The 60,948-nt window shown below is 46.9% G+C and overlaps 4 protein-coding genes and 1 pseudogene across 17 annotated transcripts; 3 read left to right on the plus strand and 2 right to left on the minus strand.

Annotated features, from left to right (window-relative positions):
* The first annotated feature begins 7,390 nt into the window (after window positions 1–7,390).
* On the plus strand, window positions 7,391–10,606 carry LAMTOR4 (late endosomal/lysosomal adaptor, MAPK and MTOR activator 4). Its single transcript, XM_049903374.1, has 4 exons — window positions 7,391–7,490; window positions 7,972–8,052; window positions 9,798–9,915; window positions 10,253–10,606. Exons 1-4 carry the CDS (start codon window positions 7,488–7,490, stop codon window positions 10,348–10,350), a joined length of 300 nt encoding a protein of 99 aa, XP_049759331.1. The 5' UTR covers window positions 7,391–7,487; the 3' UTR covers window positions 10,351–10,606.
* A 2-nt stretch (window positions 10,607–10,608) lies between these two features.
* On the minus strand, window positions 10,609–15,348 carry TRAPPC14 (trafficking protein particle complex subunit 14). Its single transcript, XM_049903371.1, has 11 exons — window positions 14,698–15,348; window positions 14,364–14,459; window positions 14,133–14,262; window positions 13,874–13,960; window positions 13,610–13,730; window positions 13,351–13,498; window positions 13,134–13,216; window positions 12,876–13,039; window positions 12,170–12,324; window positions 11,741–11,934; window positions 10,609–11,625 (listed from the first exon to the last, which is right to left on the minus strand). Exons 1-11 carry the CDS (start codon window positions 15,106–15,108, stop codon window positions 11,472–11,474), a joined length of 1,743 nt encoding a protein of 580 aa, XP_049759328.1. The 5' UTR covers window positions 15,109–15,348; the 3' UTR covers window positions 10,609–11,471.
* A 1-nt stretch (window position 15,349) lies between these two features.
* On the plus strand, window positions 15,350–16,888 carry LOC126086749 (glyceraldehyde-3-phosphate dehydrogenase-like; annotated as a pseudogene).
* GAL3ST4 (galactose-3-O-sulfotransferase 4) lies at window positions 16,866–22,427 on the minus strand. Its single transcript, XM_049903373.1, has 4 exons — window positions 22,330–22,427; window positions 20,891–21,191; window positions 20,394–20,703; window positions 16,866–18,353 (listed from the first exon to the last, which is right to left on the minus strand). The coding sequence occupies exons 2-4, from the start codon at window positions 21,010–21,012 to the stop codon at window positions 17,328–17,330; spliced, it is 1,458 nt and encodes a 485-aa protein (XP_049759330.1). The 5' UTR covers window positions 21,013–21,191; window positions 22,330–22,427; the 3' UTR covers window positions 16,866–17,327.
* STAG3 (stromal antigen 3) lies at window positions 21,265–60,666 on the plus strand. Of its 14 annotated transcripts, none has more exons than XM_049903360.1 (38): window positions 21,265–21,484; window positions 24,914–25,072; window positions 25,200–25,400; window positions 25,926–27,303; window positions 28,893–29,062; window positions 31,519–31,689; window positions 32,746–32,848; window positions 33,185–33,301; window positions 35,969–36,065; window positions 36,793–36,869; window positions 37,167–37,371; window positions 37,796–37,947; window positions 41,081–41,154; window positions 41,923–42,046; window positions 42,560–42,658; window positions 42,864–42,943; window positions 43,493–43,600; window positions 43,884–43,998; window positions 44,107–44,212; window positions 44,388–44,491; window positions 44,761–44,853; window positions 44,974–45,063; window positions 45,318–45,518; window positions 45,670–45,740; window positions 45,855–45,942; window positions 46,437–46,517; window positions 46,599–46,691; window positions 46,848–47,016; window positions 47,138–47,280; window positions 48,158–48,259; window positions 48,769–48,917; window positions 49,168–49,296; window positions 49,399–49,556; window positions 55,207–55,381; window positions 55,646–55,747; window positions 56,218–56,302; window positions 57,409–57,480; window positions 57,701–60,666. In XM_049903360.1, the coding sequence occupies exons 4-38, from the start codon at window positions 27,004–27,006 to the stop codon at window positions 57,707–57,709; spliced, it is 4,212 nt and encodes a 1,403-aa protein (XP_049759317.1). In that variant the 5' UTR covers window positions 21,265–21,484; window positions 24,914–25,072; window positions 25,200–25,400; window positions 25,926–27,003; the 3' UTR covers window positions 57,710–60,666. The 14 variants fall into 14 exon arrangements, 12 of the variants coding, with proteins under 12 accessions (XP_049759317.1, XP_049759322.1, XP_049759316.1 ...); XM_049903365.1 differs by lacking the exon at window positions 21,265–21,484 and having other exon boundaries at window positions 24,828–25,072; window positions 25,926–26,651; window positions 27,095–27,303; XM_049903359.1 differs by lacking the exon at window positions 21,265–21,484 and having other exon boundaries at window positions 24,828–25,072; window positions 25,197–25,400.
* Window positions 60,667–60,948: the final 282 nt, after the last annotated feature.

Here is a 60,948-nt window from a genome sequence, read left to right on the forward strand (position 1 = left end):
CAGATTTTCAACTTCAATTTGTGTTAGTTTGGGTAGGTACTGTGTTTCTAGAAATTTGTCCATTTGCTCTAGGTTTTCAAATTTGTTGGAGTATAGTTTTTCATAGTACACCATTATGATCCTTTTTATTTCAGTTGGGCCTGTTATAATGTCCCCCATTTCATTTCTTTTATGGGTTATTTGCATCCTCTCTTGTTTTTCTTTTGTCAATTTGGCCAATGGTTTGTCAATTTTGTTGATCTTTTCAAATAACCAACTTTTGGCTTTGTTAATTCTTCCTATTGTTTTTCTATTCTCTATTTCATTTATTTCTGCTCTGATCTTTATTATTTCCTTTCTTCTGGTGGCTGTGGGTTTCTTTTGCTGCTCTCATTTTGTTAGAGTTGTGTAGTCAATGTTTTTATTTTGTCCCTTTCTTCTTTTTTGATGTGTACATCTACTGCTATAAATTGACTTCTGAGCACTGCCTTTGCTATTTCCCAGAGGTTTTTGGTATGATGTGCTTTCATTGTCATTTGATTCTAGGAATTTTTTTACTCTATTTTTGATTTCTTCTATTACCCAGTGATTTTTAACCAGGGTGTCATTCCGTGTATTCGATTTTTCCTGTTCTTCCTGTTATTAATTTCTACTTTGATTGCATTGTAATCAGAGAAGATAATTTGTATTATCTCAGTGTTTTGGATTTTGTTGAGGGCTACTTTGTGCCTAAGATATGATCTATTCTGGAGAACTTTCCTTTTGCATTAGGAAAGAATGTGTACTTTGCCACTGTTAGGTGGAGTGTTCTATATATGTCCATGAGATTAAGTTGGTTGATTGTGGTCTTTAGATCTTCTGTATCTTTGTTGAGTCTCTGAGTTACTGAGAGTTCCATGTTGAAGTCTCCTACTATTATTATGCAACAATCAATTTCTTTTTTCAGTGCTGTTAGAGTTTGTTTTACATATTTTGGAGCCCTGTCATTGGGCAAGTACGTATTTATTATGGTTATGTCTTCATGGTGGATTGTCCCTTTAATCGTTATATAATGTCCTTCTTTGCCTTTTATGGTGGATTTTGCTTTAAAGTCTATTTTATCTGACATTAGTATTGCTCCTCCTGCTCTTTTTTGGTTGCCGTTTGCTGGATGTGTTTTTTTCTATCCTTTCATAAATTTATGTGTTTGGGTTTTTTTGTTTCTAAGGTGCATCTCTTGTAGACAACATATTGATTGGTCCTGTTTTTTATCCATTCTGTTACCCTCTGTCTCTTTAGGGGTGTATTTAAGTCATTTATGTCCAGTGTGATTATTGATAGGTGTGACTATATTGCTGTCATTTTGTGGAGTTTTGTGTGTGTGTGTGTGTGGTGCTGACATTTTCCTTGTTCCCCTTACTCTCCTGTGTTGAGTTCCTTTTCTTTGTGGAGTTTTTTGTTTTTTTCTTTGTCTTTCATTTTTGTAGATTTTATGTTTACTGAGATTTTATGGTTCTCTTCTTTATTTTGATGAGTAGGTTTGTTAACTTTCTTTGTGGCTACCTTGAAATTTACCCCTGTCTTGCTAAGTTTAAACCAGTCTTTTATTACTTGATAATGCCTGACTTCCTCTCCATTTGAATATTCTATACCTACACTGTTTATTCTCTCTTTTATTTTTCTGATGTTGTTTTCATTTACAGATTGACGTCTCTGGTTCCCTTTTGTAAATTTTTTAGTTTTGTTTTATCCCTGAGAGTTCATTATCTAGGTTGGTATCTGGCTGATGCCGTCTTATGTGCTAGGTTCAGATTGTTGTCTGATGCAGTCGGTTCTCTAACTGAAGGACTCCCTTTAATAATTTTGTAGATTTGGTTTGGTTTTTACATATCCCATTAATTTCTGGAAATGTCCTAATTTTGCCATCATATTTGAGTGAGGGTTTTGCAGGATATGTTATTCTTGGTTGGCAGTTTTTTTCTTTCAAGATTTTATATATGTCATCCCATTGACTTCTTGCCTGCATGGTTTCTGCCAAGAGATCAGAGCTTATTAGTCTTATTGTTTCCCCTTTGTATGTGACTTTTCTTTTTTTTCCAGTTGCTCTCAGGATTCTTTCTTTGTCTTTGGTTTAAAGCAAAAAAAATTTTAGAGAGTGTAATTATGTTATATCTTGGTGTTTTTCTTTTGGGGTCTATCCTATACAGGGTTCGTTCAGCTTCTTGGATAGTCGGCTTTTTGTCTTTCATGATAGTAGAGAAATTTTCTGTCAGCAAGTCTTCAATGATCCTCTCTGTGTTTTCAGTTTTCTCCCCCTGTTCTGGAACTCCATCACACACAAATTTTTGCTTTTGATTGTATGCCACATCATTCTCAGAGTTTCTTAATTTTTCTTCATTCTATTCTCTGATTTCTCATCAGACAAAGTGGCATCCAAGGGTTTGTCTTCAATTTTGCTGATCCTGTCTTCCATTGTTTCAAATTTGTTCCTAAAACCTTCTATTGCACTGTCCACTTCTCAAATCTTGTTGTTTATCTTTTGGATTCTAATTGCTGGTTTTTTTTTTTTTTTTTTATGATTTCTAGTTGTTTATTTATTTTGACATTTTGTTCCTGTATTATTTTCCTGACTTCTTCCATTGTTTTGTCTGTCTTTATGATTTTGTCTGTATTTTCCATGATTTTGTCTATTTTTTCCATTACGGTTGTCTGCATTTTCCTTCATCTGTTGGCGAACCCTGAATATTAGAGTTCTGAATTCCCTATTAGGTAGTTACAGTGCCTTTTCTTCTAGCAGAAGGTCATCTGGTGTTTTATTTTGGTCACTTTCTGGAGCCATCCTCTCCTGTTCTTTACTATGTTTTGATATTGTCTATTGTCTTCGGGACAGTCAGGAACTATTTTCTTTATTTAATGATTGTAGATTTGATTGTTTCATCCTGCTTCTTTGTTTTATTTGGTTATGTCTGGGCAGATGGGCTGCATGTGTTTTGTTGCTTGCTCACTTGTGGGGATGATACTTCTCATAACCTTGTTCAGGTGGGCAGGGCTGGTCACTCAGCTGTGGTGCAGCAGCGCAGATCCAGTTGGGGCAACAGAGCAGGGCTGTGGGGCAGTGCAGGGCGGGGTCTAAGGGACTGTGTTAGTACTGCTCAGAATGTGGCACTCAGTGCATGGTGAAGATAGGCAGAGGGAAAGGAGAAGATGTGATGTGCAGAGCTAAATGGGTGAGTGAAAAAAGAGGGAGAAACAAAGGCAAAAAAAAAAAAGGCAAAAATTTAAGTAAAAGTAAATAAAATGGTGGTGCAGTAGGATTCAGTGGCTGGGGGTGGGGCAGACCCAGCGAGGCTATGTGCTGGTGGCGCTCTACCTGAGTAGTATGGCTCAACCTGTTGAGAAGTGGTGTGGGTGGCACATGGGGCTAGGTGGATGGGAGAAAGGAATGGAAAGAGGGGAAGGAGACAGAAGACACCAACAATCAGAGAAACAAATATAATAAATAAATAAAAAGAACAACAACAAAAAATATGATGGTGGTGGTGGTGGCAGTTGGAGATGGAGCAGAATTGGGTGGCAGCAAACTGATGTCTCTTTCACCAGGTAGCACAGCACAGCCCATCAGGAAGGGGTGCAGGGCCAAGGTGAGAGGGAATGGATGCAGAATTTGGAACAAACTCTTTCATATTCATATTGCTATTAGTAATTTCAGCACTGCCGGTACTACTACAATGATTTGCACCCATTAAGCTTGAGTATTCAACAGAAGAAGTCTCTACTAATTCATTACATTTTTAAAAGGAAGTTAATTTTGGACTTGTTTTTAGGGATTCACAAATCCTTTTCTTTCTATCATCTGTGAGCTTTCATTTTTGCACTCCACTTAGTTGTTGCCATTTCATTTTACCTGGATATAAAATTATGTCACTTTTGAAATTTGGTTCTAACACAGCAAATAAATATGAATAACTGACAATAAATAAAACTTATAAAACAAGTGAAATTTATATTTATTTATAAAATAAATTTTACATACGAATTTGGACATTAACACAAAAATTTATATTTGAAAATAGGTAAAACAATTGATTTGGAACATGTAATTTTGTTCTTCAGGTCTGAGTCAAAAGAAATAGTACTTACAAGGCAATAGGAAGTAATTTCATTCGTTTGTCATACAATGTTTGTTGGCAGGCCCTCTCCAGATCTCCACAAGTGTTTTTCCCCTTGAAATAACACTTAAAAACGTGCATGCTTACTTTTTCTACTTTGATGCTGCGTCTTCATGTTCATTGGACTACTACTGATACCCAACCAGGGCGAGAGCAATCGCAAAGAGCATGATACAACTACAAGGGTATGCTCAATCTGAAGAAGTGTTTTGGTTAACTTTGTGGGACTGGATACGTCATGAGTCACGTGATTATTGTGCGACTGACACGTTCTTATGTGGTCCACGAGAATTGAATATGGGGTTATACCCAATTGATGCGAAATGAAAAGAAAATATGATTGTTATTGTACACAAAATTTATAAAATGGTATCAATTTCATTTAGTGCACTGCCAGTTCCCTTCCACTGCAGCACTTGCTTTTCCTTGTGCCCTGTCTGCTTAGCATTACAGATCTTTGCTTTGGACAACTGGTACCCCTGTTTTGTTGATGCCCTAAGCACGTGCTTACCTTGCTTATTAGGTAATCCAACCCTGGTGCCACCCAGTGATTTTTAAGGCCAGGAAGGTCTTGTAAATTAAGTGTCTCCACGGAATTTTCTCTCTCTACATCCCCTTCCAGTTTAAATTTTATAATTTAAATTTAGATCTTCTCTCATTTTTGTAAAGGCATCCACCTTCTCTAATTAGCTGTTTCTCCTCAAGCAACAGTACTTATTTTTTTTATTGAGATATAATTTGCCATTTCAAAGTGTACAATTCAGTGGATTTTAGTATGTTCACTAGGCTATGCAACCATTACCAGTCTATAATCCCAGAACATTTTTATCACCTCCCAAAAAAGCCCTGTACCCATTAACAGTCACTCCCCATTCTCTGTCCCATCAATCCCTACCCATTGTTATCTAGTCAATTTTGACTCATAGCCACACTACAGGACAGAATAGAACTACCCCATAAGATTTCCAAGGCTATAAATCTTTGTGGAAGCAGACAGCCACTTCTTTTTCCCAAAGAGCAGTCACCAGCCCCTGGAAACCACTAATCTGCTTTCTGTCTCTATGTATTTGCTTATTCTGGGTATTTCGTATAAATGGAATCACATGGCTTCCTTTGTCTGGTTTCTTTCATTTAGCATGTTTTCAAGGTTCGACCACATTGTAGCATATATCAGTACTTCACTTCTTTTGTTGTTGTTATTGTTAGGTGCTGTCCAGTCAATTCCAACTCATAGCCACCCCATGTGACGAGTAGAACTGCCCCATAGGGTGTTCTTGGCTGTCATCTTTACTGAAGCAGATTGCCAGGTCTTTCTCCTTCAGAGCTGCTGAGTGGGTTTGAACTTCCAACCTTTATGGTTAGCAGTCGAGTGCTTAACCATTTGTACCGCCAGGGCTCCTTCCATTCTTTTCTCTCTCTCTTTTTTTTTAATTATCGTATTTAAATGAAGGTTTACAGAACAAACTTGCTTCTCATTAAGCAACTAGTACATATATTGTTTTGTGATGTTGGTTACCAACCCCACGACATGTCAACACTCTCCCTTCTTGACCTTGGGTTCCTTATTACCAGCTTTCGTGTCTCCTGCCTTCTAGTCCTTGCCTCTGGGTTGATGTGACCCTTTAGTCTTGTTTTGTTTTATGGGCCTGTCTAATCTTTGGCTGAAGGGTGAACCTCAGGATCCTTTCATTCTTTTTTATGGCTAAACAATATTCAATTGTATGCATATACCACATTTTATTTATTCTTTCATAAGTAAATGGCTATTTGGATTGCTTCTACTTTTTGGCTAGTATGAATAATGCTGCTATGAACACTCATGTGTAAGTTTTTGCGTGAACATGTTTTCAAATTCTCCTGAGATATACCTAAGAACAGAATTGCTGGGTCCTATGAGGAGCCCTAAGGAGTCCTCGTGGTGTAGTGGTTAAAGTGCTTTGCTGCTAACCAAAAGGTCAGTGATTCAAACCCACCAGCAGCTCTGAGGGAGAAAGATGTGGCAGTCTGCTTTCCTAAAGATTTACAGCCTTGGGAACCCTATGGGGCAGCTCTACTCTGTCCTATAGGTTCGCGTTGAGTCATAAACAACTGGAAGGCAGTAAGTTTGGTGTGGTTTGATGAGGAGCCCTCGTGGCACAATGGTTAAACATTTGGCTGATAAAACCAAAGGGTAAGTGGCTTGAGCCCGCCAACAAGTTCACGGGAGAAAATAACTGTCGATCTGCTCCCATAAAGATTATAGGCTAGGAAATCCTATGGGGGCAGTTCGACTCTGTCATATAGGGTCACTGTGAGTAGAATTCGACTCAGTGGGATGTAACAATATTATAATTATATTTTTAACATTTTGAGGAGTTGACAGACTGTTTTCCACAGTGGCTGCACCATTTTACATTCCCACCAGCAGTGTATGAAGGTTCCGATTTCTTTACAAGTACTTATTATCTCTGGAATTATCTTTATTTTACCTCACCAACACTGCCTTAGTCCCTTTAGTATTGCAGCAGCTCTGGAAAGTGTCTATTCCTATGTTTACACATATCTTGTGATAAAACCAAAACACCCGTTGCTGTTTAGTCCATTCCAACACATAGCGACCCTATAGCATAGAGTAGAACTGCCTCATAGGGTCTCCAAGGCTGTAAATCTTTGGAAGCAGACTGCCACATCTTTCTGCTGCAGAATGGCAGGTGGGTTTGAACAGCAAACTTTTGATTAGCAGCCAAGTATTTAACCAGTGCACCACCAGGGCTCCTAGCATTTTGTGATATATGAAGATACCTCGCTCCAAGGTCCTGTTACTAATTTTTCTGGGCAGAGAATATGCAGTATTTTCTGTTGGCTGTATGGGGCGGGGGGGCACCACTTTGAGCATCCCAGTTGCCTAGAGTAGGCATAAGAATACCATTTTGAATAGGTTTCAGAAGCATGATTTTATTTTATTATCTCCTTTTAGGGTGAAGAAATCTGAAACCCAATAAATGTTTTCGCTTCGGGTCGCACTCTAGGAAGCCAAACCCAGATTTTACCCCGTGAGCCCTCCTTCGCGCAATCTCAGCCCTACCCGCTCCAGGGCCTTCCCCGCTCCTCTAACCCCTACACACACTTCCCCCTCCTCCTGGCGTTCAAGCTCTGAGGGGCGGGATACGGGTGTTAAAGAGGGTACGTGACCAATCCGCGCGCGTCTTCGCAAAACGGCGCTTCTCACTGGTAGATTCGGTCTGATGATGTAGCCCATGCTCCAGTCATGCTGGGGGCGGGGCCGAAGTGCGGCGGCGCCGCGCAGGAAGCACGTGATCTGGGACTCGGTTAGGAAGCTGCCCCTCTGGTAGGGAGTGCCCCCAGCACCTAAAGCTTGCGATGGTGAGTGAGGACGCATGCGCGGGAGTACGCGCTGGGGGTTCCGCGTTCCAGTCCCCCAACCTTCTTGGTTGCCCCTTCCTGGGCCTGCACCCCACCTTCACCGCAAGCCACCCCGGGACTGGAAGAGTGGAGACGGGAGGGACTAAGGACAGAGAGTGCTGGAGGGGCGGGGCACGAGGGGAGTTGGAGGGTCTGATGTGAGGGACCAGTGGGGCTGTGAAGACATACTGGGGTATCACATCAAAGGTAGGATGTGAGAGGCCGAGGGAGCCCACGGGCAGAGGGAGATAGAGAGGACAGACGGAGGCACAGAAGGCAAGGGAAAGCTCAGTGTTTGAGGCCAGGTAGAGGGAAGGGTCCTGGCTGGGGAAGAGAAGGCCTGGGGGACTGTCATCAAGAGAGGGCCTTGGGTTTGCAGGTCACGGGTGTCGAGGGCCACCTTCCTGGCGTGCTTCTCACTGATTGCTCCTTTAACCACTAGACTTCTGCACTGACCCAGGGGCTGGAGCGAATCCCAGACCAGCTTGGCTACTTGGTGCTGAGTGAAGGCGCAGTGTTGGCGGTGCGTTCTGGGGAAGGGAGGGGATCCCCTAAGAACACATCGTCCATCATCTCTTACAGTATTGCCCATTTTACCCGAATTTGTCTCTATTCTTTGTTATCACCTAGTAGCACGCCTAGTGTATAGTAAGTTTCAGTAATCCGTCTCCAACTTTCCTGAGATAAAAGAGGCTTACTAACTCTATTAAGGGTCACAAGTTTGTTGGTAACTGATATTACCTGAGTTATTCTCAAGTATGTATTTGGTATTTATTGACTAGGCTTTGTATTTTGTTCCATAGTACAATATAGTGTTAGCTTTCTAGAAGTTTTCAATTTAGCTAAAGAAACAATGCTTAAAAGGTTAAAAGTTGAAAGCAGGGTGAGTGGTAAAGACTACTGATGAAATCAACCCTTCATGTTATATTATGTAATAACTTGTGTTATGGTAAGGAAACTGTCTTGGAGGTAGAAATCCAGGATGGGTAGTTGTGAAGAGGAAGAGAGTTCTTTGGGGCTGGGAAGTGGACATATTTGCAGGTGTGTGACACCAACCTGTCTGATTTGGTGGGTGTCACATGGAGAAGATTTGGAAAGGTTTGGGGGAAGAAAAGGATATTGTAAAGAAAGGACCAGATTGTGGAGGACTTTCAAAGCCAGATTTGTACATTTGGACTTAATCTTGAAGGTAGTAAGGAGCTATTGAAGGCTTTTGAACGGGAACACTACCTGATGAAATGCTTTAGCGAGATTTTTCTGTTAGCAGTGTGAAGATGGAGTAGGGGGTGATGAATTTTCAAGACTGGGCAGTAAACTAGGTATGAGACTGGGCTGGTGGCAATGAGGAGCGAGAAAATAAATTTAGAGGAGGAATGACTAGATATAGGTAATGGAGGAGATACTTCTCCATCTAGTAAGGCTTTGAACTCATAAACCTGGAAGAATGATGGTGCCTCAACAAACAGGAAATGAAGAAAGGAAGTTGATTGGGGAGGGTGGGAAGTACAGGGAATTCCATGTTTTGACTTTAAACATTGAGTTTGGTGTGGAATAACAGCAGTTAATGTAAATGGTAGGAGCTGTTCTAAGCATCTTGCCAATATTATTTAATCTTCATAATAAGTTTATAAGGTACTGTATTGTTCCCAGTTTGCAGATGAGAGAACTGGAGTATAGAATGTCCAAGGGAGCGAAGTGCAGTAAACTTAACTTAGTGGGAGGCCCATATCAAGGAGGTGGGAGAGGAAGTTGAGATAGTCACCAGAAAAAGAGGAAGCCCAGGCCACTGTCACAGCACTGACCCAAGGTCTGGGTAGTAGGGAGAGATGTCAGGACAAAGGGGATGGTTGTGCTCCAGATTCTGCAAACAGGGCAGTAAATGGGAAGACAGAAAAGACGGATCTTCTAACAATTCAGTGGTCATTTTCAGGGCTGAGTATTGGTTTTCGAGAATGTAGTTTTATCAAATACTTGGGGACAGGGAACAAAGTCAATTTCCAAGGGGCTAGGAAAGAATGGTCAGTAAAGAAATGGATGAAGAATCATCAGGGGAAGCCCAGTATTATAAGAATGAGAAATAGGATGACACAAAGAGGAAGCTATAACACCAAGGAAGGTTTTAGTTGTTTTTCCAGAACTGGGGTAACCTAGGAATCTTGCAAAGTGAAGAGGGAGAGGTTCCACACACTAGAGACAAAGTGACTGCCTGGAATTCCTTCCCAATTCTCTTCCCTCATTTCTGCCCTCCTCCCTCCCACCTGCGTGCAGTCGTCTGGGGATCTAGAGAATGACGAGCAGGCAGCCAGCGCCATTTCTGAGCTGGTCAGCACCGCTTGTGGTTTCCGGCTGCACCCGGGCATGAACATACCCTTCAAACGCCTGTCAGGTGAGCCCCCATCTCTGCCCTGGTGGTGTGGGGGGAAGGGGGCTTCTCCCAAAGGCTGCTGCTTCTCAGGGAAAAAAGACTATCTCCTACCAACTCTTCTGTCATCGCCTCCTGGGGTCGCTGGTTCTGGCCACTTTCTTCCCTTTGAGGTCCCCTCCCCTGGACCAGAGTTGATATGAGCAAGAAGGGGACTTATTGGAGGCCTCTCATCTTTTGAGCCTTGAACTATAGAATTTCTTTGGCTTTTGGTATCAGCCAACTTCTGTGATCCCATGGAGGCCATCGCACCACACTAACCCTGTGCTCCCTTCCCTCTCCTGGGGCGTCTCTCCTCCAGTGGTCTTTGGAGAACACACGCTGCTGGTGACCGTGTCAGGACAGAGGGTGTTTGTGGTGAAGAGGCAGAACCGAGGCCGGGAGCCCATTGACATCTGACCCTGCGAGAGGGGAGGGTCGGAGAATGTGGATTGGGTCCATGAGCCGCTTGCGATGAGGAAGGCACAGTGTCCTCCACCACTTTCTCGGCTTGCAGTTAGAACCAAGACCTTCTGCTCACCAACTTCCTTACCCTATCTGGAAGGGCAAAGGCTTGGGGACTTTGTACAATGTTAAGGAGGGTGAGAGTGAAGGCACTGCTCACTTCCCTCGCTCCTTCCCTTCCTCCCTCCTAATAATCATAAATCTGATGTTCCCAGGCCTACGGGTGTGTGTGTGTGTGTGTGTGTCAGGAGTGGGGGTGGTTCATGCTTCATCTCTTTCATCTAGGGAGAAAGTCATGTACCCAGAGGGGTAGGACAGGGCCGCCTCTGAATACTATATAATGGGAATTGGAGAAGAAGGGAGCTGGGGGGAGCTACTTGGACTGTATGCTGAAGGGAATTAGTCTCTACCTCTGGCCACTCTGTGTCCTCTGCTCCCTCCACCAACACACAAACAGCAGTCGTTCTTCTCCCTCCTGGGCAGGCATTTAATAGTCGTATTTCAGTTGGAAGCAGTAGACGGAGAATAATTTACAGGACAGACTTAAAAAAAAAAAAACCAACCAACCACACACACACACACACACACACACACAACTTAAAGTGCTTCAGGCTGCAAACGTAAACATGAGGGACGGGAAGAGGTCACCTAGTTATCTCCCCGACCCCGAGACAGGAGGGTCATTGTTGGGGGCCCCTTTACCATCACCACCCTCTAAGTTCAGCCCTGCAGCTGGGTGGGAGGGAACCTTAGAGGTGGGAAAGACAACTTCAGAGGAATGAGGAAAACACTTTGTAAACGGTGAAAGGGCACAGGGCAAGGGAGCTCCTGGAGCCTTCGCCCTGGCCTAGGGGTGGGGCCAGCCCCCCCAGTGGAACTCGGGGAAATACTGTTGACTTGTGCTGCAACCATACCCGCCCTTTTCACAGCTTCTTCCCTGGTCCCTCATCAGCAGACACAGACAGGTGGCTCCCACGGTGGGAGGCAGCCCAGGGGAGGCAGCAGCCTGGGAGGGAGGACCCCCTCTGGGGCTTCCGATTTCTGGGAGTGTAAGAGGGAGGTGAGCCGGCTTGGTGCTACTTGACTGGCTCCACCACCAGCACCTTGCACTCGCGCTTGGCAATCTTGTCCAGAGAGAGCACAGCCTTGTCCGGGGGCAGGTAGAGGGGACGGCCGACAGGGGAGGCTACAGGGGGCGTGATGGCCCTGCGCTCCATCACACTGCCCGACCTGGGAGAGGGCAGAGGGTGTGGGCTCCAGTCAGACACCAGGCACCCCTCCCAGCTCCCTGTCTGGTGCCAACCTCTACCAAGTCTCAATGCCACCCCACCTCCCAGTTCCATACCTCATGAGGTGGCTGCGGGAGGGCTGTTGGTGGGAGAAGGACTGAGAGCGGCCCAGGCTCGCCTGGTGCCTCTCCACTAAGTCCCGGACGGCAGGGCTGCTGGGGCTACTCTTTCGGGAGAGGGGCCGGGCCTCGGGTGGAGGGTGAGACACACTGGCAGTAAACTGCAACTTCAGTTTCATGTGCTGGCTTAGCTGGGGGTGGCAGACACAGATCAGCATGTCAGCTCAGCTTCTAGGGCCCAGACCCCCTTTCAGGATTACCCTACCCACTCGACAGGCCTACATCAGATCTAAAGTGCACCTCCCTCTGCTCAGCTTTTCCGTGCAACCCATTATATCTCAACCACAGAATCTCATTGGTTGTCTGATTCCTTACACCCCAACATTCTGCATCATCTACCACACAGCCCCACCCTCCCCAGCCTACCTCAAAGAGCCCGGTCCTGAGAGCTTGGAAGGCCACACTGAAGGTGAGTGCACTGCCCTTCCGGGAAAAGCCAAGGTTGTTGAGGGGCGTGTGGCAGACAATGGAGTCCAGGGCTGCCTGCATAGCGCGGCGTTCCTCCTCACACAGCTGCTTTCCTGGGGTGAAGAAGGGATAGAACTGGGGGCCGCTAAACATATCTGTACAGTGTTCCTCAGTTCCTATTGTCTCATTTGATCCTCCAAATCACCCTGGAGTAAACTGAGTAAATGGTAATCTTTTACCACATTTTATAGATAACAGCAGTTCTGTGTGCTGAGGTCTGTTACCACTTATATCAACTCAGTTAATCCATACAACCACCCCAGGAAGTATTATTTTCCCCATTTTAGAGATGAAGAATCCGAGGCCCAGAGAGGTTAAGTAATTTACCCACAGTCACACAGGTAGTAAAAGGGAGAAATAGAAATCAAACATGCCAGGGAGCCCAGCTCCAGTGTCTGTTCCCATAAAGTCACTCAGCACCACTGCCTCTCAACTCCACATGTACTGTGGAGATTACTCAGGGAGAGCTGAAGTGGCAGGCCTCAGGTCACCCACTTGTGGGGCTGGCACCAGGTGATGAGCTGTTTTCACTGTCCTACTTCCATGACTTCTTCCTTTCCTTCCCTGCCCTTGGGACAAGGTCCCAGCCTAACAGCTGACCCACCAGCCTGTGCGTGCTCTGGGGTCCACACAAGCCTCACAGCCAAGAAGTCTTGGAGATTGTTGAGCAGTGTGTAGGTGACAGTGAAACGCTCATAGGTCTGAACAGGAGACTCGCAAGAAGCAGTCATCACAAAGCATGGGCGGTCCAGGCGGATGCTGGGCAGACTAGAAGCAGTGAGAGGGAGAGGGAAGGGTAGGATGTGTGTCAAGTAACAAAGGTGAACAGGACGGTATCTAGCAGGGGATACCAAATACTCACCGGTAGTGGGTGTAGATGCTCTGGGTGAAGGGCAGCTTTGGAGTGGACCACTGAACCACAGCAATCAAGGGAACTTCAAGGCCCTGTAGTAGGGACACAGAGAAACATCACATGTATTAGGGTCCCCCTCCCATCTTGAGTCCTCAACCCCCTCATCTTTCCCCCCCACTGCTTTTTCTTATCCTTTTTCCTTGAACACACCAGCCCCTGTCCTCACCTCCTTGGCTCCTGGAGGGGGCTGCTCACCCCCTCTCAGCTGAAACAGGAAGTTGTGTTCCTCCAGGGCACTAAGTGGGCAGGGGAAGCAGCCAGAGGTACCAGGGAGCCGGCAGAAGGAGCCCATGGAGACCTCCCCAGACTGGTGACTAATAGTTCAGAAGAGAGGGGGACAGAGCATGACCTCTCCATGCCAGAGCTCTCAGTCCCCTATTCCTGGTCCCACGACTTCACAGCCCAGCCTGTCCCCAGGACCTCACCAGACATTGTCCACCAGCAGCACAGAGCCATCGGGCATGACAGGTAGATAACTAGCATTGAAGTTGGGGAGAATTCGGATATCCCAGATGGAGATTTCCTCCTGGGAGGAGCTGTTCAGCACTGTGGGAGGTAACCAGCTCAGCTCAGAGTATCTGGACTCCTCAGTCCCCACTTTAGCCCCCAAAACGGGCCTGCCCAAAGTAACTGCCACCCAATCTAGGCCCTTGTTGCTCTGCAAGAATCAAGCCAGCCAATCTGCTCACCCTTGAGCACAGTCAGGTGTTTTCCAGCCACAGTGAACTGACGGCATTTCAGAACCGGAGGGGGCAGCAGAGTCAGCAGGGTGCTCACTGCGGGAGAAGGTGAAAGGAAGAAACGATGGTCTGGGCACACACCTCAACTCCAACCCACGGTTCTAATCTTCCTCTTCTCCACAGATCAGATACTTTCCTGTAGCATCCCTCCATTCTGTCCCCCAAATTCCAGACTCTAGCCTTTATGCCTCTGCATTCTTCTCCCCACCTTGGGCCTTGAAAGCGCTCTGCTCGCCCCGGAAGGTCTCCCCAGGAGATCGGGTCTGCAGCAAGCGCAGGTAGCCTTGATCTCTGACCTCTGGTGCTTCAACCTCCCGCTTCCACACGGTCACTACAATCTGGGCACAGGGGACACAGGACCACAGTCAAGAGGAGAGAGAGACAGCAGGGACTTAGAAAAGTGTCTCAATTAACAGCTCCGCCCCTTTGCCAATCTTACCTTAGCCTTAGGTGTCCCTGGGGGCAGTCTATCCAGTGAAACAGTGAGTGGGAAGATGACCTCATCTGTGGACACAATTGGTTCCTCCACAGGCAGCTGGGGTGGTGACAGGGGTTAACAGGTCAAGAAAAGTTCAAAGAGGCAGCCTACCTCAGTTCCCTTTAAGATCTGCAGTACATGATTCTTTTTGTCTTCCGTCTCCTCATTCATCATATGTCTCCTGCCTTGGGCTCCCAGCTCCAAGCCTAAGCCCCCAGTGTCCATTCTCCCCTCAAGTCTCTGGAGTCCAGCACCCCGCCCCCCACCCTGTGCCGTGTCGCCCCAAGTTCCTCACCGTGGTCGCTCCCCCTGAGGTAGCAGGGCCTGGGCCGTGGGTGAGAAGGGGACTGCAGCCTCGGAACAAACCCCCACCCCCAGGGTCCCCTCCTCCTGGGGGTTCGTGATCCTGGTCGCCAGTGCCACCGCCCCCGGAGGCCCCGCCTCCGGCACTGACCGAGGCCAGGGCAGCAAGGGTGGTTGCCAGCTCTGTCCAGGCACCCCGGGACCCCAAGCCTGGGCCGCCCCCGGCACCGGACCCCGCGCTGCCCCGGCAGCGCAGCACCAGCAGGAAGCGGACAGTCTCCCCCAGGTACAGATGGTTCCGCCGGGGCAGCGCTCGGTACCGGCCCGGGTCCCCCGCTAGCTCCGCGCGCGGCGGCAGCGGCACAGCCGGAAAGTACATCGAGTAGTCGCACTGGGACTCCATGGGACGGCGGGGCCGGGAGCCGGGCGGGGGGCGAGGTGGGCAGGAACCGGAGACCAGCCCCGGCGGGCCCGCGGAGGACGAGGGGGAGCCCGCTGGGGCTGATCCGAGGAGTCCGACACCCGAAGGGTGCTGCGCCCGGCCGGGGCGGCCCAAGAGACCAGCCCAGTGGGGAACCGGGGCAACGAACCCGGAACCGAGAGCCGGCGGGGCCGTAACCCCGGTGCGGGACAAACGACTGGCGAGAGACCGGAAGCGGAAAGGAAGGGGTGTGGCCTCTGAGGCCCCGGAATCTCTGGGTGACTGGACTATGGAGGAGCTGGGCGGGGTTCGGCTGCGACCGGGGAGGTTCGAGAATTTAGGAAACCTCCGTCTGCGCTTTTCTGTTGGTTCGGCTGACAGCCGCACCCCTGAGACACGATGGTGAAGGCCGGGAGGAAACGGATTTGGCTGTATTGGGCGCCTGGTCACCAGGACTGCTTTTAACTCCGGCAAAGTGGAGGTTGTTGTCATCAACGACCCCTTCATTGACCTCAACGACATGGTCTACATGGTCCTGTGTGATTCCACCCATGGCAAGTTCAGTGGCACCCTCAAGGCTGAGAACGGGAAGCTTGTCATCAACGGGAAGCTCACCTGTATCTTCCAGGAGCAAGATCCCACCGACATGAAGTGGGGCGATGCTGGTGCTGAATGTATTGTAGAGTCCACCGGTGTCTTCACAACTTTGGAGAAGGCTGGGGCTCGCTTGAAGGGGGCGCCAAAAGGGTAATCATCTCTGCCCCTTCTGTTGATGCCCCCGTGTTTGTGATGGGCGTGAACCACGAGAAGTATGACAGCTCCGTCAAGATTGTCAGCAATGTTTCCTGTACCACCAACTGCTTCCCCCCCCCCCCCAAGCCAAGGTCGTCCATGACAACTTTGGCATCGTAGAGGGACTCACGACCACAGTCCACAGTATCATTGCCGCCTAGAAGACTATGGATGGCCCCTCTGGGAAACGGTGGCACGATGGATGAGGGGCTGCCCAGAACATCATCCGTGCAGCTACTGGTGCTGCCAAGACTGTGGCAAGGTCATCCTAGAGCTGAATGGGAAGCTCACTGGCATGGCCTTCCATGTTCCCATTCCCAGTGGTCGTGGATCTGACCTGCCATCCAGAGAAAGCTGCCAAATATGATGACATCAAGAAGGTGCTGAAGGAGGCATCGGAGGGTCCCCTAAAGGGCATCCTGGGCTACACTGAAGACCAAGTTGTCTCCTGACTTTAACAGTGACACCTACTCTTCCACCTTTGATGCTGGAGCTGGCATTGCCCTCAGTGACCACTTTGTCCAGTTCATTTCCTGGTATGATAATGAATTTGGCTATAGCAACAAGATAGTGGACCTTACTATCTACATAGCCTCCAAGGAATAAGAGTCCTTAGAACAACCAGCCCCAGCAATAGCACTAAAGGAAGAGAGAGGCCTTCAGCTGCTGGGGAGTCCTTGTCTCAAGTCGATCCACCAACACACTGAGAATCTCCCATCCTCGACAGTTTCCATTCCAGACCTCCTGAAGGGGGGGGGGGGCTTAGAGAGCCCAACCTTGTCTTGTATCATCAGTAGAGTACACTGTACCCAGCCAAAAAAAAAAAAAAAATTTAGGAGAGATGACAGAAAGGTGGTTCCATATTGAAAAGAAACCCCTCAGCCCCACTTCTCCCAGGAGGATTCCCCAGCCCTCCCTTTCCATTCTACATAAATCAAGTAGAAGTTTCAAATTATTTATTCATTCGACAAACATTTCATAGTGAAATGACCATAGCCCAATAACAAATATTTCAGAGAGAAACGGATGTTATTCCAATCCACCATGCCCCACACTTTCTCTGGCTCATTCCATCTGTCGCCACTCTAGGGGGCTTTTAAAAGTGCTACACAGACCTGCCATGGGGCTGGAAAGGGGAAGGGGTAAAATGGTTGGGGAAGAGGAGGAGCTGCTGGGAACTGAAGGACCGGGATGACCAAAGCAAAAGCCAGAAGGTAGGGGCCTGCATCAGGACAGAGTTCCTTTTGTCCTCTAGGGGGCAGACATCCCTTCTGAGGGAAGCAGAAATGGCATCTGACTGCCCGGAATTTATCAAGTGCACCCTACTCCTAGCTTAGCTGCTCTTCTCTTAGTTTAGTTGTTTTTCTTCTAGTTTAGCTGCTCTTTAGTCTGCTTCTGCAGTCAGGTGCCTATGGGGAGAGTAGCCTGGAAGCCTTGAGTGGCAGCGAGACTGGTGGGGGGAACTGTTTGGCATCCAGCTTGTCCTTGTATTGTAGCTCAGGGGTAACCAGGCGTTCACACTCCTCCTGGTCTTGGGGACTCAGACCACTCCGAAGTATATAGCCCAAAACCTTAGCTGACCCAAACTGGAAGGGGCGAAACCTCTTGTCAGTGATGTACTTGGGGTCAAGAGCCTCACCTCCCACCAGACAAAGTTTAGCCAGGGCCTCTCGCCGAGCCCGGAGCTCAGCCACAGCACTCTCCAGCCGGCGCTGGCCATATTGTTCTATCCGTGTCCACAGACTTCGGTTGAAATGAACATAGAGAGCCCAGTCCAGATTGTTCCAGGCGCGGGCTCGTGCAGCCAGCTGCTGCTGCTCATCAGTCAATCTACCTTCCCTGGTAGCACTGAGGCCCTGCTCACCTCCAGCCTGGGCATTGTGCATAAAGCCCACCACATCGTCTAGGCCCCAGCACAGGGCATCTGCCAGAAGGACTAACGACTCATCAAAGTATTCAGCCACCATAACCAGGTCAAAGACAGAGTCCAGCCAGGCCAGACCCCACTGGATGAAGGACGAAGATCCCAAAACTAAAGAGGTAGGGCTGGACGTCTGGTGGCGACCACTGGCAACAGTGGGAGCAGGATGGAAGAGTCCATTGGGATCCAGGGTTTGGGCTTGAGGGTCAGCACCAGAAGGCAGGACATGTGGAGGGTTGGGGTCTTTGAGGGGATAAGGATTCCCTCTCTTGCTCCTCATATCTGGGGGGAAGGGGAGGCCAAAGTCAAACCACAGCAAGTTGCGGGCATAGTGGTCCCCACGAGCCCCAGGCCGGTAGAAGGCTCGAGGATTGGCCAAAAAGGCAGCCAAAGAGGGGGCCTTGCGGAAGGCCGATGAGGTGGATTTATAGTAGGAGAAGGCAGAGTGGGCCAGAGCTGCTGGGTCTCGGACAATGGAAAAGAAGAAGCTGTCAGAAGGCATGACTTGAAGTACCTGCAGAGGAGAGAAAGCAGACAAAGGGAGAAAGAACTGGGTCAGGAGGAAACTAAGCACAAGCCAAGTTCCCCCTGATCCCCCAGCCTTCTCAAACCTCCTTCTGACAGTTCTGCTGGGACCCCCCCCACCCCCCCACCCCCCCACCCCCCGAAGCTGTCTCTTACTAGCTGCATGATCTTGGACAAGTTACTTAACATCTCTGAGGCACCATTTGCTTATCTCCAAAATGAGGATAAACATACTTTCCTTCCCAGGTGGTTGTGAAGGTTACACGAGATAAAGGATGTGAAGGAGCTTGGAGTATAATTTTCTCTAAGAGAACATTAATTTCCTTGGGCCTTATGTCTGCCTTGGACAGTAAAAGCTCTAGGAACCGAACTCTGTATTCACTTCTCCAACAAATACCTATTAAGTGCCTGCTTTGAAACTCTCGATTATGTCTCCAATAAAGGAACTGGCCTCAGGCCTCTTCATGGGATCACCGGCAGCAACAGGAGAGGACAAGGGGGTAACAATAATGCTGTCTCGGGTACAGGCCTCAGGTGGGCGGGCCAGGCGCAGCATGGCTGAAGGACAGGGCACTACTGAGGATGCTGGGGCATCTTGGAGAGCAAAAGACACCACTTCTCATGGTCTGAGTCTACCCAAAGGCACCTCAGAAGAAAGAGCTAGCGATCTACTTCCAAAAAAATCAGCCATTGAAAACCCTATGGAGCAGCACATTTCTACTCTGACACATATGGGGTTGCCATGAGTTGGAGTCCACTCCACAGCAACTGGACAACTGGAACAGCTGAAGAGATAAGGGAACCATGAGATAAACCCTTGAATCATCATTGGAGGCAAACACTCCATGAGAGCAGCCTGACTTCCATTGGACAGTGGTGTGAACTAGAAAACCTACCTCTCCAGAAAGCCATACCTCTTTACTGAATGCTCTCCAACTCCAAATGTAGACACACCTACACACACACACACCTGCCTGGTACTTTGATGATGTAATGGAAAGAGCTTTGACTTTGGAGTAGATGGACCTGGGTTCAAATTCTAGCTCTGCCACTTTCTGTTAAATGAGGCAAGTCACTTAACTTCTCTGAGACTCAACCTCCTTATCTGTATAATAAAAACTTATAATGCCTTCCTCGTTAAGTGATGGTAAGGTTAGTACCCAGCACTTAGTAAGTAATCCGTAAAGGTTAGCTCCTTCCCTGTGTCTTTCATTTGCAAGTTGATTTTCTTCTCTATGAGAGCTCTCAGTTTCCTGTGTATGTATGTATGTGGATGCATGCATTCATTTCCCCCATTAGAAATGAGGTTCCTGGGGGTCAGAGGAGCTCTGGTGGTGCAGTGGTTAAGGAGCTGGGCTGCTAACTGAAAGGTCAGTGGTTCGAATCCACCAGCTGCTCCACAGGAGAACGATGTGGCAGTCTGCTTCCGTAAAGATTTACAGCCTTGGAAACCCTATGTGACAGCTCTATTCTGTCCTGTAGGTTCGCTGTGAGTTGGAATCAACTTGATGGCAATGGATTTGGTTTGTCTTTTTTTTTTTTTTGGCGGGGTGGGGGGTGTAGGGCAGGGTGGTCAGAACCGGGCTTCTGCCCAACTATTTTGCCAGGCCCACCCTAGGGCTTGGCATATAGCTTAGTCTTCAAATTATAGCAGACATGGTGAGGGGAGTGGGAGGAAGACAGGCTAGAAGGCAGTGGCTGAGCAGGGGTCCTAGAGACGACAGTGGAAGGGACCAGAAAAGGCAAGGGACACTTGGAGAATTTGGGAGACCAGGGTTGGCAGGGGGAATACATTGGTCATGGAAAGGGCTGGAGTGAGCTCCGGGACTTTGGCTCCCAGAAACTACTGGGGAAGGGATGCTTGAGTAGAGAGAGCAGGAAATCCCACCTATGTAGCTCCCATGCCCAGCTCTGTGGTGAGGTGATGCCTGGGCAGCCCCTTGGCCTCTGGCCCCCTCCCCCAGTGGTCTTGACCGCAGGCCTGTGCCCATCTCTTTCCAGTCCCACCTGTCCCCCCGACACCCCTCACCTCTTTGAGGTTGAACCTCATGTGGTGGCAGAGGACATGGAAGGGGGGCTGGGCGCCTCCATCCTGGGGCTGGTAATTTTTGACCCGGGAGGCTTGGAAAAGCCTTGGGTAGCCGAACTGGTAGCGGGTGGGGAGGGCAAAGCGCAGCCCGTGCCGGTCCCCGTAGCGATGAAGCAGGTTCAGCACAGAGCTGCTCCCGGATTTATGTGTCTTCAAGAACACGAGCCGCTGCCGGGGTGTGCAAGATGGAACATTTGGACCCCGGGATGGGGCCCAGGGTTGTTGAAGTTGGAGCCCAACTCCAGGTAGCCTGTGGAGAGATGGGAGGAGAAGTGTCCTGTCTCTCACCAGCAGGTGGGTAGGCTCCTTGTGAAGAAAGGACAGCGGGCCTGACACCTCCTCTGTCTTGCCCTTCTGAGTCCCTGAGAGCCCCTAGAGACCCAGCCCCAGGTGGGACGAGGGCCATCCATCGCAAGTGAGACAAGTTGGTAACTCACCTCCTCTGGAAGGGCCCCCCCCAGAGCTGTAGGCCGAATCCGATGGTCATGAAGACTCCCAGAGCCACGCCCAGGCTCCGAGGCCCCCAGAGCCAGGGCCGCATTGTCCTGGTGGGAGACATGTGGCTTGTGATGCTAGAAAGGAGCAGAGCAAGGGCGAGGAACCAAGGCAGAGACAGCCCGGGAGAGCCACGTAGCCGCTGAAGGCGCCGTTTGGAGATGGGGGGTCATTCCCCAGGCCTGCTCACAGCCCTGGTAGAGTCTGCCCCCTGAGTTAGCAGATTTTTGCCTCTGTCAGCGTCTAGAAGGGAAATGAGGGGGAAGGAGAGGAGTCCAAGGAGAGGGATAGAACCCTGTCTTTCCTGATGCAGCTGACACTGAATTCAAGGAGGGGGGAGCAGGAGAGCTCTCTCTAGATGGCCCCACAACCTACCCTCTCTGCTGTCAGCCTCTGTTTTGTCTCAAATTCTCTCAACCTCCCACCTACAGATCCTCCCTGAGCCCCAGAGATTTAGACGGGAAGGGGTGGAAGACAGAGCCCTGATCATGAATGGAGCCGCCCAGTGAAAAGTTCAGAGCACAGCAGATCACCAGGTGAGTAAGGCAGGTAGCAGTTGCGCGTTGCCAGCCCTGTGGCTTCCTCCCGAGCCCCTCGATCTGTGACAAATGGGGATGAAGAGCCCCATTTAGAGCCTGGGAGGTGAAACCACACAGAGAGAATGAGGATCAGACAGGACCCGGGTAGGAGGGAGGGAGGTTAGGCAACAGGGGGGACTTTCTAATGAGAAGGAATGCAAACTCAGGCATCCCTCCAGGCTTGAAGAGCTCCCAGTGTGTGAGATAGGCTGGGGGAGGCGCTGGATTACTTAGGAAGCTCAGATCCCTGGATGCTCCGCCCTATCCCACTACCCAGCCCCATCAGTGCAACCAGAAGAGACTGAGCGGGTGGAGCTGAAGAGAAAGAAAGAGAGGGACCGACTCTGAGATACCGACAAAGATGAAAACAAGTTTCCGAGTTCCTTCCCAGGCCCAAGTTTCCTAATTGGCGGGGAGTCTAGCCCTATCCCTTCAGATTACAACCTACAATTACAGGCCTGGCCCCTCCAAGACCGACAGCCTCCTTCCTGGGTGAGCCAGAAGTGACCCCAGAGAGAACCCACACTTGCTACCCGGCGGGCGACCCGCCCCCTCTGACATCACCTCCCAATTCCTTCCCCCAACCGCAGCCCTCAGGATCCATCCCCATGCCAGGTGCCCAGATTTCCCCGTTTCCTTTCATTGGGCTCTATCTCCTCCCACTCCCCCACCCCAGTCCTCTGTCCCCTACAGCTTTGGTGACTGCTTGCCTGTCGCAAGCCCCTCGTTGGCTCCCCGTGAACTCTCTCCTCCCATAAATTCTAGGATCTCTCTGCCAGCCTTGGCTTCATTTGCCCACTCACCAGGCCACATGGGGTGCAGCAGGGAAATTGGGGTTGGGCCTCCTGCCCACCCCAGGCACTGCCCGGCTCCTCCTTGCTTTGCTCAACTTTCTCCACAAACTTTCTCCGTGGCCCAGGCTCCTCCCCCTCCCTCCCTTTGTCCCGCCAGTCCCTGCAGCTGCTTCTGCTTTGATCATCTCTCCCTCCCTCCTGCATCTTTCCCTCTCCTTCAGGGCACCCATTTGCCCTTGGAAGACACCACTTCCACCCTCCTTTTGCACTTAGGAATCGAGTATACCTTTTTATCTCAGTTTCATACAGAACAAAAGACTCCTTCAAGTAACAGAAAGAAAGAGAAAGTGACTGACATAAGATGAAAGCAGACATTGTCAAGAATGTGACAGGTAGCCAGAGACAGACAAAAGAGAGCAAAGGCCCCGCCACGGAAGAACAGAGACAGCGGTGTGGTAATATTCATAAAACCTCCTGTTTAAAGAGAATTTAGCAAATGACAAGGTACTTCCTCATACAGGTCCTATTTGGTCCTCACAATTGCCCCCATTTTACAGATGAGGACACTGAGGTCTCAAGGGTGGCAACTTGCCCAAACTCAATCCCAAAGGGCAGGTTCCAAGAGAGGTGAGAAGCAGAAATACACGGAGACACAGCGTCACAAAGTCAGGGTTCAGGGAGGGCTGCCGGGCTGAAGGCACAGAGAGCCACACACGGGGTCCAATAAATTAACTATTTATTTGCAGAATAAACACTGAGACGTGAGATGGGGACTCTTGGGAAGGAGGTAGATGGCAGAGGTCATGGAATGAGCTTTTTTTTTTTTGTATTTTAGTTTAAGAAATTGATACTGGAAAAGTCAACAGAAGCCAGATCTATAGATCCTGACATCTTACTCACACACCCCCAGTCTCCTTCCCTGGACCCCATCAGCACCCAGCTCTTATCCATTTGAGACCAGCTACCCCATCCCATTTGAGTTCCACCCCTTCCCACTTCCACTTCAGTCCTTCAAACCCCACCCCCAACCGCAACTCTAAAAATCCTCCCTTTCTCCCTTGTTGGGGCTGACTACCATCCCCAGGCTGAGGGGCATGGAGACCACACCTCCTCTCCTAAATAAATACCCCGTTACCTGTTACCAATCGAAAAAAAAGAAATAAATATTGTGAACACCACTTCCCCATCCACCAATGGGAATTTCCTGGATTTGGGGCCCCAGCCATTCACCAGCAGTCTCCACCCTCTCTGCAGCCCCCTTCGACTCCTCCCCAGACACAGATGAAAGGGGAGGAGGGAAAAGGGCCATGAACCCTTCTGATGCTAGGGCACCCCTCCCCTGTTATCGAGGTCCAAGCACGGCCAGGGCTGAGAGGAAGAGGATGAGGATGGGGTGGGTGTGAAAACCAACAGGCGTCCCCCCACTCCTGCTCCTGCCCTGGTTGTGGCGAGAACCACCACCTCCTCCTTTGCCCCCAGGGCTGTCCCTTCGAGGAGGGCGAGGAGGCCGAGCTGGGGGGGCCACAGCTGCTGTCCCAGCCATCCAGTCATCGGCGTAGTGCTGCCCACCTCCAGAGCCACTGCCGTCCTCATCTGCAGGAAGGGAAAGGGACAGAAACAGACACAAGCAGCAAAGAAGTAGAGGGAGACAGAGGGAGGGAGACACACACAAGCAGGGAGAAAGACAAAGTAAGATAAAGACAGAAAGAGAGAAACACCGCAAAGAGAAACATATATAGACAGAGAGGTGAGGGAGGGAGGAAGACAATTACAGGGAGGAAGACAATTACAGGGAGAAAGGGAGGGCAGATGAGAGAGAAAGAGAGAGAAATCAGACAGACACAGGAATGAGAGAAAGTGATGAGAGGCAGGAACAGAAACAATGAGACAGACAGAACAAGAGAGACAGATGGGGAGACAGGATAAACAGGAAAAGAGAGAACACACAGAGACAGAAGCAGAGAGCAGACGGGTGTGTGTGGGGGGGACAAGGACACAGAGACAGAAGGAGGAAGGGAGTAAAAATATGAATATCTGTACCTTGCTCCTCTGGCAGACTCTTCACATACACGCAGACACACACACAGCTTCCCCACCTCCCTCAGGTTGCCCGCCCTCCCCATTTTCCCACTGCCCTTTTTGCCCATTGTAAGAAGCTTCCCACTGTTCAGTAAGAATGTTTTCGTGTCTTCCCCACTGGGTCGTGAACTCAAGAGTAGAGATCCTCTCATTGGTCGCTTATTCTCCGACCCTTGAGGAGAGAGCTCAATAAAGGCTCGTTAAAGGAATGTGTGAGAGAGTGAATAAATTAATGCTATCTAAAACTCAGTGCCGTCTTCTAGAGGGTCGCTATGAGTCGAAATCGACTCGACAACTGTTTTTCTTGTTTTTTTTTTTTTTTGGTTTTACCTAAGAAGAGTCCAGAAAAGCGAGTCTGGGAACTGGGAGCCCGGGGGAGGGACTCAACAGGCTGTGGGCGGTGCTTGGGGTCCGGGGGTTAGCCCAGTCCAACCGGGTTGGGTGGAGCTCAGGACCCCGGGCGGGACGCTGAGAGGCCCTCAGGGTGCCCTGGCGTCTTACCCGCGTCTTGCAGGTCCAGGTCGTGCCCGAGGGCGGCTGCCCTCATCCTGGCTGTGGCTGCCCGGAGCTGCAGCCGCCGTCTGCGTGTCGGGAGGTCGGGGCCCGAGACATCCACCTCCAGCTCTGGGTTGTTGAGCTGCTCGGCCAGGGAGCCCCCGACGATGGGCGGCAGGTACCTGCAAGCAGAGCAGGCCCGAGGGCTCATGCTCGGCCCGCGCGGCCCGCCCTCCCCCGGGGTCTGCCCCGCCGCCCGCCGGCCCGCGGACTCTCACCGGCCTCGCCCCGCTCCGGTCCAGCAGGGCGCCGCCTCCTGCGAGATGTCCGCTGCCATGCGGCGGTCCCCGCACACCGTCAGGGGCAGCCCGGCCCAGAAGCCCCTCACCCGGCCCAGCCGATCGCGGAGCTCCCACACCTGGGATTGCGAGAGAAGGGCGGGCTGGAGATGAGCGCTGCCGCGGACCGCGCCCCGCCCGCCGGCCCAAACTCACCAGCCGGGGCAGGTTAGTGCCCGCTGCCGTGGTGGGTCGCTCCTCCTCGGCCGCCGATGTCCAGAGCCGGCCCGCCTCTTCCCGGGGAGCCGGGGCTCGGCGGGTGCGGGCCGGCGCCGGGTAGGGGCCCCCGCACCCCTGAAACACCTACGGCACAGGGAAGAGGGAGCGCATCTCATGGCTGGTCTCTGCCCCATCTGTCTCTCTCACTGCACCTGAACCCACCCACAGTCTCCCCTAGACTATCTCCCCTAACACCCACAGCCTCCTCTGGAAGCCCAGGCTCCCCAGATACACTACACTGTCTCCCTGACATCCCACATGGTCCCCCCACCTCCCCAGGCTCTCACCTCCACCCTTCTCTTCCCTGTATCTGGGCTTACACCCCACACTGTCCCTACACTTCCAGGCTCTCATCTCCATCCTCCTCTCCCAGTACCTGGGCTGAAACCCTCTACTGTCATCCCCCCAAGGCTGACACCCCTACCCATCTCTCCCCTGTACCTGCGCTGACACCCCCACGCTGTTTTCCTGCAGAAACATCAAACCCTCAGAGATCTTCACCCCAATGGACTCAGCTGCCAGCTCAAAGGAAAACGGACCCTGGAGTCTCTCAGCCAGGAGCAGGAGTGCATCTTGAAGGAGGGGAAAAAGGGAAAGAGTAAAATGAGGGGACAGCCACAGATATACACTGAATTAGGCTTTTCCCACAAACCCTCACTCGGGCCTTAGAGGAAGCAGCAAGGTGTTGGGTGGAGAGAAACTGAGATGAGAAGAGTTCCCTTCCTATGCCCCCCCAACCAAAATCTGGCTTTAGACTCACCCCCACCCACTCCCACCCGCTCCCTATGCAGACACTCCTTGGCTTACTCCCTCTCAAGCTTTCCTGATCCCCTCACCCAGATAGCCCCCCCAGTCAGGATCCAGTCCCCCGCCGCTGAGACAGCCACGGGCCACATTGAGGCAGAAGCCCCGGCAGGGTGGAAGAGAGGGGACCCCTCGGCAAAGAGGGCAGCCAGTCAGACGCATGACAGCCCGGCTGCAGCCTTCGGACACCGACACCTGGGGACAGAGAGCATGGTGGAGTCATCCACAAACACCATGGCTGCCTTCAGCCCAGCTTGGCACTGGGCATAGAGGGAAATCAAATATACCGCCCCACCTTGCCCAGGCTCCTGGTCATGTGGAGAACTGGACATGAGCATCTAGGATGAGTGACCCATGTGGTGGTGGGAAAGACCACAAGACCACCATAGCTTTAAGGTGGGGGTCCTAGGGGCCAGTCAGAGACTCCTTCATGGGAGTAGTGGAGCTAGAGAGGCAGTGGGGGGGGAGGGGTCTGAGAAAAGGTGGAAGGACAAGAGTGAGCCCATCATGGTTAGGGAGGTGGGAGGCAGTGAGGAGGGCTGGCTGGCAGGAGGGGAAAACATATAGGAAGTAACAAGAGAGAAGACTGGGAGGTTAGGGAGAAGACAGGCAGTAGAAAGGAGGGCTTGAAGGCCAAGCAAGGAATCTGGCCTTCAGCAGCAGGGAAAGGGGAGCCACCGAGGGGTCCTGGGGGATACCAGGAGGGTCGATAATCCAAGCTTGGGCACCCCTGGGGGCTGATGGGGGTATGAGTCATCAGAGGGCAGAAGGTCAGAAATCATGGATCATGACCCAAGGGACACTTCATTCTGACTCTTCTTCCTTCCTGAATTACCCAGGGACACCAGGGCCTGGAGGCCTCTCCTGCCAGCTGGCATCTGACTTTTCTTCATCTGACTTTTCTGCCTCTCCCTCCCTGGCCCTGTCCATACTCAGGCTCCCTCTAACCTTAAGTGCTGTGCTGACCACATCTCTTCCAGTTGCCAGGCCCTGGATAAGAGCACGGGCAGCCACGAGAGCACGAGTTATCTGGAGAAGGGGAGAGAAGGTGAGAAAAACCACAGAGTCGTCATGGGTCAGTCAAGACTGAAGCCAAGAGACTGCACCAAGGGCATGACAAGAACAGGCTAGGTTTGCAGGGTTATCTGGGGGGAGGGAGTGGTTAGGAATGTTAGGTGGCAGAGGAAGCTAGGTTTGAGAGGCCCACAGGAATTACAGTCTAGAAGGATCAAGGGGAACCAGACTTGGGAAGATATGGAGAATTATCTCATGCAGCATTTAGAGATAAGAACATGGTGTATCAGAACAAACATTGAACTTGAAGACCTGGCTGAGAGACACAACTCTAGGACCATCTGTGAGACCCTAACCTCTGGGAGCCTCAGTCTTCTCATCTGAAAATTGGGATATCTCTATCTATCTTGCAGAAGTAGGATGACAGTTAAATGCGGTAATATAAATGAAAAATAGTTCGGCTGCTAACCAAAAGGTCAGCAGTTCAGATGCACCAGGTGCTCCTTGGAAATCCTGTGGGGCAGTTCTACTCTGTCCTATAGGGTTGCTATGAGCCAGAATCGACTCAAGGGCAACAAGTTTTTTTTTTTTTTTAATGATGAAAATGCTTCTTAAATAGTAAGTGCCTAATTCATGTTTAGGTAAACCAAAACAAGTCCCAATGTCATCATTAGGGGGGAGTTGGTGTAAAAGTGGTTGAGGATCAAGGCCTGGTGAGTGGGTCAGTGATTTGTATGAAACTAGGGCACAGGATGGGGGTGGGAGGCACCCAACTGAAGGAGACTAAGATGCACTGGGTCAGCCCAGGGGTGACTGGGGCTCAGGATGAGGGCAGAGGTGGCTGCAATGCAGAATGGGGGGTCACCAGGTCAGGTGTGACTGGGGCACAAAAGGGGGGTCTGAGATCACTAGGTCAGAGGTGGCTGAAGCTCAGGCCTCAGGGCCCCTCACCTGCAGGCGGAGGCGGCGGGGTGAGTCCCCGAAGGGCTGCAGAGAGCCATCAGCAGCGGAGGCGAGGCGGGTGAGGCAGAGCAGGTAGTCAGGGGGGAAGCTGTACTGTGGGTGCAGCAGGGGGAACGCTCTCTCCAGGAGCTGTGCCCAGAAATCAGCCAAGGTGTCATCCAACCCCCCACTTGCCCCCCCATAGTGGCCCCGCAGCCGAGAGAACAAGCCACTGAAAATGGGGGCGTGCTGGGCATACAGGCGGCCGTAGGAGCGGGAGAAGAGCTGGGCCAGGGAGCGCTCAGATGCAGAGAGCAGCTCCCGAAAAAACTCTGTGGCAAATGCAAAGAAGGGATGTGAGGTGGGGGTGAAGCCAGAGAAGGATGGAAAAGTGAAAGGACAGAGACAGGAGGAGGTGGGGTAGGGGAGACAAAAGACAAGTGAATTAGAAACTAAGCAACTCTCAGAGACCTGGCCAGGCTGGGAATAAGGGGACAGGGCCCTGGAGAGAGCCTGGGGTGATGATGGGGAGCTAAGCCAGGGCCGGGGAGGGAAGGGGAGAGGGGCTTAGGGATGGAGTAAGGAGTGGGGATAGGATGCTTGCTGGGGCCATGAGCAGAGAGGTGTGAGGCCGGTTTGAGGATCCCAGGCCCTCACCATCAAATTTTCTGTGCCGGGCAGCCAGCGTGTGAACCAGGAAGGAGCCACTCTCCTCCACCAAGCCTCGGAAGGTGTCCTCAGTCTCCCTGGTCAGCCTCTGCTCTGTCTCACTGGAACAGCAAGTATACTCCTGGGGACAGATCCGGAGGTGCTCACCTGGACAGAGAGACACACAGGAATGATGGGATGTGGTATCATGAAATTCCTCCTTCTCTCACCTATCTCTGGGGGTTCTCCCTTTCCTTCCACTTGTCTGGTCTCTTTGCCATTGTCTGTCCCATCATCCCCACCTGACCATATCCCCTTCTTATTGTCTCCTCACCCATCCCAAATCCACTCCCATAAGCCATGGGATCATCTGCCCTGAGGAACAGATGAGTCACGGGGGGTCCTCAGGTAACCCTCCCCAACATCCCACACCCTAGGGTTCTAAGAACTCATAAAACAGCTTCTATGGGATGAAGAATGGGGTTTGGACTGATGGAGTTACTTGGTGAGCAAAAAAGTATTATCATGGAAGGGCCTCATGAAGACAGGGAGGGGAACTTATTGGGCTGTGGGGGGGTGCTAATTACTAAAAAGGGGCTCCTGGTGTGGGGGTGGAGTAAGAACTATTGTGTGAATAGTAGAATTACTGTGATCCTGATAATGAAGTTACAAGAAGAAAACTAACGTTACTATGGGATTGAAGATTATTATAACGGTTACTCTGAAAGAGAAGAGAGTTATTGTGAGGTGGGGAGAACCAGCCCCTGGCCCCCCCCGCCCCCCCCCCATTTCTCTACTCTTCTTTCTCCTCACCTGAGATGAGAGCGGGAGGGAGTAAGCTTAAGCTATATCCCCGAGCCCCAAGCACCTGCCGGGTCTCAGCGCAACTCCGGGTGGCCTTTGCCTCACTCCCGGGTCCGAGACCAGAACCGGGACACAGAGGCAGCAGCAGAAGCAGGAGAGGTCGCAGCGCGTACATCGCCGCAGCCGTCCTTGGACGGCAAAGTGGATCCAGAGGAGGAAAAAAGAGACGCCCGAATTCGGGAATACGGCTCTCAGCCGCGGGACCGCTCTGCCGTCCAGAGAAAGAGCGCGACCCTCCAAAAACTGAACACAGAGCACGATAGATGGACTAGGCGGCATCTGCGGAGACAATGGGAGCGGGGAGCCGGACAGGGGCGGGGCTCGAGATTGGGCCGGGCCAATGATGGCAAAGAGCCGGCTTCAGGGGCGGGGTCAAGGGAGAAATTAAGCCAATATAATGGGGAAGCTCGGCAGGGAGGCGGGACACAGCCAAAGTAACGAGGTAGGCGAGGTAGAGGCGTGGTCTTTCTCAGGGGCGTGGCGATTGTGATCGAAAGGCGGGGCCTGGGTGGAACCCAACCTATGGCAGTAGAGAAACCGGATAGAAGGGTTATTAATATTCCGGTTCCGATGGAGCTGGGGCGGGGTGGAGCAGGGCTAAGGCGCGGCTGCAGGCGCAACCCAACCCACGTGACGGGGAGGCACGCCTGAGAGCTCGTGGCTACACGAGGCTGAGGGACTGGCGGGACTGGAACGTGAGGAGCACGAGCTTCCGGACTCCCAAGCCTCGCGACAGTTACTAGCCTTTGGGGGAGCCGTTGGGTTTGCGTCTGCGCACAGCACGCCTCGTGCCTTCCCGCGTTTTTCTGGAATCTTGGGCTACGGGCAGGGAAGTGGCGGGCGCCGGGGCCAGGGCCGGGGCCGGAGGAGGCGCGACCGCAGAGACCTGAGGGACCTGAGGCGGTGACCCTTCCTCAACCTTGCTTAGCCAGAAGTCGATATTCCGGGCTCAGACAGTGAGACTTCTCTTTGACCCAAGATTATCCCCCTACCCCACACTCCCCGGCCCTGGGAATTAGAACCTCCCCTCCACTCCTCAGGGCCCCTTCACAGACACCGCGACTCCAAGCTTTAGTCCCGGAAAGACTGAGACCAATCTTCCAAACCGTCAGGAGGCTCCTCAATCCCGAGGAGTTACCCCAGGGCCACTCGTAGATACCAACTTGCCCAAAAACAGAGAACGCAAGGTTTCCTCTACGCTTTCGGAGTTTCAGGCACTATCCTAATGGCGCCTGCACCATTCTCACATCGTTAGGAGCTTCACATTCCCTTTCCTGTGAATCAGAAATGAAAGTTTGTTTTTTTGTTTTATCTTTTTACGTGTGAGCTCAATTCCCTTACACCCGGGGGTTTGCCCTTCTGATGCCTCTGGATAGGGCTCTATTTTAAACTGCTCTGGTGCTTTTCTGGGGAGCTCTGGTGGCGGAGTGGTTAAGAGCTCCGCTGCTAAGCAGAAAGGTCGGCGGTTCGAATCCACTTCATCGCTTCTCGGGAATCCTTTGAGGCGGCTCTAGTTTGTCCTATAGGGTCGCTGAGTCGGAATGGACTGGAGGGCAATGGGTTTGGTTTAGGGCAGGCTGCGTTTCTCCGTTCTTGGAGAGCAGCTCCAAACCCGATGGTCAGTTTCTGGGGTGGTTGATACTTTGTTATTACTATTATTTTTAAATACTTTGTTGTTGTTATTGCTCTTACTGCTATCATTATACCAGAGCAGAAAACTTTTGGAAAGAGAGGGATTTCTCAGGGCAGGAGATGGCAAAGTGGTGTGGTAAGAGCCCTTTCTTTCTTCCCTCAGCTGGATCACCATGCCTACCCTGCGATCATCCTCCTCTCGGCGCCATAGCTCCTCCTCCCCAAGCAGCGTGTCCTCTCTGCAGAAAAGTGGGCAGAGGGGCTTGTCTTCATCATCTAGTTCCCCTGTCAGTCAGCCTCATGATGAGAGGGACTGGGGCCATATTTCAGAGGGGTGAGTGGAGTTAGTGAGAAATTATTGCAGTTGTGCTGGCTTGAGTCGTTGGCGGCTTTCTCCTCTATTGTTTTACTGCATTGATAGTGATACGTGTTTTACCCTTTGAGAATGTAAAAAATACTATACTGGTTCAAAATAGTGATCCCCTCCAACTTTGTTCAGTATTTTTTGGCTGCTCTGCAAGTTGTAGACATCAAGAATAATACACCCTGTTTTGAATTCGTCACCCAGTTTGTCTAAACCTTTCTCGAGCACATTTATATGCTCAGCATGTACAACCTCTGCTGGAGGGTAGGAGCAGGGGAGTAAAAAAGAGTTCTTTATTTGTTGCCTGACAAATAGTATATGCTTTTTAGTGGGTGCCCTGCAGTTCTCGTACTTGGGGATTTTGTAAACAGGTCCGTGGATCCTTATCCATTACTGTTCATGGGTTTATGCTGTCAGGGTTCCATTAGTACATCTTCTCTTGTTTTTTCTTTTTTTAGAAAAAAAGTAGTTTCATACAAGATCTCTTTTATCCCCTGGTCATTTTAATTGGCCTCCTCTGAATCCTTTGTTTCAGTGCTACTGTTGGAGACCAGATTATATCAGTGTTATAAACTGTGTTTTAATCAATAAGACATGGTTATGTTCTAAGGGCTGAAATTTAACTCTCAGTATACATTAATCTTTTGCTTATATATGATTAATATTTAGTTTTCCGAGTCATCCTGATTGTTCTGCACACAGAGCAGAGATTCCTATGCCTGCCTAAGTGAATATAATTTGTTTTTCCTATTTAGAAAGAATATTGGGAAAGTGTTACCCTTCACCCACTTCAGTTTTTCATTCTTCACCTCCTTGCTTTGTTCAAGGGAAAGTTTTGTTTTAAGACTATTCCTCTGTGTCCTGGTAATAGAAAGCTCATCTTTTCTTGAAGGAAATTTGAAAGTATATTTTTCTCATGGAGAAGTGGTGTAATTAGAAACAAAGAGAGAAATTATAATTCATTGACACTTTTATAAAGAGGAAATATGGGGTGTTGTAGTTAAGGAGAACCATATTCTCTCATAGGAATGGTGGCTCTTCATCACCTGATGAAGGCAGTGACTTTGAAGACAGCTTGAGACGCAGTGTGAAGAAGAGACGAGCAAAACGACCACTTGAAACAACTCCAGTGAGTCAGTCTGTTTTGATTTTGAACCTGGTCTAGAATGTGGTTGATGAAAGGACAAAACTTAAAGGATGTTAAGGAATGGAAGTGGGAAGAAGGCAAATTTTAAAGAGAAAAGGAGAGGGTATTAAGGTATGGAATAGAAGGGGATTAGGGAGCACTTTAAAAGGAGAAAAAGTAATGATAGTTCACAGCAACATAAAAATAATTTATATTGGAGTTGATAGCATAAATTCTGCTGTGGAATTGGTAGGTTAAGCCTACTTACGTGATAGTGTTGAGACTGTTAACATCACTTTTATTTATTTTTCATATCCTTTCTCTCTTTGCACTTACTAGGTAGCAAAACAACTAAAGAAGGGGTCCCGAATGGTACGTGATCGCCACCAGAAAGAGTCAGAGCCACCAGCCAGTGATCTCTTTGATGCTGTGAAGGCTGCCAAAAGTGACATGCAGGTAAAGCAAAGTGTCTCACCTCAGTTTCTTGATACCATCTCACCCTTTGAAGAGTAGGAAGGTAAGGACAAGTGTCTACAAACTTGATTTGACGTGGGCATCTTAGTGAACGTGACTTGTAGCAGGAAAGAGAGATTGATTAGACCATGGAGAGAATTTCTTACAATGAAATAAGGATAACCTTGAATAAAAGAGAATATTTCGTTTCCTAAGAGTATCACAAAACAGGACAGATTCTGCCTTTGTTGATTGATAGAGGAAGCAAGGAGAGGTGTTGGGCAAGGGAAGAAGCTTGGATATGTGTAGCAGCTTGTGTATAAATCACTCTAGTCACCTATTCTTTTTTCCCATCCTCACATTTTAAAAATGATTTTATTGAAATTCTGTTTCATGGCAAAGTGCCTAAAGCTTATTATCGTAGTTTCAAAAATAAAATCATCACCCAGACCTTTATCCCAGCTAAGGAAATGAAGCATTGATAATGCACATATTTTAACTCCAATTACCCCTTCCAGTTTACATGCTGTTGCTTAGGTTCTTGTAGAAGATAGAAATCCAAAAGAAAGCATGCAAAGGGGAAAACAGAAACAGAAAAGGCACGATAACGTGAAAGCATGTAAGATGGTAGAAATAAATTCAAGTTAGACGTTACTGCTTTATACAGTCAACATTGTTTAAATTTACCTACAATTTTATAGTTTTCTTTGTTCATTCCTTCTTGAATCTTTTTTTTTTTTTTTTTTATTGACGAGCTTCTCAGTTTTTGTTTTTATAAAAATGTCTAATTACCGTTGTTCCTGAAAGATTGTATGCTGGATATAAACTTCTAACATGGCATTCTTTTCTCTCAGCACATTAGATTATTCCACTATTGCTGTTGAAAGTCAGCCATTCATTTAATTTAGCAGTGTTCAGTATAGAACATTTTGTAATGATGAAAATGTTTGTATCAGTGTTGTCCAGTACAGTAGCCGCTAGTCACATGTGGCTATTGAGCCGAAAAATGTGGCTAGTGCAACTGAGGAATTGAATGTTAAATTTTTATTTAGTGTGAATTAATTTAAATTTACATAAGTTTATGTGGCTAGGGTTAACTTATTTGACAGTGCAGATCTAATTTGTAAATATTTTAGTTTATGTTAAATGCAGATCCTTTGTAAGTGATTACTTTCCACTTTGGCTGTTTTCTAGATTTTTTTTTATTTTTGTGTTCCGATATTTTATAGGATATTCTGGTATTTCTTTTTTTTTTTTTTTTTTTTTGGTCATGCGTGAGTTCCATTGCCATTCTGGCTCTGAGGATTGGTGTCTTTCAACAACAATGGAAAATTCTTTTCAAATATTGCCTGTTCTTCATTCCATTATCTTCTTCTGAAATTCAATTAGAGGGTCAACGAAAAAGAGGAAGACCCTCAACGAGATGGAACTGACACAGTGGCTACAACAATGGGCTCAAACATAGCAATGACTGTGAGGATGACGCAGGACCAGACTGTGTTTCATTGTGCTGTATTGTAGTAGGGTTGCTATGAGTCGGAACTGACTCCACAGTACCTAACAACAACAATGAAACTTCTCACTCTATTCTCTCTCTCTTATTATTTCCATCTGTTTGTTTTTCTGTGCTGAATTTCAGATATTTCTTTAACTTTATCTTCCAGTTCACTCGTCCTCTATTCTGGTGTGCCCAGTCTGCTTTTAATCTATCCACTGAAATTTTAAATTTTGTTTACTATATTTTCCATTTCTACAAATTTTGTTTGGCCCTTTTCAAAATTGATTGTTCTTTGCATCTACTTTCAAGCTTCCCTTTTATTTTTTTACATATATTAAATGTAATTTTATAGTCTGTGATAATTTTGATGTCTACTGTTTTTATGGATATAATTCTGCTGTCTTTTTTTCTGCTCGTTCCTACTGTCAGTGCCTTTTTTTTTTTAGTGTTTTACTGTGAGCCTCTCATTTTCTTTGGAACTCTGTGTGTTGGAATTCTTTGGGATGTGGGTTGAAGGTGGGTCATTAAGAGAGGAACCTGCATTTGCTTCAGCCGTTGCCTGGGGAACAGGACTACTTTCAATTAAAGTCTCTGATTCTTACGGTATAGGTAGTGTACATCTGGACTGCAAACCACCTGAGGGCTGGCTTATTGTTGTGAATTCTCATGGGGGAATTCTTTTTTCTCTCTCTGCCCCACACTAAGGTCATAACAAAGTAGTTTTCTTACTGTCCCTTTTTGCTCTGTAGATTTATTTCTCACTCTTGGCTTTGATGAGGATGTGAGTCTTTGCAGGGTCCAGCTTTATATAAGTGCCTTCTCTTAGACTACTCTTCTTGGGAAGACTCAATCTCCTTTTGGAAAAACCCTGTTATAGGCTCTGTGTCCTATGCCCTGCACCCCGTGCAGTCATCTTGACAGAAAGTCAAGGTCTCCAAGTTTTGATAGAAACCCTCAGGGCAAAAGTTAGCTTGGTGCTAGCTTACTTCCCAGCGTTCCTGTTTTCACTTCATTTTTGGCCTATGTGAAATTTTACCATTCGTTCCAATTCAGTACATTTTAGATGTTTTAAGTGTATTAATCAGTTTAAATGCTTCAGTTGGAAAGATCACACAGGATTTCTAATTCATTATACTTCCAGAAATAGAGATGATCCACTTTTTTTTTCCTAGACTTTGGTGGATGAGTGGCTGGATAGCTACAAGCAAGACCAGGATGCAGGATTCCTGGAGCTCATTAACTTTTTCATTCGCTCTTGTGGCTGTAAAGGTGAGGAAATCCCTACCCCTTTCTAGATCCCCAGCCTTTTGCTCCTGTGTTAGGAAACTCTTCTTCTATTTAGATGAGTAGGATTAGGTATTTCCTAAATAAAGGGAGAAGGTAAAGCATAAGATCAGTTGCGCTTATTTAACTATGTTTTTATTGGTAAATAAGGGAAGTGATCTAGTAGGGAACAATGCTGGTTTGGAGGCAAGACCCTTTGGGGAAAAATAACTAATCATGCTAATGTGATAGATTTGGTGTTCACGAATTTGAAAACAGACCGTCAGACACTCTTTTAGTTTTCCTGTCTCTAAATGAAGCCTTTTTTTTTTTTTTAATGCTTACTTCTCAGCCACTTCATCCCATGTTTTTCTCTGAAGCTGTGGGGCCCCTAGATCCCCAGAGGCCATGACTCAGTTTATTTGGGCAGATCGTCTTACGCAGGCTGTATTATAAGAACATAGCATCTGGCCTAGTTTTATTGCTTGTTTGTTTGCTTATTTTTTTAATCATACTTTCCCACTGTTTGATTCCTTTTGAGTTTTCTAGGGGTTGCCTTATAGAGACAGCCTATACACAGTTGGGTGGTGGCAGAATTATGACTAGGACTCAGATCTTCTGATTCTCTAAGCTCTTTTCAATATGTTCCATAGTTCATCTTTAGATGTAGCTGTAAGAGGTCGTGGTGCCCTGTTATTTTCCATGTAATTACATCATCTTCTCCATTTCTCAGGCACTGTGACCCTCGAGATGTTCAAGAAGATGTCCAACTCTGAGATCATCCGGCATCTGACAGAACAGTTTAATGAGGTGGAGAAAGATGGCCAGGATCCTCTTGCCCCTCTCATTTCAAAGCACAAAGCCTGTAACCTCCTTTTTTCTGATTGTGGGAAATAGGGTAGCTTTTTAGAAGGAGTTTTTAATCTTTTGGGGGTAAAAGGGACACAAAGGTATTATCTAAATATGCCTCCAACGGTGGAGAGAATAGCAGGAAATGAGGTGAAACGGAGACATATTTTTACTATATTATTGGGTTTTGATGTTCAAAGTTCCATGGTTTCATGGACCCGGTAATAACTTTCCTGTGCTTTATAAACCCTTCTGTAGGACTCAGGGGACTATCCCTTGACAGCCCCAGGTCCATCCTGGAAGAAGTTCCAGGGCAGCTTCTGTGAGTTTGTGAGGACTTTGGTTTATCAGTGCCAGTATAGCCTCCTCTATGATGGCTTCCCCATGGACAACCTCATCTCTCTGCTTACTGGCCTTTCAGACTCCCAAGTCCGTGCCTTCCGTCACACTAGCACCCTGGCTGGTAAGCACTCATTTTTACTGGGGTTGTTAGGGTTTTCCTCTACTCTCCAGTCCTGCATCTTCCTTCCTACCTACATCTTAGCTGTTCAAGTTCATGCTATTTTTATCTCAAACCTCACTCCAGTTTCCCACTAGTACAGTTGTAAAAAGGGGTGGATCACAGTGACAGTTTCCAGCCATAACGTCTTTCTCAAAGCTCCCCATTGGGAATGTGCTGAGGATTAAAAAAAGGCCAAAAGAAAGAAGAAGAAAAAGTTCACCTCAGGACAGTCAGCCTTACAATTTTAGGATCATCTGGCTCTAGATTTTCATTGCCCTTTTTTTTCCTTCTTTTTGAACCCACCCTCCCTCCTCTGAACTAAAAAAACCCCCCCCCAAAAAAACAAAAATAATTATTTTCTTACGTTGTTTTCTCTAACTCAAAGCCATGAAGCTAATGACTTCCCTAGTAAAGGTTGCCCTCCAACTGAGTCTGCACAAAGACAACAATCAGCGTCAGTATGAGGCTGAACGAAGCAAGGGGCTGGGGCAGAGAGCTCCAGAGCGGCTGGAGAGCCTGCTGGAGAAACGCAAAGAGGTGAGGAAGGTACCCTACACCTTCTGTTCCTCTTTCCCAGCTTCTACCTACTGCTACAGCAGACCACCCTGTCAGTCCCCAGGTGTTTCACTCCATCAGGTACAGGCCCTCAAACAGCCTTTAGGGTGATGAATAATGGAGTCTAGCAATAGTTTAAAAGATCTACCCTGTCAGAGGTCGTCACATGCTCATCTCATTTTTGGGATGTGGGCTCGATAAAACTTTTCTAATTTAGAGTGGATTTAAGAGTTCTCTATAATTGCCTTGTTGTTCAGTTTCTATGTAACATTCATGATCAGATGTGTTTAAGTGCCCCACCTGCAAGTAGTGCAAGGAGTTAAGTTACAACTTTCCTGTCAACTGTATCATCATACGCAGGTCCCCACAGGAATACTGGAGGCTGAACACTGACAAAGGAGGCCAGGTTTTTAAGGAATAAGCTCAGGCCTTTCAGTCACTCCTGGGTTTGAATTCTGTTTCAATTAGCTATCAGCTCCACGGCCTTATGAAACCTCTCTAAGCTTCACTTTCCTTGTCTTTAGAATGGAGATAGTAATGTCCACCATTTTGTAAAGATTAAGTGAGATGATGAGGAAATTGCCTAGCCTGGTGTATCGTAGGTGTTTGCTTTGTTTACATTTTCACTTAAAAGAAGACCACTGGACCACGTACCGTAGCAGAACCTTTTACACTTATTAAACCTTAAAATAGCTCATCTGTCAGGGGCCAATGCCGATTTTTTTTTTCTTGCTTCAGTATCTGAAACTCCTCCACTATGAGGTTAGCAGGACCCGTCATGTCTAACTATGCCAGTTGGATATTTCCCTGGCCCTCAAAAAAGTCCCTTCCATGCCAGATCATCAGAGAAATAAACTTTTTACTTCCTCATTCTCTTTTGAAAACCCTGGTGGCAGAGTAGTTAAGAGTTACGGCTGCTAACCAAAAGGTCGGCAGTTCAAATCCACTAGGCGCTCCTTGGAAACCCTATAGGGCAGTTCTGCTCTGTCCTGAAGGGTCACTATGAGTTGTAATCCACTTGACGGCAATGAGTTTGGTTGGGTTTTTATTCTCTTTTGCCATTTTTCACTGACAGATAATCTTAAAACCTTGTATACAGCAAATCTATCTTGGATCTTAAAAATATGTACACTACTGTGACTCTTTCCTGGGAGGGTGAGGGACTTCTCTAGGCTCTTGCTTCACCAGTTGTCTCTCATCCTTTTTGTGTATAATTTTTCTTTCCACAGTTTTCTTATCCCTGGTTATGTAGGCCCTTGAATCTTGTTTCTGCTCTTCTGTAAGCTACTTTATTGCTACCCTTCCTTTTAGGGTAGTATTCCCTTACTTTCTTACTGTCCAAATCACTGAATCCTTTTTTGCTACCTAGCTTGTCTCCATTTTTCATCTGAAACTTTTCTCTCTAAATCAGTGACTTCCTAATCTCTATGGCAAATAGCAAATAGCCTTTTCTTAATTTCTCTTTTCCAGATCTCTATAGATTTTGGTACTGATAACTTACCTTCCCTCTTTTCCTCCCTCCCTCCCTCATTCTCTCCTTCCTTTCTTTCTTTCTTTTTCTTTAAATTTTAAAAATTTCAAACGTTCAGAAAAGTAGAGACGCTGGTATAATGAACACAATATACAAATCATCTAGATTTAGCAATCAATTTCTCACCATATATATTTCATCTCTTTTTTTGCAGTTTTGGAATATGTTATGGACGTATTGATATTTCACCCCTAACGCCTTCAGTACATTCTCTAGAAAATGACATATTTCTACTTAAGAGCATTTCACGTCTAACAAAATTAATAACGATTCCTAATGTTTTCTAATCCCAATTCGTATTTAAACTTCCCCATTTGTCCCCAAAATGTATTTTACATCTGGTTAATTTAAACTAGGATCTAGTTAAGAACTGTAGATTGCATTTGGTTGTCGTGTTTCATAAGTCTCTTATAATCTTTTACAGCACCTCTCCCGCTCATACACACACACAAACACGTTTTCTCCCAGCACTTTGATTTATTGAAGAGATGGAGTCAATTGTCTTAATGAATGTTGCCTTTCTTTTTATAGTTCTGCTTCCCTGACATCTATTATTCACATAACCCAGGATTTCTCAACAGTGGCACTCTTGGCATTGGGGAACTGTCCTGTGCATTGTAGGATGTTCAGCAGCGTCTCTGGTGTTTACCCACTAGGTGTGACAACCAAAACTGGCTTCAGACATTGCCAAATGTCCCCTGGGAGGCAAAATCATCTCTAGTTGAGAACTTGCTAAACTAATTTCTCCCTTCTGTGTCTTTTTTGCCAGTTCCACTTTTGTCAAAGGAACTGCATTTGTTAAAAATTTATTTTCCCCTCAAGTAGACACATGAGACTATGTGGGCAGCTTCTGTCTGGAGGCAAGATGAGAAGGCAGAGGGGGACAGGAGCTGGTTGAATGGACACGGGGAATACAGGTTGGAGAAAAGGAGTGTGCTGTCTCATTAGGGGGAGGGCAGTTAGGAGTACATAGCAAGGTGTATATAAGTTTTTGTATGAGAGACTGACTTGATTTGTTACCTTTCACTGGAAGCACAATAAATAAATAAATATATATTTTTTAAAAAAAGGAAGAGGAGAAGGCAGCGTGACTGAGGTAGTGATTAGAGTAATGCACCCACAAGCCAAGGAATGCTGGCAGCCACTAGAATTTGGAAGAGGCAAGGAACAGATTTTCCCCTAAAGTCTCCAGAGGGAGTGTGGTTATGCTAACACCTTCATTTCAGCCTAGTGAAGCTGATTTCGGATTTCTGGTCTTCAGAACTTCCTGTTGTTTTAAAGCAAAAAAAAAAAAAATTTGTTTTCCCAGTTATTGAGGTTTCTAAATAACCAAAGATAGCTGTAATAATCACACATAGAAAGTGTAATTATTTTACCAGACACAGAGAAGCCTCTGAGGTCTTAGTTGATTATTCAGCTTCTTCCAGAATTAGAAGGTGTAAAAGGAAACATAGGATACCAGCAGTTCAAACTGCATCCTGTGCTGAATAGGACCTGGGTGGAAGTTGTATTTTCCTATATCTTTGTGGCCTTATGCCATTGGGGTACCAGAGCATTTGACCTGTTTTTCTCCTTGTCCTCCAGCTCCAAGAGCATCAAGAGGAGATTGAGGGAATGATGAATGCCCTCTTCAGGGGTGTCTTTGTACATCGGTACAGGTGAGTTAATTGACTCCTGTCAATGGCAGCTACTGGTCCTTGGTTATGGAGTCTGTCAGAAGTGACAAGGCCCCCTCTTAACCCTGAGTTATGTGATTAGTCCCAGACCCCATGCACCTGGAGCAAAAACTAGCAACACATTTTCAGATTAGTAAGGTTTAGTGTATCCCCATCCACAAAGGCTCTTTGAAGGTCTTAAGGAAAGAAAGTAAGGATAAGGCATTGCTGAGGGTTCTCCTGCTCCAAGCCTGCCCAGACCTGCTCTCCGCCCCCTCCCCAATCTTTCTGGGATTGGAGACTTGGTAGGACAAGAGCAACTTTTCTGAGGGGTGCATGCAGCTTGGCAAGCTTTTTCTAGCCCCTGCTGCTGTTGCTTGTGCTGAGGGCAAGGGAGTTTTATACTGTTTGAAGAACTGGTTGAATTAAGTTAATAAAGAGTGCATGTAGTTGTTTCTTACATTTGCCCAGATTTCACCCTAACTTTACAGAACCATTCAGCTGGTGTACCTTTTTATGAAGTGAAATTAAAACACACATAGTCAGTCTAGACAACAGTTACATGAACTTTCAAAATGAGTTTTTAAAAGGGGAGAGGAGGATGAAGTTGTACAGAGCTGGTTCAAGAAAACTTTCAATGTTTACTGGGAGGAAGAAATGAACGGCATGGTACATGGTATTTAGTCAAGAAAATAGATTCTTCTGTGACAGGGAAGTATCTGGCAGGAGGGAAATGAGTTTGGTGATACGGGCTGATCTATCTGTGTCTAGGGATGTGCTTCCTGAGATCCGGGCTATCTGCATCGAGGAGATTGGGTCTTGGATGCAAAGCTACAGTACCTCTTTCCTCACTGACAGCTATTTAAAATACATTGGCTGGACCCTACATGATAAGGTGGGAATTGTCTTGTCTCCCTTCCCCCTATTTCCCTCATCCTCTTCCTGCCCTAGGATGGTTGCTCCAGCTTTTCCTGGTCCTGCCACTTACGTATTTTACCTAACAGGGCGTAGGCAGTGATCACCCATCACGTCACTGAATCTCTAAAACTTCCCCCAGTACTGGGGAGGAGTAGAATAAGGTAGACAGGAGAAGGACACATCCAGGAGATAAAATACCTCACAACCTACGGTAGAGAAGAGAAAGACTGTGCCTATGAAAAAGCAAGAAAATTATTGATGGATTGGTAATAGAAGTGCTAGGGTCGTAGCTAAACGATCCACTTCAGCATGATTGCTAAATTCTGCTGTGATCCTTTTTTTTTTTTTTTAAGTAGGAAGACTTGTTCGTTATCTCAGTACAGAGAACATGGAGGCCCAGAATGAGTAAGAGGAGAGTATGGAGGCCCAGTGGGGGTGAGGAGAGGAGTAGTCAGTCACATTTCTGTTCTGTTTTTTTCGCCCCCAATAGCATCGAGAAGTCCGTTTAAAGTGCGTGAAGGCTCTGAAAGGCCTGTACAGCAACCGGGACCTGACTGCACGCCTGGAGCTCTTCACCAGCCGCTTCAAGGTGAAATTGGGACAGTCCTCCTTTGCTTGTCTCTTTCTGTGGTTTCCTTTTCCGTACCTCGTTAACTTCCCATTTCTACTTCTATATCTATAGCAATCCCGACATCTGTTTCTGCGCTGTCTTCAGGAATCTCTAAAATTCTAAGAAAACGTGATGTTTAAGAATGGGGAGACTGAGGTATTGAGCGATGTTCTTCTTCCTACAGGAGCGGATGGTTTCCATGGTCATGGACAGAGAGTATGACGTGGCAGTGGAGGCCGTCAAGCTACTAACAGTTATCCTTCAGTGAGTCCTGGGAAGTGGGAGGCAAGCATCTAGGGCTTTTACCTTTCCAGCATCAAGCTCAACCAGACCTGTTGCCGTCGAGTCGATTCCAGCTCCTAGCAACCCTATAGGACAGAGTAGAATTGCCCTGTAGGGTTTCCAAGGCAGAAATCTTTATAGAAACAGACTGCCACATCTTTGTCCCTTGGACCGGCTGGTATGTTTGAACTACTGATGTTTCAGTTAGCAGCTGAGCACTTCAACCATTTTGCTACCAGGGCTCCTTTAGCATCAAGCAGGCCCTTCCAAAGTTGTACCCCTATACCTGTCATAAGTTGGCTTTTCTATACGTACAGGCTGAAAGATAAGAGGTTATTCTTGAGTTACAAGATCTTCAGGGAAAATTTTTCCTATCTTCTCTAACTCTCCATACTCCCCTTTCTTCCACTCATTTAAAAATTCTTCGTGAGTCATGTCCCCATTGTTATTGTTTCTTTTGTTTTTACCCTTAGCTGTGCTAGAAGGTGATCATCCATATCCACATGCCTCTTTCTCCTTTACTCTTGGCAGGAACATGGAAGGGGTGCTGACAGACACAGACTGTGAAAGCATCTACCCCGTTGTGTACGCCTCTAATCGAGCCCTGGCTTCCGCTGCAGGAGAGTTTCTGTACCAGAAGTGAGTGGGGCTCCTTTCTTTCTGTTCTTATAACCCCACCCTCCGTGGTTTTCTTTCCATCATCTGCTGCGCCTCTTCCTAAGGACTCCCCATAACAAACAAAACCTGTTATTAAAGCCTCGCTCGGTGTCTCTCTTCTTCTCTTAGTTCCTTGGGGCTTTCTTTAGCTCTGTAGCTCTTTTTCCTTTATACCTCTCTTGGGGTCATTTCTCCCCTCCATGGGGAACATTTCACTCCAGATTTCCTCCGGTGCTGTACCCTTTTCCTATGTGAATCCCACCAGGCTCTTCTACCCTGAGTGCGAGACAAGAGCAGTGGGCAGAAAAGAACGACGCCGAAGTCCACGCTCCCAGAGGACTTTCTTTCACCTTCTGCTGTCCTTTTTTGTGGAGAGTGAGGTGACATATGGGAAGGACTTGTCTGGGTGTAGAGAAGGGTTGGGGTGGCACTGTAGGTGGAATTGTTTAATGTGACATCAGTAACTTAATGTCTGCCCTCTTCCACAGCTCCATAACCATGCTGCTTACTTAGTAGATAGCCTTTGGGACTGTGCAGGTCCTCACCTGAAGGACTGGGAGAGTCTGACAAGCCTGCTGCTGGAGAAGGATCAGAGTGCGTGCCAGTGGTAGTCTGGGGCAGGGGGACCTTTCACCTGCTAGTATGAAACCAGAAGCGATTTCTTTCTTGACTAATAAAAGGCAGCATAGGTGCCATGGAGATGGGGGAAACTTGAAATGGAGGGTGGCTAATCTGTGATTCTCTGTCTTTGATCCTCCTGCCAACCCAGACCTGGGCGACGTGCAAGAGAGCACACTGGTAGAAATCCTTGTGTCCAGTGTCCGGCAAGCTTCAGAGGGTCACCCGCCTGTGGGGCGGGTCACTGGGAGGAAGGTACGGCAAGAGGGGTAAGCTGGGTAGGTCAGCAATACTACATCCAGATAGGTGCTGCCTATCCTTATCCTCAGGTCTTGGGTTAGGATGCCCCTTCTTTTGCTCCTCAAAAAATTGCATTTCCGGAAAAAACAATCCGAAGGGAGCTGCTGAATTCTCTTTTCCTTCCTGGGCAGATCATGGGGAGGAGTGATACACATACACACCCTACCCTCTTGACCCAGAATTTCTCCACATCTTTCCTTACCCCCAAATCACACTAATTCCAGGGCTTAACCCCTAAAGAACGTAAGATCCAAGCCGATGACAAGGTGAAGCTGACTGAGCACCTCATCCCACTGTTGCCTCAGCTCCTGGCCAAGGTAGAGCTGCCCCCTCCCCAGCATCAAGGAGTGAGCGGGTAAAAGGCCTCAATGAGAAATGGAAGTAGGAATCAGCAATGTAATAGCTAATAAGCATGTTTCATTTTCCAATCACCACAGTTCTCAGCTGATGCAGAGAAGGTTGCTCCCCTGCTGCAGCTTCTCAACTACTTTGACCTCAACATCTACTGCACCAGACGCTTGGAGAAGGTGAACAGGGAGGAGAATACATTTCCTATACCTCGTCGCTCCCTTGCCAGGCAGGGCCAAGAGTTCTGTCTGGTTCTCAGAAACCTGGGTTCCAGAAACATCAGTAAGCCTTTCCTTTGTTAGGCGTCTCACCCTTAAAGTTTAGTGCTTTCAACCCTATTTTTTATCTCCCCCATTTTCTACCCTCCCCTACCCCGAACAGTTGTCCTCCCTACCCCCTGCAACATTGTGCTCTTATGCTTTGTGTCTCCCAGCACCTGGAGCTGCTCTTGCAGCAACTTCAGGAGGTGGTGGTGAAGCATGCTGAGCCAGCAGTGCTCGAGGCTGGAGCTCACGCCCTCTACCAGCTCTGTAAGCCCGAGTTCACTTTCTTCAGCCGGGTAGACTTTGCCCGCAGCCAGTTGGTGGATCTGCTGACCGACCGCTTCCAGCAGGAAGTTGAAGAATTGCTGCAGGTGGGAGCTGGGGCTAAATGATAGGACACTTCAAACTGGAGTCGGGGAGAGCCGGACACTTCAAACTAGAGTGGGAGAGAACCACAAAAAGGGGAATTTGGATCTTTGAGCTCTTGGGGAAGTCCTATTGCGGGCCTTCTTCCTTCCACAGTCTTCAGTCCTAGATGAGGATGAGGTGTATAGTCTGGCGGCTACACTGAAGCGCCTCTCTGCCTTCTACAAGTGAGCAACTCCCCTTCCACCTCCCTCTAATATTTCTACCGAAGCCTGGGGAGTTGATTCCTCACGTGCTCCTCCAGCTTAACGTTTACCCGTCTCCTACCTCCTCCCTCAAAGCGCTCATGACCTGACTCGCTGGGAGCTCTATGAACCATGCTACCAACTCCTCCGGAAGGCTGTGGATACAGGAGAGGTTCCTCGACAGGCAAGTAGACAAGCTGGAGACGTGGAGGCAAAAGAGGAGCTTTTAAGGACCCTGTATCCTAGGCGGCCCACTCTCCTAAGTGGCTCCAATCCCAGGGGTGTGGCGTGGACAAAGGGAGGAAGATACGATGTGCTTACTCTTCTCTTCCACCCTTGGAAGATGGGCTTTACATTCCAGTGCCTGAAAACTGCTATTCTCTCTGCTTTTCTGGGAGTCAAGGATACTATTGAAGGATTTTAGGAGAATTAAAACAAATTTAGGGGGAGGTAGAATTTCTACCCACAATAAAAGCCTCAAAATTGTCAAGAGTATCAGTTCTTTTCCACCAGAAGAGAAAGCTGGTCTCCTCTAACCTAATTTTTTCTCCTTTCACTGCTTTTCTGTTTCTGTCTACCTGTCTTTTTCTCTCTCCCCTCCCATTGCTCCATTTCCCTCCCTCTCCTTGCTCGCCTCTCGTTTTTTCTAACATTTTTTTTTCTCTTTCATTGTTACAGGTGATCCTTCCAGCCTTGACTCTTGTCTATTTTTCTATCCTCTGGACACTAACCCACATTTCTGGGTCAGATGCTTCTCAGGTGAGTTGATTTGAGCAGGGCAAAAGGAAATGATGAGGGAGACTGTGTCTTCATTGCTCCGTCTGTCCACTGTTTCCACAGAAGCAGCTGTTGAGTTTGAAGGGCAGAATGGTGGCCTTCTGCGAGCTCTGCCAGAGCTGCCTCTCAGATGTGGACCCTGAGATCCAGGAGCAGGTAAGAGTTGACTCAAGTGAGAACAAGGAGGCAAGGATCTTCTTGTGGTCTGAGGAGACCCAAATTCAAAGAGAAATTAGCTATTTAATTTCTATCTTGGTAAATATTCCTTTTTTTAAGCATTGTTTTTTGTTTTGTTTTGTTTCCTCCTAACAGGCTTTTATCTTATTAAGTGATCTACTTCTCATCTTCAGCCCTCAGATGATTGTGGGGGGATGTGATTTCCTTCAGCCCCTTGTATTTTTTCCTGAAGCCACTCTCCAGTCTGAGCTAGCCAGCTTCCTCATGGACCACGTCTTCATCCAGCCTGGAGACCTGGGCAGTGGTACAGGGACTCTATACCTGGGTCTCAAGAAGGAGTTGGGGTTTGGGCCTGCATCAGGAATACAGGGCAGGAGGCATAAGTCTGTGGTTCTAACCTTCCCTTTCTATATTTGGTGGCTCAGGGCCAGGTGATTCCCAGGAGGATCATTTACAGATAGAGCAGCTACACCAGCGGCGCCGCCTCCTGGCTGGGTTTTGCAAGTTGTTACTATACGGGGTGCTGGAGATGGATGCAGCCTCGGATGTTTTCAAACACTACAACAAGGTACAGTGAGGCCCTATAGAAATAAAGGAAAAGGGACCAAGTTGGACACTGCCATGACTTCAAACACTGCAGACCAAAAACCAAACCCATGGATTCTGACTCAAAGTGACCCTATAGCAAACATAATAGCACGACAGAAAGGAGGGTGGGATATCAGGTTTAAAGGAGAAGTCGAAGGGAAAAGGCACCAGGAGTTTAGAATGAAGGGACAAAGAGAAGAGACGTAGTAGAAAATAAATACGGAGAGAAAGCTCTTAGGTAAGAAGAAGTTCATTAGAGGGGAAGTATTTTATTCTTCCTGTCTGGAAATTTTTTTTTTTTTTCTCAACCTATTCTATGGGATGGAGTAATGTAAGAAGGAGGAAGAAAACTGGAAGAGAGATCAGGCTTCACAAGATGCCTAGATGTGTATCTTGGTTTCCTGAGCCCATTATTGCATTTATTTCTGTTTACTGAGCACCTGCTATGTGCCAAGCATCATTCTAGGCCCCAAGGACACAGTAGTGAACAAAACAAAAATTACTGCATTGGTGAAGCTTTCATTCTAGTGGCAGGGAGAGGCAAATAGGGAAGACTTCTGTGCCAAATGAGAGTGGGCACTGGCATGCTTGCTACGCTTACTACTCTTCTTCTCCAAGGAATGGGCTCAGGGCAGAGTTTCTTCCTGTACTTATTTGCCTAAACTCTGATTTCTTTTGGGCTTTGCATCTACGGGCCAGAGATGAGATCTAGTCCAAGTTATTTTATGCTCAGATCCATTTTTCCCTACTTGTGGCGCTTTAGAAGGAGACATGATTAGGGATGTGAAGGAGGAAACAAAACGGAAACAGCCCTTTCCTATGGTCAGACGTTTCCTTCTCCGCTTCCTCTCCCTCAGTTCTACAATGACTATGGTGACATTATCAAGGAAACATTAACTAGAGCAAGACAGATTGACCGAAGCCATTGTTCCCAAATTCTGCTGTTGAGCCTCAAGCAGGTACTGTCTTCTGCCTAGAGTACCACAAACCTTTGTCATGGCCCTCCCTATAGTCCACAAGCTTTTCTCTCCACCCTCAACCTTAAGAGCAGGGACTTGATGTGTTTATTTTGACTCATTTACTTCATATGATAAGTTCTTTTATAGCTAGTACACACTTAGAAAGTATTTTTTAACTGATTGAGGAGTATCCATCCCAATCTCATGGAAATTCAACTATCAATTAGAACATGAGAGCACAAATAATAAAGTGATAGGGCATTTTTTTATCTAGTCTTTTCTTTCAGCCTTCTTTGCGATTAACTACAGCTATTTTTATTGTTATAGAGCAGGAGTAAAGGTGTTCTCTGATGCAGGGGGTCAAGGATGGGACAGGTGTCTTGGGAGAAAAAAGAAGTAAAGGTAGTATGTGGCCTTTTAGAATTTCTGGGCAGAGAAGAGAATGCTGTACTGCTCTATTTCCATCTTGTTATTCCCTTTCCCAAATGGACTGTGTCTCCTGGATACAGTTGTACACAGAACTGCTGCAGGAACAGGGGCCCCAAGGCCTGAATGAGCTTCCAGCCTTCATCGAGATGAGGGACCTGGCTCGGAGGTTTGCCTTGAGCTTTGGGCCCCAGCAACTACAGAACCGTGATCTTGTGGTCATGTTACACACGTAAGGAAGTATCAGTTGAAGTAAAAGTACTCGGATAGTCTTAAGAGGGCTGAGCCAGGAGCTGGGTAGAGGGAGAGCTGGGAGCGAGGTCTTGGAGGGAGGATAATAAGCATGTCAAGAAGGAGACAGGTCAGTGGGTGGCTATTCTCTGAGACACCAGCTGGGGGAGGATGTACATGGACAGGATTCCCTGTCTCTGGGAGGGAAGTAGGAAGGGCTTATTTTTCTAAAATAATTCTGTCCAACCAAGGGAAGGCATCAAGTTCGCCTTGTCTGAGCTTCCTGCAGCTGACTCCTCCAGTCAGCCTCCAAATCTGGCATTCCTGGAACTCCTTTCGGAATTTTCCCCTCGACTCTTCCATCAGGACAAGCAGTTACTGTAAGTTAGTGCCAGCGATGAATAGAGATGTGGATTGGGGAAGAAGGGATGGTGAGGGCCCAGTGGCCGCTTCAGCCTCTTCATTCCCTGCCCCTTCCTTAGCTTGTCCTACCTGGAAAAGTGTCTGCAGCATGTCCCCCAAGCACCTGGCCATCCCTGGGGTCCAGTCATCACTTACAGGCACTCCCTCAGCCCCCTGGAGAACACAGCTGAGGCCAGCCTTCAGGGCTACCCCCGCTCCAAGAAGAGGCGCATTAAAGGTGAAGTACAGCGTCTGTGTGTGTGTGTGTGTGTGTGTGTTGTGTATATGCATGTGTGTTGGTATCAGGGTACGTGGCCCTGTTTCCTTTTTTGCTGCTACTTAGATAAACAGCAGTTATGGCCTGTTGCCTCCTTCAAACTTTACTTTCAGTCAAAATAAAAAATATTTAATTGAATATTAATTAGCATTAGGGGTTCTCATTTTCTTTGTTTATCTTGAAATATATTAAGTAAACAAAAAATATTAAGCCGACTACAAATAGCAAACTTCTATGAAAACTAAACTAATGATAAAACCAAAGGATGAACTAAGAAATATGTATATTTAGAGTGCCCCTCTTTGCCAAACTGTGTTCCATTATTTTTTTTAATTTTAGAGATTTTTACATAACTTTCATGATTTTTGCTTTGAGATTACCACCTGTGCTATTGTTTATGTAAGCTTTTTTTCTTTAAACTGATTTTTTTAAACATAGTCTCATCTTAAGCAGTAATATCTTAGAAATCACAAATTTGGAGTGCTAGTATATGTTTATTAGTGTATATTAGAATTATGTGAATTTAGTAGCTTTATTGAGATAATAGCCATATACTATAAAATTTACCTTTTTAAAGTGTGCAATCCAGTGGTTTTTAGTATATTCATAAGGTTGGGCAGCCATTACCACTGTCTAATTTTAGTACAGTTTCTTTACCTGAAAAGAAACTCTATCCATAGCTGTTAGTCCCCATTCTCCCCACCCCCCACTCCTAAGCAAACAACCTACTTTCTGTCTCTATGGATTTGCCTATTCTGGACATCTCAGATAAATGGAATCGTATAATATATGATCTCGTATGTCTGATTTCTTTCACAAGGCATAATGTTTTCAAGGTTCATCCACGTTGTAGAAAGCATCAGTACCTCATTCATTTTTATCGCTAAATATTTCCTTGTATGGATACACACATTTTCTTTATCCACTCATCGGTTGATAGACATTTGAGTTGTTTCCACTTTTTGATGGTGATGAATAATGCTGCTGTGAACATCCGTGTACAAGTTTTTAGGTGGATATATGTTTTCAGTTTTCTTAGAACATGTATGCATAAGAGTGGAATTGCTGGGTCATATGGTAACTCTGTGTGTTTAACATTTTGAGAAACTACCAGAGTTTTCCAAAGTGGCTGCACCATTTTACATTCCCACCAACAATGTATAAGCATTCCATTTTCTCCTCATCCTTGCCAAACCAAATCTGTCTTTTTTATCTTATCCATCCTAGTGGTTTTAAAGTGGTATCTCATTGTGGTTTTGATTTGTCTTTCCCTACTGGCTAGTAATGTTGAGCGTCTCTTCATGTGCTTATGGTTCATTTGTATATCTTCTTTGGAGAAATGTCTGTTCAAATGTTTTGCTCATTTTTAAACCAGGTAATTTTTATTGTTGGGTTATAAGAGTTCCTTGTCAGGTATATGATTTGCAAAAGTTATTTTCCATCCTGTGGGTTATCTTTTCACTTTTTTGATGGTGTTCGTTGAAGAACAAAAGTTTTTAGTTTTGATAAAATCCAATTTATGCTTTTCTCTTGTCTCTTGTGCCTTTGGTGTCATATCTATAGAAACCATTGCCCAATCCAAAGTCATGAAAATTTACTCTAATTTTTTCTCCTAGGCATTTTGTAATTTTAGCTCTTATATTTAGGACTATGATCCCTTTTGAATTAATTTTTTATATGGTGTGAGGTAGGGTGTGACTTCTTTTTAATGTCGTCTGTGTACCACCTAAAATGATCTTTTATACCATCAGGAAACTCTGCTTTAACCAGTTAACTAATAAATATTTGTTAAGGGTCTCCTAAATACTGTGTTAGGTGTTTTAAAGGCCTTGAGGATCCTCATGGAACTTACTAGCTAGTAGGAAAGAGAAAATACACTTACAGAAGATTTGACAGTAAATGGTAACTGTCAAGAGTGTTCGTACAGATGAAGGCTACAAACTTCAGAAAGTGAAGGTGGCACTTTAAGTTTGGTTAATCTATGAAAGTTCTACCAAGAAGGTGGAAGTTAAGAAGAGGTATAACAAACTGCAGAGATCGCTTCAGTTGGTCAAGCAACAGATATTTATTGAGCATAATGTTCTGGGACTACAACAGTGAGCACAAAAGATAAAAATCTGTTTCTTTAGAGAGTGTCCAGTAGTGATAAATACTATGGTGAAAAATCAGGAAAGAGGGTGAAAGAATACTGCTGGGGGGGGTAGGGGTCATAGTCTTATAAAGAATGGTCAGGGAAAACCTCACTTAGAACATAGATGCTGGGCAAAACCTAAAGGAGGGAGGGCAGCTGGTATCTACCATGAGATAGCATACCAGAGGGAGCAGCCAGTGCAGAGGCCATGATGGGGGGATGTGCCTAACATGGTCAGGTGACGCAGAGGAGGCCAGTATGGCTGGTACTGTGTGTGTGAAGGGGAGTGTGTAGGCTATGAGTCCAAAAAGATAGGCATGCACAGTGTGTAAGGCAGAGTAAAGACTCCGGCTTTACTCTGAATGAGATGAGAAACCAACAGAGAATATTGAGCCTTATGTTTGTTTTAAAAGGTATCTTAAAAGGACCCTTCTGGCTGATTTGTTGAGAATTGCCTGTAGAGAAGCAAGGATAGAAGCAAGGAAACCAGTGAGGAGGCTCTTGTAGGAGTTGGTAGTCGACAGTGGTTTAGACTAGGGTGGGAGTGGTAGAGTTGGTGAGAAGTGGCCAGATTCTGGATGTATTTTGGAGGTGTCATTAATAGGATCTCCTGACAGACTGGGTGTGGGATGTAAGACTCCAAGAATTTGGCTTGACAATTTCAAGGAGGAAGGAGTGATGATTTGTCTCAAAAGCTGCTTTTAAGCCTTTCGTTACCGTTGGCGTAAATGGTTTGCCAGCCACTTCTTAGGCTTCTGGACCTTGTAGGTCATACATTATTCTGGTTCTAATACATTTAGCATCAAGGTGGGTTCGTTTTGAAATGCTTGAAGCTCAGTAGAGCAGAGTTGGAGCCTCATTGTTGGCGTAGGTTGAGCATTCTGTTAGGTGATGCATCTAGGATGTGTTAGTTTTGTAAACTTTTGCCTTTTTTTCCCTTAATATCTGTGAGATAAGGCTTGTAAACATAGTTATGGCTTTCCTGTGTGATAGTTAGGGAGCCCTGATGGGTTTGTTTTGGATAGGTGCCCATAATAAATTATACCCCTAGTTCCTGTTGGCATACCGTCATGCCGCAGATCGGTCTCATTGGCAGACTGTATTGCCAGATCGTATTTCTCAAAATGCATACTAACAAAAAAAAAAATGTAAACATACTCAGTTAGTAAGCTTGCGTTCCAATACTGAAACACATGCCATCAAAAAAAAATTTTTTATTAAAATTTGGTAACAAAAGGGTTTTAAATAAGATGAGGACTAAGAATTGAACACTGGATTTATTATGTAAGGTAGAGGTCACTGGTGATTAGAGCAAGCACAGTTTGTTGGAGCCACAGTGTGAGGAGCATTTCCATGAAAGAAATTTGAACCTCATTTCTGTACAGGATGATGATTAACCACTTGCAGTTTTGACCAGAGGAGTGGTACATTGAAGAGAGTGTCCTAAGATTAATCTGGGGCCAGTATGCAAAGTTGATGAGAGGAAAAAGAAAGTAGAAGCGTGAGTGAAGAAACGATCATACTGTTCGGCTCAGGGCCACAATATGTGGACCCTGATAGAATGGGAGAAAAATGTGGAACAGAACCTCAAATTCCTCAAAAAAAAAAAAAAAAGACCTATTGGACTGGTTGAGATTAGAGGACTCTCCAAGACAATTGCCCTGGGATACTCTTCAAACCTTGAACAGAAACTAACCCCTGAGATCACCTTGTAGCTGAATAACTGATTGACTCAAAAAATAATATCACCGTAAGTACCGTGCTCCTTTAAAAAATCTACCGGAAACCAAATAGTCAACAGTTACTTTAAAACAAAGATGAGAATGTAAGGGGGGCAGGGAAACTAGATAAATGGAAACAACCAGAACGGAAATAATGAGAATATTCATGCATAGTGAAGAATGTAACCAGTGTCACTGAACGACTTGTGTAGAAATTGTTGAATGGGAACCTAACCTGCTGTATAAGTCTACACCAAGAACACAATAAAATATATATGTTTTTTAAAAAGCTGTCGTAGTAGTTCACATGTACAGCATATTATAATGTCTCAGCCAGAATAGAGAGGAAGGGGCGATTGTGTCTGGCCTTAAGAGAATTAATATGACTAATTAAAGTCAGGTGCAGTGGGAAGAAAGGATTCTGATATGGAGCCTGAAAGACTAAATGAAGAATGGAGAGGGAAAGTCAGGAAGGGAAGCCAGTTTTGAAAAGATAAGCTCAGCCTTTGACTAATGAATTCAAGATGACAGAAACTATCCAAGTGGAAGCATCAGTCAACTAGAGATGTAGTTGTAGAGCTCTGAAATGCAGCCTGGTTGTGGACAGTGTTGCGGGGAGAGTTAAAGCGGTAGTGGAACACAAGTCCAGCACCTTTCCACTCCTGTCCCGCCTAGGTTCCCTCAGGTTAGTGCTGCCATCTGCTGGGAGTCCAGTTTTCCTTTCTGGGTATACTGGCTAATGGGCGTGGCTCTTCCCTGTTTTCTGCAGCCCTCTTTGCTTAAACCAACAGCAGCTCACTTTTAGGTTATAGTTTTTAGGGTATAAAACATCCATGGGGAGAGAGGGTAATGGGGTATGAATATTTAAAGTTGACAAATGTTAATATCAGTTTAACTTAAAATTGTATTACATGGATTTTCTCAGACATCTTTGGATTCTTTCTCCTCCTCGGATCTCTGGATGAGACCAAAAAAACCCAAACTTGTTGCCGTCGAGTCTGTTCCAACTCACAGCAACCCTATAGGACAGAGTAGAACTGCCCTGTAGGGTTTTCAAGGCTGTAATCATTACAGAAGCAGATTGCCACATCTTTGTCTTGTGGAGCGAATGGTGGGTTCAAACCACAGACCTTACTGAGTACTTAACCACTGTACCACCAGGGCTCTGAGCTCTGGAGGAGAGAGGTCCTTAAACTTTTTGAGCCCCAGATCTTCCACTTATCTTCCGTATCAAAACTTCATAGACGTTGCAGTCATCTCGTTTTTTTCTGGCCTTTAGGGAGTCCTATCCTTCGTTTCTGTTCCTCCCTAGCCCTCATCCTTCCACCCTAATGTCTAGTTACAAAGCTATATTGAAATTTCCAGCTTTCTCTCACTAGGGATCTCTTCGATGGATAGCGTCTTACATGTTTTCATTGAGTAACTCAGGCCAACTTCCTTTCCCACCTCTCAATCTTAGGAATCCAGCCTCCTCTCACATTTGTGTTTAGAGATGTATGTTTATGTCTCTTTCCATCTCGTTTTCTAAGCTGTACTGTTAAGTTTTTCTTGGTCAGGCCTAGAAAGGATTCTGTAAGCCTTACTTTTAGCACATGGGGCTATGCTTTAGCCTCCTCTCACTTTTGAGATACAACAGAATGAGGTCATACAGATTTTCCATTCTCTCCTTTCTTAACATTCCCTTACCAAATCCTGGGCAGCTCTTAAAAGAGTAGAAGTGTCTGGTTTACAGTTAATATGTGCACCTGCTTCTCTGCAGGCCCCTCCAGGCCGAACGGAGAGGACACCTCTCCCTTCCAGGAAGAAAGCCTACAGCTGAACAGCATCCCACCCACGCCCACCCTCACTTCTACAGCTGTGAAGAGTAGGCAGCCCCTGGGAGGGTTAGAAGAGGTGGAAGAAGAAGAGGGCTCAGAATCAGAGTTCACTCACGGGTGAGGGCCAGGGAGAGAGTCTGGTCTCTGGCTTCCCAGTTCGGCATCTTGCCATCTCCAGCTTGTGGTTTCTGTTCTGTTGTTCCCTACTACAGCACTCTCCGGTTCTCTGAGTCTTCTAAAGTCCTTTTTTTTTTTTTAATCTTTTAAGTTTGTCTTTCTCCCTACACTGAGCTTTTCTCCACTTTAACACTGACTACCTTACCTCCTCGTTTTACCCTTTACTCTTATCCCCTGTCACCGATCCTACTTCATTCTCAACAGCCAGCGCCTTTCAGACATCCAGCGGCTGAGGTACTCAGGTCCACGGCATCTCCATACACCGCTCAACTCTTCAGGTCCTGGTCTGGGCAGTCGGCTGACCCGGTGAGCTTCCCTGCCATCTCCTAGCTTCATTTCGCATCTGTCATTCTACCATGAGGGGATTCTCTCCTTATCCAGCGCATCTATCCCAGTGATTTTTTTTTTTTTACTCGTTTTAATCACAGAACACTTTCTTCCAGTGTTATGTGGAACCCTGGTATGTATAGCAGATATAAGTAGAGCTATTCTGATTAAGGAAACCCTGGTGGCGTAGTGGTTAAGTGCTACAGCTGCTAACCAAAGGGTCAGCAGTTCGAATCCACCAGGCACTCCTTGGAAACTCTATGGGGCAGTTCTACTCTGTCCTACAGGGTCACTGTGAGTCGGAATTGACTCGACAGCACTGGGTTTTGCTCTGATCAAACCAAGAGTGGGGACGTAGAGCCCTGCTGTACTTGTTCTCCACTCTGTCTGAGGAACTCTCAGGAATCCCGAAAGAACAGTTTGAAAACCTCTACTCTTGCTACTGCCAGCAGACTCAGCCTCATGGAAGAGGAAGAAGAAGAAGGGCCAGCAGCTCAGGATGACCCAAGTGAAGAATGGCAAGATACAGACAAGGTGAGAGGACCCAGCATTCCCTTCTTCCTCTAGAAGGATAGATAAGAGGAGGAGAGAAACTAGAGTGATTCTCTTCTGGTAGCCCTGATGGTACCCATGTCTCTGAAAGCTGCTTAGGGCTTTTTGAAAGAATCAGAGTAAAGGTGAAAAGTTTGTACGTTGCTTCAGACTTTGCTATTTACTTTTGTTTAAGAAATAAGGAAAAGAAAAAATACCAGAAAGAACTGAAATAGCACCCCCAATCCTTAAATAAGTATTGTTACCTCTGAACCCCTAAGAATTGGAAGGAATCCTAGAGCTAGAGATGAACTCATCTAATCCAACCTTACAACCCATTCACTAAGTCTCTCCACCACACAAATACACACACGCACACACACACACTTCCGTACCTACCTTCCCTCCTCCCTCCTTTGTCCTATAGAGGGCTGCCCCAGTTCCATGTTACTCACTCCTTTTCTACTTAGCCTGCTTGCTCCCAGGAGGAAGTGCTGCCAGTATGGTAGAAAGCATGGAATTTGGAGTTAAATGACCTGAATTTGAGTCCTTTGTCAAGTTAGCTACTTATCTTCTCTCAATCTCCATTTCATCATATGTCAAATGGAACATTTATACAAAACAGCAAAGGTGAAAATGCCCTACAAACCGAAAAGGGCTGTATTAATGTCACTGGGTGCTGCTGTTATTCATCTGCTCCCTTCTCTGTACTTGAGGAGGGAGAAAGGATAGGATAGGGCAGGGGAATGGAGGTCTTGTGCTCGGAAGGAAAAACCAAACGATGACATCTCCAAACCAGAGACTAGGGAGCAAGGCCTCTATTAAAATGCTCTTTCCTAAGGTTCCCTCAGAAAAAATCCCGTTTGCTAGCTCTAAAACTGAACTCACTTAAGGGGCTCTGTCTGAGCAGGCCAGGAGAGGAGGCACTTCTCTGACGACTCCTAGCAGGCTGTAGCTCGTCCTTCTCTCGCCCTTTGCCTGTGCTACAGGTACCTACTGTGGCCCATTCCCATTTGTTATTATGAGACTGAAAAAGAAACTTAGTTATTGCTCGGGGTGTGATGGGAGTGGAGAAAGAACTTTCTGACTTTTGACCTCATTCTATCTAGCAACCAGGTAGCTACTCTTCCCCTGGTGAGCGCCGGCTGGACCTCTTAGATTCTACAGAGCTGAACATTGAGGCGAGTGTCCCAGAACAGACTGTGGAAGGCAGGTTAAGAGGGGTTTTGTGTGGTTGGGAAATGCTGGCAGGTAACCCATGAGCCCTGTCAAATAGGTGGAAAGGCCAGGGATTGAGAGAGCCAGGAGTCGAAATTGTCATCTGGAGGACCAGGTCGGCTGTGTCTGCCCTTGGGCTGTTGGTTACATGTGTGTGTTTTCCTTCTGTTTTTCTCGTTACAGGATTTCTGACAAGACTCTGTCCCCTTCCCCATCTCTATTCCCCACCTCAGTGACATGACCACTTGGAAAAGGCAAACAGGAGAAAGGAGTAAAATGAACCATTCCTTCCAGGCCGCAACCCCCTGGCTTCTGAGAGGGGAAGAAGAGTTTGCCTTTCTAACCTAACCTTTCTCTCTGATGGCTTTGTTGGAATTGACACCCCATCCTTCCTAATGCACCATAGCCCTGACCCTGTGTGTTCGAGCAGAGCACCCATCTCCTGATATGTTTGGAGTAATGTGGTGTGTGTGGGGGGAGGGGGGAACTCCCTCCATGTGTTTAATGGAAAGAAACCACAGTTTTCTTGTATTATTAGAACATATTTGCCCAGGCTGTCTTGTGCCCTAATAATTCGCTCAATAAACATGTTCAAATCAGCTGGTTCCTAGGAGCTGGTTTGAGATTATTAAACTGATAGAGGTCAGGTTCTTTGTCTGCTGGTATCCTGTATACTGATGGCCCAGTGCACAGACAGGCCCCCCCGCCCCAAGCCACCCAGCGCTTTGTGTACAGGCTCTCAAGGATGTATTTCTCAGTAATTGGGAGACTGGATGGCTGGGTGAGGCAAAGGAGTTAGGGAGAGATTGGTTGCTTTTGAGTAGTTTATCTAGTGATAACAATTTAGGCCCAAATAAGGGAAGGCAGTGTTCTGACCAGCTGCAAGGTGGAGTGGGCACCTTATGAAACACCTACTCTTAGGCCAGGCCAGTCTGTGTCTTGGCAGATTTCACCTAAGGATTCCTTGCAGGGGTAATTTCATTCCCTCGAAGACACCTGTCATAATTTGGAATTTATAGAACTGTTAATACCTGTGAGTTGGGAGGAAACTTAGAAGTTACTCTAAACATCCAACCCAAAACCCAAGTCCTTGACACCTACTTCTCCTTAACCCTGCCTTCCTCCATCTGATTCTTCACCAGGTCCTCTCAAGTTGTTGTCCAGAATATATCTCTAATCTGTCTCTTCTAGTTGGTACCATCCTATTCCAAGGCACTGTCATCTCTCACCCAGAATCCCACAAAATAGCCTCTGGAAATCTGCCTCCTTGAAACTTTGACTTGTTTTTTATTCTGCTTCTTGGAGCAGCACAAAATACCTCTGTTCCCGCTTTTCCCTCTGACAAGCATTCACCCACAAGAAAACAGTTGTCACTTCTACTTTCACTATTTTCTTCTGCAGTTTAAGTAACCCTGCAGCCTCTCCCTATGGATATGATTTCCAGTTCTTCCCCATTTTGGGTATCTGCTGAATTACAGTTTCTCACTGTGGTCTCACAGGCTGAACACAGTCATCCACCTACTGGTCTGTGCAGAAGAAACCATTACTTAGTGTAACCAAGTCATGTCATGGCTATGTCACATTAGTCTATTTTTTGGTCAACCAGAACTATTTCTCTCCTCTTCTTTTTCCCCTTCATCTCCTCTTCCCGCCATTCTTCTCCCTCCCCCACTGCCTACTCCCAGATAAAAGCTAGAAGTTGGGTTTGTGGGTCTTCTTTTGGGAACTTAGCCCATTAGTGGCCTGGGAGATGCCAGCCTGGTCAGAGATCTTTAGCCTGTTTTCAGGTGGTACAGCGCCAAGGAGAGAAGTTTTTTTCATGGGATCTGAGAACACAGTGGGAGAATTTAGGAGTTAAGTATGGAGGTCACTAAGGATCCTGGAGGGTAAGGATTCCGAATCATTTAAATACTAGCCAAGCTAAGGGTACTTCACAAGATCAAAAGAAAAACTTGGAGGCTTCGCGTAAATATGGATATTTATTTGAAGCCAGACAGCCCAGTGTGGTGGATCAAACCCCAGTCTTAGAACCTGTGGAAGCTTTATACATGCTCCCCAAATTATATGAACTCCTTATTGTGCAGTTGGATCTGGTCTATGTGATTGTTTCACCAGTAGAATATGATAGAAGTGATGATATGCCAGTTTTCAGGCCAAAATCATGAAAGAAACTGGCAGCTTCCACTTCCAGTCTCTTGAGATGCTCCCTCTTGGAACTCGGTTACCTTGCTGTGAGAAATCCCAAGCAGCCACATGGAGGGGCCAAGTGTAGTGTTCCAGCCAGCAGCCTAGCTGACATCCCAGCTAGCATTCAGCGTCATCCACCAGCCTTCTGAATAAACCTTCAGATGATTGCCACCCCAAGCTTTTGAGCCTTCCCAGCTGAGGCCCCAGGCATCAGGAAACAGACAGTCCTTCCCTGTGCCCTTTCCAAACTCCAGATCTGTAGAATCCACGAGCATAATAAAAAGGTGGTGGGCCGTATCACTAAGTTTGGGGTGGTTTGTTATGTAGCAACAGTAACTGCAACAGAACCGTGGAGCCATAGACTCCAGAAGTTTGAGGAACTTTATCAGGTAAAAAAAAATGTATTTATAGATTCTATAAACATACTAGTTTGACACATTGTAATATATAAAAATGTAGTGGATGAGTTAATGATGAAGTAAACATTTTAAAATATTTTATCAGTAGTACAGAATACCTTTTTGCCCCACAAAAACTTTTTTAGTTAAGACGTCAGTGCTACGTAAAACAATCTATAAATTCAACGCAATCTCCATCAACGTTCCAATAGCCTTTGCAGAAACGGAAAAGGCAATCCTCCCATTTATATGGAAGGTCAGGGGACCTGGAATAGCTAAAAGCAATCTTGGAGAATAAAGAGCAAAGTGATGAGTAAACACTGTTGAAATCATGGCTTAATATTTTGTGAAATTCTGGTTGAAAGTTCAGTTTATTTTGATAGTTTTGTTTTTTGATGGTACAAATAAATACAAAACAGTTTTGCCAATTTAACAGTTTCTACGTAATTCAGCAACGTTGATTATACTCTTCATGTTGTGCAACCCTCATCCCTATCTTTTTCCTAATTATCCTGCCACCATTAACATAAATGTACACTCCTCAAGCAGAAACTCACTTCTCCTTCCCTCCCACCCCTGGTAACCACTAATAAGCTTTGATTTCTTTGTAGTGCTTATTGCATATAGTGAGGTTATACAGTATTTGTGACTGACTTATGTAGCTGAGCATGATGTTTTCAGGGTTCATCCATGTTGTGGGGTGCGTCACGACCTCATTTCTCTTTATGGCTGAATAATGGTCCATTGTAGGTATATACCACATTTTGTTTATTCATTCATCTGTTGATGGACATTTAGGTTTCCAGATTTTAGCTATTGAGAAAAGTGCTGAACCTGAGCATTGGT

The sequence above is a fragment of the Elephas maximus genome, chromosome 12 (assembly GCF_024166365.1).
Source record: "Elephas maximus indicus isolate mEleMax1 chromosome 12, mEleMax1 primary haplotype, whole genome shotgun sequence".
Classification (NCBI taxonomy): Eukaryota; Metazoa; Chordata; class Mammalia; order Proboscidea; family Elephantidae; genus Elephas; species Elephas maximus.

Excerpts from the sequence above, each read along its gene's own strand:
- STAG3 (XM_049903360.1), top strand. The coding sequence starts at position 27,004 with ATGAGTCATCAGAGGGCAGAAGGTCAGAAATCATGGATCATGACCCAA. Across the intron at positions 44,492-44,760 it reads GGCGGGTCACTGGGAGGAAG|GGCTTAACCCCTAAAGAACG; the intron begins GTACGGCAAGAG and ends CACTAATTCCAG. Across the intron at positions 49,297-49,398 it reads CATCAGGACAAGCAGTTACT|CTTGTCCTACCTGGAAAAGT; the intron begins GTAAGTTAGTGC and ends CCCCTTCCTTAG.
- LAMTOR4 (XM_049903374.1), top strand. Across the intron at positions 8,053-9,797 it reads GTGAAGGCGCAGTGTTGGCG|TCGTCTGGGGATCTAGAGAA; the intron begins GTGCGTTCTGGG and ends ACCTGCGTGCAG. Across the intron at positions 9,916-10,252 it reads ACCCTTCAAACGCCTGTCAG|TGGTCTTTGGAGAACACACG; the intron begins GTGAGCCCCCAT and ends TCTCTCCTCCAG.
- TRAPPC14 (XM_049903371.1), bottom strand. The coding sequence starts at position 15,108 with ATGGAGTCCCAGTGCGACTACTCGATGTACTTTCCGGCTGTGCCGCTG. Across the intron at positions 13,961-14,132 it reads GAGCGCTTTCAAGGCCCAAG|TGAGCACCCTGCTGACTCTG; the intron begins GTGGGGAGAAGA and ends CTTCTCCCGCAG. Across the intron at positions 11,935-12,169 it reads TCAGGACCGGGCTCTTTGAG|CTAAGCCAGCACATGAAACT; the intron begins GTAGGCTGGGGA and ends TGCCACCCCCAG.
- GAL3ST4 (XM_049903373.1), bottom strand. The coding sequence starts at position 21,012 with ATGTCTCCCACCAGGACAATGCGGCCCTGGCTCTGGGGGCCTCGGAGC. Across the intron at positions 20,704-20,890 it reads GGGGGGCCCTTCCAGAGGAG|GCTACCTGGAGTTGGGCTCC; the intron begins GTGAGTTACCAA and ends ATCTCTCCACAG. Across the intron at positions 18,354-20,393 it reads TGAGGTTCAACCTCAAAGAG|GTACTTCAAGTCATGCCTTC; the intron begins GTGAGGGGTGTC and ends TCTCCTCTGCAG.